This window comes from Callospermophilus lateralis, unplaced genomic scaffold (assembly GCF_048772815.1).
Source record: "Callospermophilus lateralis isolate mCalLat2 unplaced genomic scaffold, mCalLat2.hap1 Scaffold_148, whole genome shotgun sequence".
In the NCBI taxonomy this organism is placed as follows: Eukaryota; Metazoa; Chordata; class Mammalia; order Rodentia; family Sciuridae; genus Callospermophilus; species Callospermophilus lateralis.
In genome coordinates this window covers 2,308,708-2,380,796 of record NW_027512614.1, presented here as the reverse complement: position 1 = coordinate 2,380,796, position 72,089 = coordinate 2,308,708, and the positions used below count along the sequence as shown (strand labels likewise).

At 33.6% G+C, this 72,089-nt stretch overlaps 1 pseudogene; it reads left to right on the top strand.

Moving 5' to 3' along the window:
• Positions 1-36,165: 36,165 nt before the first annotated feature.
• Positions 36,166-37,337, top strand: LOC143640254 (GA-binding protein subunit beta-1 pseudogene; annotated as a pseudogene).
• Positions 37,338-72,089: the final 34,752 nt, after the last annotated feature.

Below are 72,089 nucleotides of genomic sequence, written 5' to 3'. Positions count from 1 at the left end.
GTGCTTCTGAGGAAGCACGGAACTTGTGCCTGGTCATAGGGCAGCAACGACAGACTGTGTCCAAAGTGGCGTGGTGGAAGTGTTACCACAGAACTATAAAAATATCTTCTGCTGAGTCTTAGCAGCAGGCAGGTTTGGAAACTTCTGGACAAGACCACAATGTCTGAGAGTCATGGGGAGACATACTTTGTCCCAGTTGTTTCTTTGTTATATAATAATATTTGCTAGGGGACTATTGAATTCTGAGCAACTAAGCGTCTCCACCTAGATATATGATTGGTATCTTAAACTTTAGAGTTTCAAAATTGAAAATTTGATTATTCATCCTAAATCACCTTTGCTGGTTGTCTTTCTCAATGAATGACAGTTTCAGCATACCATTCTTTGTTTTCTCAAGCTAAAATCTTTAAAGTTCCTCTTAATTTTCTCCCATTTTTATACCACATGTAAAGCCATATCTATTTCAGAGACTAACCTCAAAAGACAATCACTTCATAGTTACTCTGCCTCTGTTCTTCTGGGTTAAAGCACCCTCTCTTGCCAGGGGCACTGTGCTACTGCCTCATTGACCTGCCACTCACCCATCACCAGTGTTTGCCTCCCAGGATCCCATTTGATTATGATGACATCACATCATCAGCTGCTAATGGAATCCCAAACCTTCATGGTGACTTGAGACTCCTGCCTCTCTCCACCATGGCTTCCCCACTAGTTATATTACCTCTGTACATTCTCAATCTCACCAGTTATATTCTTGTCTTAGTGTCTTTGTAATTGTTGTCCTTTGCCCAGAACACTTTTCTCCTGAATATTAGACTGGCTCTTTGTAAGATTTATGTTTTCTATCAAAGTTGACCCTGTAATGCAACACAGGCATGATTACCATAACTTATTTCAGATGTATAATGGATCCATCTGCCTTAGGGAACCAAGTGGTCAGAATGGAGCCATCTTCATTAGGGAATCAAATGACCAGAGTGGCGACATTTTAAATTTCTTAACAAGTATCCAATCACAGCTGTAGCCATTTTCAATGTCCACTTCCTCCAATTGTAAATTAGCTAATGGCCTAGATTGTACCTCTAATTCTTTGTATCAGGATCTAGGGGTGATTGCTTGTTGGACTGTCTTTGGAAGCGCACCCTTCTGCAGAGGTACAATTGTGCCTCACTGACCCACTTTCAAGCACGTGTTTGATTTCTTGTGGCACTTTGTTACTTCTAACACTCATGTCCCCACTTTCTTCAGATCTCAGCTCTGAAATCACCCTATCAAGGAAAACATTACTGAGCAACCTAAATACAGATTTTTCTTTCTTGCCCTCCCACTGGCTTTTGCCTTACCTTACTTCGTTTTTCTTCAAAGCACTTTGGAACTCCACAGTGTGAAGTTGGTTTTTTAACTTATTTTCATTTAGACTTTAGATTCATAAACTGAAGTTTGTAAAAATTAAAATGTTTTCACAAATCATAAGGTATTGTGAAATGAGTTTCACTTCCAAAGCCCTCTGAGCAGTGTTTAGCAGGAAGGCTGATAACATTGGATAAGTGTTTTGTTCACAGTATTAGCAGGGTGTGCTCCTTTCTCTCTGCTCTAACATTTTCCAGCAGCCTGATGTGCACATTCCCTTTTCGTTCCTTCTCACATTCACAGTGCAGAGTGCTTTCTCAGCCCAATTTCCACATCTGAGTCACAATCAGTCCCTTTTAAGTCAACCCATTTGTGCCTCGAACATCAGCTCCTGAGCTACTGCATTTATCCATGACCTAGCAGTTTTTCTCCTTAGATGCTAAATTATTGCTAACCAGAAAGTGACAAATTTCAGTTTGTAACCTTTTTACCACCATAAAACTCACTCAATAAAAACAAAAGGAGCCATAGAGAAGAAGGGCTTGGGAGATCTTAAAAAATATAGATGTTTCAGGCAGTCTGTGTCTATTAAAGTGGTAGCATTAAGTGAGTTAAGGACAAGTAAGTAGACAGCTTCAGTTAATGAGACAGATTACTTAGGGTAACAGAAATGTCACAGTCACTGGCCACATAAAGTAGTGGGTTTGTTACTTTTGAATGCTGACTGTATTCGCAAGAACATTATTTATTAATATTGAGATGTTCTCCAGCACTGCACTTTGGTCAATATAGACCCTTACATTGATCATTTAGTGATCATTAAATGTCACCTTCACAGCTTGGGAACCTTTCCAGCAGCAACCTAGGCACTTCCTCCCTGAGATGATGGGTTTAGAGAACCTAGGTGAGTTCTCTTAACTTAGTCCTGTGACAGCTTGATATTTGCAACTGTCTGGTTTGCTGAAGCACAGAATCTAAAGGAAGAGAAGAAGGAGAAGAAGAAGAAGATTCAGAATCTCAAACCCAGAACAAACTTCCATGTTTTCTTTGAAACGTTTTCAAACTTCTAGTATCCCTCTTTCTTCTTTGTAGCCAAACCTGCTCAGAAGGCCTCCTCACCACCTCACCCCTTCCTTACTGCCTGGCCCACTCTCCTTTGACTCCAATGCTGGCCACCTTTTCCCAGAGATTTCACTAAAGTTAAGAAAGGGCTCCATGTCACTAAACTGAACTAACAGTTTTAGTTTTCTCCTCTCATCCATTATAACTACTTGACACCATTTTTTAAAAATCTATATCCAATTCCCATGACTCACACTATTCTGTTTTCTCCTTCTCTCACTTGCCAAGTTCACTTCTCTCGACCTAGTTATTAAACTCTGGTATCCCTCATGCCTCAGGATGAGCTGCTCTTTTCTCCTACTCTCTATTCTTTTCCATCTCACTTTCACCTACATCTCTGAATGCCACCCCTTTGCAGGTGACTCACACTCAGGCCTGTCTTTCTGACTCAGACCTCTCCTATAACTCCTGGTCTCACTTGATAAGTCACACTTTCTATTTCTCCTAGAAGACAGCCCAAAAGTCTCACAAGTTCTTGAAATGTTCAGTCCAAATACCTGAATGTCTACCCCAAACATGGGCTCCCTCCAAAATCACCATACATTGTTTTCTCTGCAAGCCACAAACTTGAGTGGTATCCTTAAAACAGACCCTTTACACTCCATGCCCCAAAGATCTACACGTATCAGCTATTTTCCTCTTGAATATTGCTCATGTCTATCCAACTCTTTTCATCTCCATCCCCTAATGCAGGGAACTCAATGATTAAATTCTCAATATTTAAAGATTCTCAATCATCCACACTTTTATAGTAAAAGACCAGCCTACTGCAAGAGCTTCTGAATTGGCCTACTCAATGCACATTTGTCCTGCTTTGACGATTCTCCAAATTCATGCTAAACTGTATGCTTTAAAAAACTAAGTATGGTTGTCTTTCTCCTTTTCCTAGATTGATAATTTAAATTTTTGAACTGGGAGTGCCACCTTCATTAGCCAAGTTGTTCCTCTAAGGGCCACCACTCCTCCCACTCTGTCTTTCACTCAGTGTGACCACGTGCACATCTCCTCAGGCCCCTCATGCTCACCATTCCCTTTCAGAAACAGTATCTTCTTTCTGGGCCACTCTTTGCCTCCACCTCAAATGGCTCCTAAGTAGTGCCGACTTGGCCTTTAATTCCAGATCATCTCAGCTCCTTTCCTTACATATACTTATAATAACCTCTCTGACAAGGCTAATCACCTCAAGTAAACTCTAAAAGTGCAAAAAGTTAAATTATAACTCATTAACATTTTTATTAATATATACAGTTTAAAATACATTTTCCAAATCATAATTTCATTAGGGTAGGAAAGTCTTATTATTGTCACAATTGCATACCCAGGAATGACACACATATAATATATATAATAAGTAGATATCACTTAATATAATTTGTAACATCTATGTGACTATTTATGTGTACATATATATGTCTTTTATATATATCTTGACATGGGACAGTTGAGACTCAGCTGCTCAATTTTCTCATCTATTTAATATCAGCAAATCATAATAGCTAAGTTATTTTTCTATGTCTATATGTGATGGGATAAAATATTAAGAAGTTTGACATAAAACTAGCATGATGGGTTGGCAACTTAAAACCATTTTCTGTACTTTTTTGCATTACAATTCTTAATACACATATATACCAAAATTTTTCATATCTCTATTTGTATATAAGGTATGCTGACACTAACTCCAAATCTTCTTACATATATTTTGTATAATGATGAAAAGTACATGTATATTGGCATAATTTGGTGTGAACAAACTTTATATACAGAGTTACGAAAATTTATGCTGTAAATGGGTATTAATGAATGTAATACATTCCATGTCATGTATGTAAAAAATAAATTAAAAAAGAAAAAAGACAAACCCCAATTACATATTAACAGAAATGAAGAAAATATATGATAAATATTATTTTCAAAAGAAAGAAAACATTTTCTGTGCATTCTAGGTCTAGGCAAATAAGCAAAGATAGTGTGGATATTAAGAGCTATGTTTTCCATTGTCAGAGAAGGAAGCTAAAATATGGAGAGCTGAAAGGACTCTATGCCTCTAATATTTGACTGGAATTAGGAGTAAAACTTAAGATTGTCAGGTAGATCAATAGCTATGATGGATATTTCTGGTTCTCATGTATGTTCATATGTATGTGTGTACATAGTTACATTTATTGTATGTATACAGATATATGTGTATAGGTGCATCTATGAATATAGATCTATTGACAAATGCATATAAATATAAATGTAGGAGTGTGAGTGTATAAACCATAACCAGGGTTTCTAACTCTGGCCACTGAGAGAACCTATCAATGAACACATCCAGTAATTAGATTTTGGCTTCTAACCATACTTTTCACTTAAAAGGAATGAAAATATTTTGAAGAAGTGGCAGAATTTGGAGACAGATAAAACAGAAACAGTATATGCCCAAAATATTATTCTGTGCCATAAAGCAAAGAAGTACTCACAGAATGCCAAGACTGCAAGGAACCACTTACTATATCTGGAATCATTTGAGCACATCTAAATAAATAATGATAGTAAACTATTTTAATCCACTTAATAAAATAATAATTCATGAGACCACATGGATATAAATCCTTAAATAAGTATAGAACTCCTTCTTACAGTTAAAATCAAAGTCATAAATGTAGAAGACTAACGGAATTAGAAAATTACCAACTGGCAGTTGACATAATCATTGTTACAGGAAAGAATTGTCAATAGGTGCTGCGATTCATGGGTGAAATATTAGCATGTAGGAGGAGGATAATTGCCTAGTTTCAAAACATCTATTTGCAAGTTACTAATTAAGAAGGAACAAATTATTAAAACCAAGTAATCATGGTTAACATCAGGAATGCAACAAATCTACATCATGTGCCTACGATTGTCATGCACACAATCTAGAGCAGAATAGAACTTAATAGACCTTATGTAGGATTCCAGTCAACAATGATGTCAATCTAGACATTAAAAATATAAGACAGAGCTTTTCTGTGGCTCAGTGGTAGAGACCTTGCCTAGCACAAGTGAGGCCCTGCACCACATAGAATTAACAAATAAAATAAAGGCATGCAGTCCATCTGCAAGGACAAAAAAATTTAAAAAAATATAAGACATCCCCAACTTAGATGGACAGAGCCTGAAAAATACCTAACTTTTGCTCTTCAAAAATGACAAAGTCAGGAAGCAAAAAATTAAAAAGTCTTATAAATTACAGGAAATTAAACATAAATGACAGTTGAGTGCAACAGATCCTTTCCTTTGACATGACTGGAGCATGACATCTGCAACTTATTTTTTTTAATATTTATTTTTTAGTTATAGGTGGACACAATATTTTTATTTTTATGTGGTGCTGAAATTGGAACCCAGTGCCTTACACACACCAAGCAAGTGCTGTACCTCTGAGCCACAACCCCAGCCCCTGCAACTTATTCCTAAGTGTTTAAAAATATGTGTGTGTGTGTGTGTGTGTGTGTGTGTGTGTGTGTATACAGAGATGTATAGATAGACACATAGGATACAGAAAGAAGGTTGGAAGGAGAGAAACAGGAAGTGGGAGTGAGAGAACCCATTAGGCATGTTCATAGGACAGAGAAACTTGTTAATATTTAGGGAATCTGGGTGAGCGCTTGGGAAAATTATTTGTACAAATCATACAGCTTTTTAAAGTCTGAAATTATGACCAAATTTTTTTAGACTAAAGTCTAAAAAAAGTGAAGAGATTTCATGTTTCTATCCATTTGTATTTCTAGTCTTTTATAATCAGTCAAAGCCCAAATGGTAACATGATTTGACTAAGATCAGACAATCTGTCAGAACTGGATGTAGAACTCTATGGTACTCTTCTTACTAAGCAGTAATCCCCAATGCAAGATGTCATCTTTTCTACTCCTGGACTCTTATGTCCAAGGCAGATGTTTGTGATCAATCAACTGAGGCAGGAGAGTCTCAGACCCACCTGCCTACATTGCCCTAAGAAGTGTTGACTCACACTGAATGCTATTACCTACTCTAAATGTCATACATTGCCCTCTCTAATTCACAATGATATGGAGATTCCTTATACTACAATCTGTATAGATGTTAACTGTATATAAGATGATAGAAAAGAAGTGCAAAATAAAATTTTCTACTTGAGAGAAAAATTTGCACTCTGAATTTACTTCAAAACTAAGGACTGGTCTCTTTTTTACAACTAGCATTCTTTTGTCTTGCTACATGCAAACAACTCCTTATCTTGTCCCATTTGAGGCAGGCATGCTGACTTATGCCCTAACTCTCCCCAAGTAGAGACAGGAACATCAAGAAGTCTGCTTCAAATGTGACCTAAATTCTATACATTAGCAATTGGTGATTACATCATCCTCACTACCCTTTCCTCTCCATCACAACCCCACTTTAAGCCTAGATGCTTTTTCTGAATCTCTCTTAATGAATTGCCTCAGACCCTTGCTACCTGAGTTGACACCATAATGAAAATCTTATGTTTTCACAATTATTTCACCTAGGTCACTGAAGGTTACTGTAAAAGATAAATGGATTATGCCAAAAATCTTTCCTAGGATATTATTTTGATTAGTGGTGGGAGTGGGGTCAGTGACAGGAAAGTGTTATAGTGGAAAGAGGAAATAGCTGATGGAAATAGTGGTATAATCTATGGAAGAAACATTACTGGTAATGAAGGAGAACAAATCTGGGAGATGTGCCTCTGAGTCACAAAGACAGCACCAGCTGATTTTATGATATGCCATGCTATCTGTAGGAGAAAGATGCATTTGCATCTTAAGGTTGGGTTCAGAAATAGCCATCCTGGATTAGGGTGCACCTTTGCAGCACATTCTACCTTGGGCAATGGACAGGGACAGATATATTAAAGTAGCTAAACTTTAGAGAGTGAGATAGGTTTCTGTGCTTTACCAAGTGCCATCTTTTGTCCGTCTTGATGGGACAAGACTATGATTTGTTTTCATGAAGCCAGGCCTACCAAATGCTATTTACATGGAAAATTCTGGTCTTTAAATTTATTTATGATTGCACAAGCCTTTTAGAAGAATCAATATGCTTATCATTTACATATTAATCCTTTAAATGGTGGTCTTAGTCTCTAGAAGCTTGGAAAATAGGAATTGGCAGCATTTAGCTACTTCAATCTAATTTCCCAGTCTAATTTCCCAGTCTAATTTCCCAAATTCCCTCCATTGGCAGCTGCAAATGCTCAAGGGTGCATATTTCAGGTAATTGAGCTTTTGAGTTGAAGCTGAGATGGTCAGCTGCTTGAATCTCATTGAAAATTCAGAGAGAACAGAAAGTGAGAGCCCAATTCACACTTTGGGATACTCAGAACTTTCCATAATTACTCTATGGCTTGAGACAGCTGAAAAGAGATAGAAAATAAGTCCAAAGGTAGGAGACCACACCTACAGGGAAGAGAGTAACCCTCTAGGTAGGACCCAGAGAACACATGAATTATCATTAGCAAAGGCTGCCCTATATATACAACAATTTCCTATGCCTTATTCCATTTCTTCATCTTTACCATGAGGCTATAATTGGTTCAGTCTTTGTGTCCATTTTCAGCTTTGGAAAGTCAGAATTAGAGGAATAAGGTGCTTTTTCTATATCATCCCTCTACTAAGTTTGAATTTCAGATTTTTTGACTCTAAAATCAATGAATTATACTATTATACTTCTAATAATTTTATTTTTCCTAAATGCAGGACTAGGGGCAAACTGCCCTCTGCCGGCTTCTTCACACTCACATACACATACACACACCCTCCCTCTCCCTGCACACAGAGATCTGACTGCAGTGTGCACTGGTGGTCTTGCACTAGAGAGTAAGGACAATGAATCCAAACCTGGAAATAAATATCTGATAGAAAATAGACATAAGCACATATTGTCTTTTCTAATCCAAACTTTTTTTTTTGTGTGTGTGTGTGGGGGGTACTGTGGGTTGAAAGCAGGGGTACTTTACCACTGAGCTACATCCTAAGCCCTTTTTATTTCATTTTGAGACAGGGCCTCTCTAAGTTGCTGAGGCTGATGTGATCCTGCCTTAACCTTCCCAATAGCTGAGATTAAAGGCATGTGGATGCCACAGTGGGCTCTGATCAAACCTTAATCAGAGTTAAATTAACTTAGATTCTAGGGCAGGGATGGTCTACTTACAGTTGGTAGTGTGGATCTGGGTCCACAGATTGATCTGTAACTGTGATAAAGACAGAGTTTCCTGGAACACCAAGGGTCCTTATGTTCTGTATTGGCACTTGGCAGCCCAAAATAAACACGGTATGGAAGTAAGTGGAGGTATTGCCAATAAGACATTAAAGCCAAGATTTGCTATTTAAAAACCCAGTATTAACTGAATCCAAACTTCCCTTGCGAACACACACACAAAGATCTGTTCATTCTTATAGGTTAAAAAATGATGGACTTTCAGTTGCATAGGCCTAACACTCTATAATTTAAGTGTGACACCTAACTTGTAAGAGATCCCCCCTTATCTCCCAACTGTCTCCTCACTTTGGCACCAGAGCATAGCCACACAGTCTTTCTTAAAGGATAATAGTCTGATTATAAAACTCTGCAAATTTGATGAGAAAGGACTAACTCTTTGTTACAGCAACTATATATATATATATATATATATATATATATATATATATATATATATATATATATAAAATTTTTTTTTTAATCACAAGGCACTCAGACAACAAAGCCCTGTTGGTGGTGGGGCCACTAGGTCTCAGGGCCATCCTTGATTGTATTTTCTGTGTTCTCTAATTTCACCTGTGTCAAAATTCATTAAGGGAAGATCAGCAGACATTGAAGGCTGAGTTCCAGGGAAGTAATTGTAAGAAAACTTTTTGGGGCTACGCATTAGCCTCACATCAAAGTCCTGTGGGGGAAAATAAGGCTGACAGGTTTATGGAATTTCTCTTAGGAGAGAGACCCACTGGACCACAGGTGGCAATATAATCCACACAATTCTCACACTGTAGGGCCTTGTCTTACCCTAGGGTAATAGGTTTTATAAACTTAATTTCATTATATCTATCAGTGTAATTCACTAGGGCAATTCAATATTCAAGGGAAACCTGCAGTGAATATTCTGAAAATTTAAAGACTCCCTTTTGTTTTCTTTATTTTTTGAACAGCTTTATTAAGGCATAATTCACACATATTACAATTCACTCTTTTAAAGTGAATAACTCAACAGCTTTTAGTATATTCACACAATGGAGCATCCATCACAATTAGATTTTAATTGTGAAGTTAAATGCAGAAAATGCTGCATTCCATGGCCATTGACCAAATCTCTCCATTTCCTCCAGGACTTCCCAGTAATATATTTCTGTGTCTATAGATTTATCTCTTCTAGACATTTCATATAAATGCAATGATAGAATATGTGGCCATTTATGACAATCCTCTTTGACTTAGCATAATGTTTTCCAGGTCTGTCCAAATTGTAGCATGTATCAGCATGTCATAAGGGTTTATTTATTTATTTGCCAAATAATATTCTATTGTATGGATATGCTACATTTTCTTTATCCATTCATACAGATGAATAATGCTATTGTAAACATTCATATACAGGTTTTTGTGTGGATATTAGATTTCCTTTTTCTTGAGTATATAGAATTCTAAACTTTCTTGAGTATATAGAATTCTAAACTTCAAAGATTAACTAAATCCTTATTTCACCATAACAGAGATACTATCAGATGCCAAATGGAAAAAAAAAAGTGATGGGATAGTTAAATATTTGAACTGTATTGAAAAGAATATCAAAAAACCTCAGTTTTAATATTATTTAAATTCTTTTTGAGGTCTGCCAATTTTTATGGATTCATCTCCAACTACTCTGGGTGGTCCAGAAAATCGATAACTTTATTTATTTATTTATTTATTTATTTATTTATTTATTTATTTATTTATTTATTTATTTTTGCTTTTGTTTCCTCTTCCCACAAGAGTATATTGCTTTAACAAGCATAAATCTTTAATGAAGGATATGAACACTCGGAGAAGTCCATGTGGATTATATCATTCTCCTTTATTTTTGTCAGCTATCGTTATCATTTCCTCAGTGCAGTTAATCAGATTTATTCAGCTTCACCTCCACCACAGAAACCCAGTCTGACCTGCAGAATCCTATACCAGTTCAAGGATCTTTCTTTTGGCAAAGAGGATATAGGCATTTGCCTGTGGGGCTAGTTTATTGTAGCAGTGATGTCAAATCTCTTAACAATGGTTTAGCTACAATATAGTTGGAACTTTTGTCAAATATCATAGCTCCAGGCAGGCAATTGTGTTGAGGTTACTAAAATTCTCCCCACAACTGAGTGTATACTTTGATACTGTTTCACAGTCCATTCTTATTTATGATCACTGAACCATTATTTTTCCTTTATACTGATTTGAACTTGTAGGATCTGTTGCATGGATTTATCTTGCTTTTAATTACCATTTGGACATGTTGAGGCAGAGACTGTGTTTACTACTGAACATAAATCTGCATCATACCACAGGGAGAGTATTCTGCATTTTACAAATTAAAGGTGAGGATAAGAAAGAGGGAAAGCAGATAGTTGTATGATGGCTTCCAAAATGGAGCCAGTGGTGAAAGGATTATTGGTTTATCTAGAAATCAGACCCCATATTGGGAAGTAGTCTGGGATCCATCCTATATAGTGGCATGAAAGGTAAAACAGTATTTAGAATTTCAGGTTCTAGAGAAATTCTTAAAGCCAGTATTTCATATTCTAGTGGGATACCCACAAGTTTTTAACTAGTCTAAGTCCCAGTTTCATCAGCTATAAAATTGGAGATAATATATTACTGTCTTGACAAGGGTGCTTTGTGAATAAAATGGCTTTACCTGGTAAAACACTTAACACATTGCACCTACATAAAAACATTGAATTGTTATTTTTTCAACAATCATTTGTGTTAACAAAATTTCCCTCTTAAACATAAAACTAGTGTAGACATAGAATAATTAAACATATAAAATGCAAGTTTACTCACAAAGCTACAAGTCATAAAGCCATCTTTTTAGATTTGATGTTAGATATAAAAACTGTGTTTATTTTAACCTGGGTTTTGTTCACTTGTTCAGGACATTTAAAAAGTATGTGTAGGCTATTTCCCTGCCTGTAGCACAACCCATAACCTATCCCTGCACACACCCTTGCTCTCTAACACACACACACACACACACACACACACACACACACACACACCCGAAAAGAACAAGTAAAACTACTTGCTCTGACTTGTTCTTTTTCCCCCTCTTCCTGTCTGCTCCTCCTACTTCTCCTTTTTTTTTTGGCGGGAGGGGGGTTGGGGGTGGGGGGGTGGGGAGCAAGGGGAAGAAAATGGCAGCAGTTGAACTGTGTTTCTAAAAGGGTCTCAGTGTTTAAGGCCAAAGAACAGAGAAAGAAAGATGATTTAGGCAAACAATAGTAGGCTTGAGGTAGGTCAAAGTTTCAAAAAATGATAATTGGTTTTGGAAGGTAGACATTGAGAAACTTCTAGAGGTAAGGTGCTGGTCTAGAGTCTGAAAAATAAATTTCAATGAGTTGCTATGTCCCTGCACTTTGACAATCTTGAAGTTTTCAAGAGATACCTATAATGAATTTCATTAGAACTAAATCATTTAAATGTGATAACCTTTTCACACTTGACCATGTGGGGCACAGATTAACAAGAATTAGACTCTCTATAACTGAATATTTGAAAGAAATATTTCTTACATAGCTGAAACTTTTGGGATAGGAATTTGTGTCTGTAGGGTTTTCTAGAATAATAGTAAGAAATTATAACATATCCATAAAGAGGGGTCAGGAAATAATTTATAAAGTAGAAGAGATCTTTACATATGGAAAGGGAATTTTATAACTTAGCATGACTATGATAATAATGTATGTATAAAACTCCTTCTCAAAGGTATTCAGCTATTCAGCTTGCTTTGAAAGTTATGTCTAATTAATCACTGCTCCAGGGTAATGCATATTATCTTTTCAAGTTATAGGAATCTACTACAGAGGAGGCGCAGGCTGGATGGACAAAAGCTAGAGATGTATTCTTTTTTTTTTCAATCTATCTACCCATACCCTTTGTTTCTGACCTTTTTTGTGATATGTTTAATCTTTAGTTTGTCATTGACACATTTGTGAAATAGTATGCTTTTGTTCATTTGGTTTCTAGGTTTTGGAATTGGAACAGAAGACTTTGGAATAATTGTAAATGAAGACTGACTACTAGGAGTGTCTATTTTCATAAATTACTCCATTTCATCATTCTTCAGGAAAATTTAAATCATAAAGAAATAGTGATTGTATTTCACAGCAGGATTGGTTGATTCAATCCCCTAATCCCTTCTTAGCACAAAATATACCTTCTTTTATAGTTCTGATTAATAATGGGAGTAAATCACTGAGGCAAATTAAGAAGACAGACATACTTGGAAACAACAGTATATTAAGGAAGTTCTTTGAAGAGATTGAAACAATTTATTTCCCCTTTCTAAATAGTTTTTTTTTGTTGTTGTTGTTGATGTTGTTGTTATCAAGATTATTTGCAATTGAACAGTCTTAATCACCAGTTGTGAAAAGCCTGATATGGGACTTTGCACCTCTGGGTCAACAATTCAAATCCCTGAGGCTAGTGGGACCCAGTCAGTTTGGCTGTGAGCGGGTGGGTGGACCAGCAGCTGTGCCCGCAGTGCGCGGATTGTGGCTGGTGGATCTGGACCTCCGCGCATCTCGTGGCAGGGTTTTGCTTGTCTGGGTCACACTGACCCTTCAAAAAATCCTAGTAGCTCCCGGCCGGTCTCTCTTCAGTGGAATTTTGCTAGGAGATTCTCCGTTGGTAGAATCCAAACGTTATCTATGCATCTTTATGACCCCATCACCGGGGGTGTATTGAAAACGCTGCCTCTCTGCCCGCCTCCATGTTGGATCCCCTGACACTTTTGCCTATTAACTATTTAATGGATTTTGACCTAAGATGCATGACATCGGGGGACAGAGATAATGATACTTTATTACTTACAGTTAGGAAATAGCATGAGCATCAGCATATCTCCCAGGATTCCCTTGTCCCTTCTTCCCCTTCCCACTTTACAAGAACACAAAGTGATACACAGATAGATGCTTGTACATGATGTGGAATGGATAATGTGAAAGGAATGTTGAATGTGGGGAATCCACTGCTTTCATGGCAAATAGCAATTAAGCTTCTTGTTTTGTTTTGGCTGATTGATAGGTATCCCTACGTCAAAATTACCAGCTACAGGTGCAAAAATTAAAGGTGGTGTGTATAGGTCTAGTAATGAGCAAGTGGAGCCTTGTCTTCTTGTCACACCCAATAAAATGTGTAAGAGTACAAGAGGCTTAAGAAGAACTGTATGTGCCAACATATACCATGTTCACAATTGGTATATATCAAAATCAGTAATGCTTTAATGTGTTAACTTTCTCCAGATTAATTTATAATGTCATTGTTCAACAAGTTCATTTGTGGATATGGAAAAATATGTACATGGCTGAAAACATGTATATTTACATAATTATTGAGAGATTCTATTTGATAATATCAAGTAAAACTAATGATAATTACATTTTATTTTTTTCTTTTTATTTATTTATTTTTTATATACATGACAACAGTGGAATGCATTACAATCCTTATTACACAGAAGGTTTTTCAGTAATATATATGCCCTGGTGAAATTCCCATATGAACATGGGCATTCTCTGGATGTGATGCTCCTTGCAATATTAGAGAAAATTTACCAAAAAAATATTTTTATCAATATAAGAATGGAAAAATAAGTTATTAGATAGTAATTAAAATAAATAATTTAGATCTAGTGGCATAACTGGAATAACACTCAATAAAACAATCTATAATAAATCAAGTTATAAAAATACCATTATAGTAATTAAAATGTAGAACAATTATTTTTATTTATGATTACAAAATACTAAAAGTTTGACAACATAAACATGACTAAAGATAAAGCAGAAAAGAGGAATAGAATAAATAGAATGAAATGAAAAGTTTTAACCTTTTCTAAATGTTATATTATTTAAAATAAAGACTTGAAACAACCATATCAAAATGTTGATGTTTGTCAGAACTGGATAGCCAAACATGAATATGTTACAATTTTCTTTCTTTCTGAATGCATAAATTTTTTAATATTACAATTTTAGAATTACAAAATAGAGACATTTTGCCTACTTACCTGAGAGAATAAATGAATCCATTCAAAAACATTACCAATTTTCTTCAGGAGCTATACTTTCTAGATATTAGTGTGATTACTTTTGAGTGTGAGCTCTGTTCTCATGTGCATTTACAAATTTAATTATGATCACTGTTAATGAAAAAATATAAGTAGTTGGAAAATGACATTTTCTAAGAAGCAAAAGAATGAGAAAATCAATAATATGGGTAGACATAAGAACTAATAAAAATATTTTGAATGAAAAAAATGCAACATCTGCTTTGAAAGATATTTGAAATAGGGATTAAGTAATCAGATCCAAAATAATAGCAGCCATTATATTGAAAGCTCTCCATAAAGAAGCAAAATAATTTAGGGATTTTGAGAGCAGAGTGGGTCTAGGTCAACTAGGGGAACATTTTCAGGCATTTTTTTTCTGCCCTCCTAGCCTCTTGGAAAGGATTTTTAATAAGAGTATAAGAAAATAGTCAATAATTTAATTTTAAACATAATTTTTACTAAATGACATTTACTCAAGAAAAGGATGGCGATCCATATATGTTAGGAAAATAAACAATAGGTAAATTAAAAAGAGTCAGTTAATTGGAATATTTCAGTGCTCATTCATTTTGATTAATGATGGTTTTGTTTTTATATACATGAATATGTGTGTTTATGTGTCTACATGTGTTTTTCTAATGTTTTTGACCAAGAATCCTGTTAAAGGTCTATCTCTGAACTGTTAAATACAGTATCCACTAGCCACATATGGTCAATGAACATTTATAATGAGTCTGGTACAAATTAAGATGTGTTGTAATTATTAAATGTATTCCAAATTTAGAAAATTTAGTTATGAAAAATAAGAATGTAACAACTCCCATCCTTATTTTATGTTGATTGGTGTTATGGTTTGGATGTGAGGTATTCCCCAAAAGCTCACTGTGTGAGACAATGCAAAAAGGTTTAGAGAAGAAATGATTGGGATTAATTGAGTGGTGACAAAAGGCAGTTGGGGTGTGGCTGGAGGAGGCAGGGCATTGGGGGCGTGACTATGGGATATATATTAATTTCTGGTGAGTGGAATCTCTCCTTGCTTTCTGATCATTTTGTGAGCCGCTTTCCTCAGCCACACTCTTTTGCCATGATGTTCTTCCTCACCTTGAGCCCCAAGAAATAGAGCCAACCTTCTTTGGACTAAGGCCTCTGAAACCATGAGCCTTCTAATAAAGTGTTCCTCCCCTAAAATTGTTCTGGTCAGATCTTTTAGTTGCAGCAGTGAAAAAGCTAACTAAAACAATTGCAAAATAATATTTTGAATATAATATATTAAATATAGTTTTGAAATTAATTTTAATTTTTCATTCTACCTTTTTAATGTGGATACTAAGAAATTTTAAATTATATGTGTAACCACATTTATGGCTGACATTGTATTTCTTTTTTCTTACTTCTTCTTTTTTTTTCTGGTAACAGATATTGAACCCAGGGGTGCTTAACTGCTGAGCCACATCCATATCCCTTTTTATATTTTATTTTCAGACAGGGCTTGCTAAATTGCTTAGGGCCTCGCTAAGTTGCTGAGGCTGACTTTGAATTTGGGAATCTTCTGCTTTAGCTTACGGAGCTCCTAGGTTATGGATGTGCACTACCATCCTGGAGACATTGCATTTCTTTGGGTGTGGAACATAACGAATAACCATAGTCGATGATAGGTCATGACAATGCTTATCATGAAGATTCTTCTCAAAGCTGCCAGCACAGAGGATTAGGATGAACTTGTACTCTTTGCCTAGTTAGTTTTCCTGAATTTATTAGTTTATTTTTTCTTTGCAGAAGAGAATGAACATACTAGCAGAAAGAGTCTGGAATTTCTGCTGCTTTAATTATTGGTAGGAGTGGACATTGGGAATTGATCTCAGTGCACTTGACCACTGACCACTAGTACACCTAACCTACCAGACCTATTTTATATTTTATGTAGAGATAGGGTCTCACTGAGTTGCTTTGCACCTCACTTTTGCTGAGGCTGGCTTTGACCTCACGATCATACTACCTCAGCCTCCTGAGCTTCTGGGGTTACAGGCATGAGTCACTGTACCTGGCTATGAATTTGTGCTTTATGAGCAGTGTTACCAAGAACAAATTTTGTGAATTGAAGAAGGATTAATATCAGCAAAACTGTTTTCCTTAAAACAAATATGAATATTATATATAACAAATATATACATATATGTATATTATATATTGTAGATTACATATATATTCTACTGATCTTATATTGTTGCTTTTACATGGGTTCTACAAACTTCAAAACTCATTGAGATCAGTAGTTATTTCATTCCCATTTTGAAGATAGAGAATAGTGTTCCTGAGAGTTGCCCAACATTGCCCAGCCAGGAAGGGAAAGAGAAAGATATTTTGACTATGCTCTGCTGCTCTCTCTATTGCATATTTATTGAAATTAAACACAATCTGTCTAAAGTTCTGCAGTTAATCAGGTCCAAGTTTTGAGAATGAAATGTATGAGGATGGTGATTAAGTTCTTAAAATTTGAATGAAGAAAACAGACTTTTCTCATATGGTTCTGAACTATAACTGTATAAAGACGTTCAAAATCTTTTTGAACATTTTTGTGGGATTCATAAAATTACTGCAAAACTCATCAGAACAATTACCTTGAGAAAAGAGTTCATTTTATTATTAAGGTTTAATAACTTCATCTTTCAAAAAAGAAAGAAAAATCTTGCATTTTCTATAGTTAATAGAAATGCTCTTTAGCTTAAGATAGGACTATGCTCTTAGAATTCCATAATAAATTGAAAATACCTTAAGTCAAAAATTCATTTAGTACTCCTAACCTACCAAGAAATACAATTAGTCATACTGTACATCAGTTGCTTTTCCCAGTGATGACTGGGTTCACTAGGAGCTACTTCTCTCTGCATCTACCCATCCTCACCCAGAAAATATCATATTTCATATCACTAACCTGGGAAAAATTAAAACTCAAAATGTAAAGTGTAACTTTTTCTGGAAACTTATTACTCTCCCATCATCATACAGTTAAAAAGTAATCAGTTGAATCACCATGAGCTAGGAACCTTCTCATCTATACCATCATCATTCATTTACATATATTTACTACATACTTATGCACATGGACAATTGTCATGAATGCTATTTTGTACATAATATTGAATATTTATAGGACAAAGTAAAATGACATTACAAAAAAAGAATTTTATGTAAAGACAACAGTACAGAGAAGATGAAGGGAAAGTCTCCCCGTGTTTCTTGCTAGAATTATTTATAGAATATTCTTTGAAAATTACTTTATAGTCATTAAAATGTAATCCAAAATCCCTCTTGTTCCAAAAGTATAACTAAAGAAAATATATTTTGAATACATAACACTGTTTTATGTTAGTTTTGATTGTTTACTGTTTGTGAGACTATTGTGTTTTCTATGTTGCAAAACTATAGTTACAGTAGCATTGCTTCGTTTTATATATTCCTATAAGTTAAAAAAGCATTTTATAATATTTGTGCAGCCTGTTTTGGTACTTACGTTGTAGGTTTTGCTCAATCAAATCTTTTTATCTGTTTCAAGCAATTTTTGCTTGATTAATTACTATGCAACCATTCCTATCAATATCACCATAAAATTAGGCCATACATGAGTAGGATTTCTTTTACGAGTATGAGAGTTTAGTTTTTTAATACCTTTGTTGCACCAGGGAACTTATTTGGCAGTTGTTTCTTCTCATTTCATACCATTATTGATGTATAATTTAATGATGGAAGATTCCTAATGCATTTGTTGATTAATAGGGGACCAGGAGGTTTGCTCTCTATAGGATTAGTGTGTTCTATCTTTTCTTCATTAAGTTGTCAAGGCTGCTATCGTCAATCACAAGTATATCCTGTACATTAATGTACTACAATGATTGGTGATGGAAATGTATACTGGGGAGCTGTTCAATTTTTGAATTTCATGGTTTTATATTTTAATTAATTATTCTATAATTGCTGTGCATGTAGGGATGTAGGGATGTCATTGATCTCCATCTTCCTAATGCTTCACTTACTGTCCAATATGAGACAAGAAATTCAGGTACATTAATTCTTTCAAGAAGCCAACAGAAAAGTTTTCAGTGAATACTGTTGGTGATAAGCTTCAGAGATGGTGCTACAGCCTGTATTCCTGACCAATTATCTTATGGATATGTATCATCAGTCAGAATCTATGATGTCATAGAATCACAGCACAAATTTCAAGTTCTTACTCAAACAGCACCATTTTATAAGGGAATAAATTGTAGTTTGAAGGGATGAAAATTTTTGTGACATCATAAAGTTTAATGACATTTCTAGATAAAGAAGAAATATGACCTGACCCTCAACACAGATCTGGGAATACATATGGTTCTTCCACTTATTGGCAATGTAACAGTAAGTAAGATATGTAATTTATGTAGGTTTTAATTTCATTCTTCCTATATTATAATAACAATTATTTATTGTTTTTATCCAAGAAATTTGCAAAAATACAAGAATTGTTAAATTTTCTTCTTTTATATTCTTCTTTTATATTTCAGTGAAATTCAACTTCATATCTTAAATCATTGTTTCTTTTTTAAAGAATATTTATTTTTTAGTTGTAGTTGGACACAATACCTTTATTGTATTCATTTATTTTTTATGTGATGCTGAGGACAAAACCCAGGGTCTCACATGTGCAAGGAGAGCGCTCTACCGCTGAGCCACAACTCTAGCCGAAAGCATTGTTTCTTGATTATCCCTACAGATAATATTGCCTTTATGACTGTAGATTAGTAAATTTTATTTAAAATAACTGTTTTTAATCAAAGAGTTATCATATTCTAAAATGTTCCATTGTTTTTAGTGGGGAGCAGAGCAAAGAGCCGAAGCCCTCTGAAAAAGTTGAGCTTTACTCTTTCACTGGAACTAGAAAAATCTCAGCAGTAATGTTTTCTTGAAGTGGGGTATTCTTTTTGAGTTTTTATTGTTGTTATTTTTTATTTTTTTATTTTTTTGCTTTCCATTGTACTTTCATGATCAAGAGAGAAAATTAGAGATGATGGTTTGTCACCTAGACAGCTACTTTTGTCTCTTCTGTTTAGTCTAGAAAGGACAGGCTCCTGGGATCCTATTATCTTAGTTATTATTTTTTCTACTAAGAAAAAAAAATGTAGAAATATATGTGATATTTATTAGATATTTTTAAAATGTCAAAATTCACTTAATTTTTTATTTTGAGTTGCTTTTAAATTTCAGGAAATTAAATGTAACTGTTGAAATCACTTATTTGAAAAAGATCTGCAAATCTATGGTTATTTCAGAATAAAAATACATTCTTAAAATTATCTTCATTTCTATTGTCTCATCATACAAGAGGAAATATAAGAAGTGAATTCTAATGTTTTATAAAATTAAACAAAAATGGTTAAGTCTCACTCTAGATATTGTTGAGACAAATATATTTGGTTTGTAGCACAGTCGCATAAAAAGTGTATGATGCCAGCAAAATTCTTCCAAATAAGAAACAGAGGGGGTGATACCACAGTTTTGAAAATAACATCAAAAATTTTTTAATTAGTATTGTCTAAAAGAGTTGTTGTAAGTATTTATAAGAATATATATTTTTTTGTTTTGGAAAACAAGTATTTGTATGAAAATAAGTGAGTCATATGGTAACAATATAGTTCATTTTGAACTTCCTCATAATTTCTTCAGAGGCAAATAGAAAGTCCAAACAAGGGTTAATTTTGATGTGATTCCTATACTTCTAAGGTGACCTCAAGTTCATTCATTTATTTCATCTATTCCAAGCATGAGAGATTATTGCCCTGAATCCTATATAGCTAAAACATCTGCATACTTAAGAATAATTGATTATGGATTTTATAAAGAATAATTGAAATTTTTGTGTTAAATCATGAGCAATTAACAAATGGCTTGCTGTGGGGGTTTTGTGGTTGTTATTGTTTATTTGTTTCTTAGATAATTTCATTATAACCCTATAAAGGAACATTTTAAGATATGGCAAATACCAAATTCTAGAATGTAAAGCTTCTCTAATTTGTGAATGAGAGTTTCATTGTCTTTTTTTGATTAAACAAAAGATTTAGTAGAGATAGCTTATATAAATCTAAAAGCTGTTTGCTGAAAGAATGAAAAACAAGATTCTCTTGGGAAGAGAACAATGGATTTAATGTGAAATTCAACTAAAAGGAAATTTTTTTCTAGGTTTGCATGTTTCTCTTTACTCAAATCTAATCAAAGCAAATTTTGGACTTGAACTAAAATAAAAACCATTTTAAGGACAGGAACTTGAGTGAATTCACAAAATTTGATAATCCCTTCTTGAATGAGTAGGAAAAGTAAAGTTTATATATGAAATAATGAACACAGTACAGGACTTGCAGCTATGTTTTGAAATGAGAAGTAGAATAGCAGAGTTTTATAATCCTACATGGAGAACAATATGCTTCTAGTTCTAAAATATATTCAGAATGCTCTTTTATACCAGAGAAGACAAATTCCACCTACTGCCCCCATGTCTTTAAAAAATATGTTCCAAAATTCCTTTCTTCATTCTTATTTCCTAAATAAATTGTCTGTCAACAGAATAAAACCTACACATCTATTAAGTGTCATCTCAAATGCCACACATGCCATAATTAAAGCATTTTCACCAATTGATTCAAAACAGTTTATTTCTAAGATGCCATTGCTAGTTCTGAATTACACAAAGCTAAATACATTTTATAATTAACTCTAAAATTATACTTTACTGCTTATATATTTGTTGCTTCCTGTATTCTTGAAATTACAGATATTTTCTTGTTAATTTTTAAGTTTCTCACATTATCCAACACAATTCTTTGCAATAATGTATTTCCCCAAAATACATGTTGTTGTTGTTTGGATTCAAACTAAAATTTTTACAGCTATTTAAATGTTTTAATCTGATATTACTATGCTTGGTAAATGATCAGTTTACAAAGAGGTAGCATAAGATCACTTGGGAAATGAGGCAGAAAAATATATAGAAATAGATATCATGAGGAGGGAAAACAATTCCACAATCACTAATTTATAAAAAGATAAATTAACTGGCCTGTTCCTAAACTCATCTCTGTTGCATGTAAGGAAATGGATTATATTGCTTGCTGTAAAATAATTTATGAATTAATGTTTTCTCTAGTCATGAAAATCAGATGAACAATTGAACTGTGATATTCTCATGTCTTGCAGCACTTGAAAACGGCTTCTGCTCTGCAAGATTTTACATCTTTCTTGCACAGAACTTTGGAGCAATTTTTATTTATATAAAAAATCATGTAATTAACTATTTTAATTTATATAACAAAGGCATGTAATAAGATATAGTCCATGCTTGTATGATTATATTCCATGTTTATATGATTATATCAAATATTTTTATCTTATTACATAATTACTCTGAATACATTATATAGTTTCATTAACAATAGTGAAGTATTCTTTATATATATATATATATGATTATACATCAAATATATTCATACAAGTATGGAATATATCTTATTCTAATTATGACCTCAATATATATTATTACACAGACTGCTAAATGACTAAATAAATATATACTAAAATCTCTTTCTCTTTTTAAATCCTATCATCACATTAGGTAACTTTAAATATATTTACCTACTTGTAATTCTATGTGATATTAAATATTAGTTATTCTGTGTATACCATGGACATTTATTTATTTTTTGCTGTGTTGGAGAATATAACTCAGAACCCCATACATGCTACGCAAGTGCTCTACCACTGAGTCATACCCACAGTCTCTTTTTTGAGGGTTTAGTGGAGATAAAATTATGACAGCTTAAAAACAATACTAAGGATATTGGGACATGGTTCTAAATCTATGATTGGGTCAACTGGGGTATTTAGGGAAGGGGACACCAGTGATTGAACCCAAGGGCACTCAACCACTAAGCCACATCCTCAGCTCTATTTTGTATTCATTTAGACACAGGGTCTCACTGAGTTGCTTAGCACCTTGCTGGTGCTGAGGCCAGCTTTGAACTTGTGATCATCCTGCCTCAGCTTCTGAGCTGGTAGATTACAGGTATGTGCCACTATTTGGCTAATAGGAGTATTTTTGATGACTAAATATTTGAATATATCATGAACATATTTTAACCAAATATGAATAAACTCCTTTTTAATGATACCTGTAATATCAATCTCTTAAAATTAATAAAAAAAGAGAAAAGTCATACAGTTTTTGTTAGAATAGCTTGATCTTTTTTACATACTTACTCTGAACACATTAAATAGTTTCACTAACAATAGTGAGGTACTCTTTTTATACTATATTATTAAATATTTTATTACTATATATTTTAATCTCTTCATAACAAAAAAGTCTTTGAATTTGTCTTTTAAATCTTTTGTATATTTTGTTTCCAGTATTAAAACTAAATTGAACCCAGGGGTACTCTCCTCCTTAGTTATACCCCAGCCCTATTTTTTTTTTTTAATTTTGAGACAGAGTCTCATGAAGTTACCCAGGGTGACCATTGAATTTGTAACCCTTTTGCCTTCACTTTCCAAGAAGCAGGAAATACAAGAGTATGCCACCACACCCAGATAATTTTATTAATATTTTAAATTTCTTTTCTTAAGGATTTATTTGTCCTTACTTTTATATATACTTAGAGTTTACTTTTTCTGTACTTGGAGCTTGTTCTTAAAATATCATGACTTTGGGGCTGGGGATGTGGCTCAAGCGGTAGGGCGCTTGCCTGGCATGCATGGAGTGCTGGGTTCAATCCTCAGCACCACATAAAATAAAATAAATATTAAAAAGTTCTCTCTCTCTCTCTCTCTCTCTCTCTTTAAAAAAATCTTAAAAAATATTATGCCTTGTCATATAAGGGAATTATGAACTTTTCTTCTATGATAATGTGTTTTTTTTAACTCTCTTGACTTAATTTTTTCCTTGCTTTTTTGGCTTATGTTAAATAATTATTTCTTCTTTAATAAATCTGTTGACTCACACTTTACAATGCTTTTTTGCTGGTTCTTTTTAATTATACAGGATAGTAGATTCCATTTTGATATAATTATAAGCATGGAATATATCTTATTCTAATTAGGACCCCATTCATATGAATGCACATGATGGTGGGATTCACTGTGATGTATTCATATATATACATAAAAAAGTTATGTCAGGTTCTTTCCACTGTCTTTATTGATTCAAGACACTCTTTCAGTGAAATGGCACTACTAATTGTGTATTTTTTAAGGCTCATAGAAATGCAAATGTAAGTACAAAATCAGAAAATAAAACTAATTTAAAAATGTTTACCTTGTCCTCATTTTCCTATAAGTTCTACAGATAATTAAACATTTCATCTAATGAACCTTTCTCAAGTTGCACTCCACTAATCTGTAAGTTTTTGTGCTGTTCCTATATCTACAATGTATATTTTTTATCTTCTAATTATTTTGTAAGAATCAAAGTAAACTTGCATAAAATTATATAATCCTTGACCAATAGATCCAAGGAAAGGGACCAGGGTGAGAAAGGAGGGGAAGGAAAATGGAAATACTGCGGAATCCTTTTGGCCAATTATATTGTAATATTATGTACATATATACCAACATGTAACAATAAATTTCACCATTATGTACATCTATAATGCACCAATAAAAATACAAAAAAAGTTGTATAAACCTTGAGAATATGGTTATGGTATTGTTTTTAGTATCTTCACTATTTGAAATGTCTCTAATCTTGTGGTTATATAATGTAGCTATTCAACACATTGATTATAGGATCAGATAGTTTATAAATTGTCTCATTAATTTGACTACTGTGAATCATTATTGGAGCATCCTGAGCAAAAATAATTTTCAGTCTCAAAATATCAGTTATTTTGATTCAATCTATATGTCAATAATGTTTAGGAATAATACCAAAGTAATGTGTATTTACTTTTAATTTTCTTAGTTAGCTCTAAGTAGCTGAACAGCAGATTTTGAATCATCTAATAATTAAAACATTAAATGGGCTATCTGCATCCATGCAAAAAGTGGCTTTTCCCTGTGGTTCTCTAATCAAAGCTCCTTTCTGTCTGTTCAAGTAGTCACTCCAGAGGTTGTAATTCACAGGATGAACACAGATTTCCCTGACATTCTGCATCTTCCTCAGTGTCATATTTCTGCTGGAACAAAATAACAAATCACAAAATTTTATTTCAGTAAATATAATTTTAAAATAGCAACTATTCTCAAAGGCTTCACTATGTTTTAGACATTATGTTATTATCACATTTAATCATCCTTTATGGGAGAAGTTTCCTCTCCAGGTAGGTTTTAGGATTCCATTTTAGAGAAGACAAGTTAAAATAACTTGGCTTTAGTAAAAACCCCACTAACAAGTTCTATAATGAAAATAGAAACATAAAATTGTCCTTCTTAAAACACACACTCTTCACTAAACTATTTTGCTTCCACAAATCCTCTTAAACATAAAGCATAATAAAAAGTGTTCTTTAATCTGTGGCATTTTGTCATTACATCTGTTCTATGTGACAGACAATAATGGTCACCTCCATTTTGGATTGTTAATTTTGAAATATAAAGGCAGTTAGCCAAAAGATTCATACGGAATACATTTTTTTTGTGGAATATATTTTGACTTCGATTTCTAGATCAATAGTTGACATCAATTTTAATAATATAGATAGATCTAAACCTTCAGAGATAAGCACAAATTTTCTCTGATCACTTTTAGTTGTTGTTACTGTCATTTTAATTTGTGGGTTATTGATTATAGTCTGACACTTTGATTATGTCATTAAAAAGCTGTAAAACATATCATATTCAGTCACAGAGAACATAGACAAATTGAGCAATTGTCTGGCCATCAAATTTTATTAATGCTGATTACCAACTTAAAACTTCATTTGAAATAATCTTCCCTTAACTCAATAGATACCCTTGCTGTTTTTTCACCAGGTGCCTTGGGCACCATCTAAATACTTTTCCTTCATTCACTCCTTTATTCATTCACTCATTTATTCATTAGTTGATTCTGTTGTTTATAAGACACTGGTTCTCAAACTGTTGATTGCATAACTCATCTGGAGAGTTTACCAGCCCCATCTCAGAGCTTCTTAATCAGTACTTTAAAAAATCTGGTAATTCTGAAGCAGATTACCAGAAGGCCTACACTATGGGAATGTAGATAATTTACACCAGTAACTTACGATTAATATTTATTTTGTGGGTAACACTTTATTGGTTTTAAGAGCATATATAATTCTGCCTTTGGGTATCTTTCAAATCTAATTAGAGAGATAGAATGTACACATATATGCTAGGATATTTATGAACCAATCATGAATTAATAAGCATTCAATAGTTTCTAACAAACATTTCAAATGCTTACATTCTTTTTTTATTTTTCTTTCAACATTTTTTTTTAACCATGCTCAGGGGATAAATACAGAATGTTAAGTAATTTTATAGCTTTCCTTATCAATTGCATAAAATATTGTCAAGTAATTGAAAAGTAGTTATTATATTAATTCAAATAAATATTATTAGACTTTATAAAATATCTTGTAACCTAATTTTATTTGTAGGTTTGGGAGGGTTTTCTTTTTGGGGGCTTCCAAAATGGCTCAACCTATTGTTGTACTGTTATTATAAATTTAAGAAAATATGTGATTTACTCATTTTCAGTTTATTGCTTTTTCTAATTCTGAAAGTCATCAAAATAGAAAAAATAAATTTGATAATAAAATCATATGCACTTAGTTCTGATAAATTCACACCATCTGGATTTATTTGATGGGCAATACAAAAGATTAAGTGCTCTTTATCCGCCTAAAAGGCACTGAAGTATTTTTGAAGGTTGGTATGTGTCTTTTATCACTAAGAAAATGAATGCTGATATCAAGGAAAATGTCTAAAGAACTCACTATGGGAAAGATAAACATATGAATAGTTAATCATGGGAGAATCAAGTAGTATTAAAGCTACATATGCAGATGATCTTATTGTATTAATTTTAGCCAACTTTAAATGTGTCTCATTGAAGTTCAGTCACAACTTGTATTCAGAGAAGTTAAATAGACTCTGCACTGAGCATTGTCATAATGTTTAAAAGCTGGACGATGGGCTTAAATCAGAGTGATGATAAACAGTGCCATGTTTCGAGTCCATAGCAATGAATGTCAGCCCAATCTTATTTGAAAACTCATTAATGATATGAGACATGGAGTAAATACTGTACTAATGAATTTCTGACATTAGCTCAGATTGGCAGGTAGTGAGAATTCCACTAAAAGAGGTCACTTCTTGAGACTACCTTAAATGGGTAGAATCTTGGCACAAAGCTAAAACAGTTGGTTACTAACATGGGATATAACCAAAGAAATTAAAGAAAACTACTTGCATGAGCTCAATCTTTAAAAAGCAGTTTGGAAATAGCTACGAGTAAATATTAAGCAGGAATAGTCTATACTCATTTTGTAGCAAAATATTTCCAGAGATATCTCAGCATTACATTCAAAGGTGGAAAAATTTATTAGTTCAAATATATATGTATATATTTGAATATATTACATATTTATTTGAATCTCCACATGCACGTTTTATATTTAACACTCTAGATATATATAGATTACAGTCCTTCAGAGAATGTAAATTTTTTTTATTAATTTTGTCTAACTTGTTCCAAGAAACTTGTAGATGAAGCAGCAGAAGAGAAAGAAAATGAGCTATAAAAAGCAATTATGAAGTGAAACAGGAATAAGAAATGGAAAAGAATAGCACTGGTAGACACCTTTGGGAAAATATAAAAAAAAAGTTTTACTGGAATCTTGTGCATGAAGAGAAAGAAGAGAAAATAAATAATAAAACATAAAGTTTAGAGTAAATATCATGAAAATTGTGATCAAATAATAGAAATAGTAATATTTACAAATGAAACTTGTTTGAAAAGAACTTTAACTACAAGATTATTTTAGCAGAAAATGCACATTTAGTCTCCATGTTATAAATTCAGTTGCCCCATTTATTATAGTCCTAGAAGAATCCCTTTTGTTCTTCTGAGTTAAACATTTCTGTGACATAAATCTGGAATAAATTCCAAACTTTACACTTTCCTTCACTGAAGCATGGTTTATTGAGAACTTATCAGTTTGTGAGTTCCTGCATACTTTTTGCATTAAGTAATTTTGAAATTTTATTTGGTGTCTAGAGTTTGGTTCAGCTTTATAAGAAGGATGTTTATCAAAAGTGCATTTGTTTAAGGCATGGAAAAGAACTCTATTTGGGGTATTATAGTACAAGTATTTGAAAGAAATGCATGTCTGTGGATTCAGATACCTTTAGTTTAGTCACTAACCAGTGTGACTCTGAGAAAATTCTTTAAACATGTAGTATTCATTTTAAAATTGGAGTGGAGGAATTAGATTATACCAGAACTCTGGAATTCTGTGGGTTAGAGAAAAGTGCTTTGTTCTTTTCAAGTAAGAGCTGGTAAATATGGAAAATGATGTACTAGAATACTAAAAATAAAGGTGCAATATAACTAACTAAAATACATTTTATTGTACAATTTTAATAGATATGACATATTTACTTTTCAGACATCTAAGTATTATATGAGGGCAATATTTAAAACTATCTAAAATTCTGAGAACTAATGGAGCTTAATTATGAGTTTTATATGAAGAGTAGAATATAAGTTAACAGAAGGAAAGAATGAGAGTTTTCATTTAGAGTTTAGCATCATTACTTAAATTTGGACCTTTTATTTAAATATTTTATATGAAATTTTGACAAGTGCCACTTGGTGGCACTCTTATACTATTCTACTGAACAATTTACAGTATCAAGATGTCACAAAATAAAACTTACAGTTTTTATTTCCCTTTTTGAATTCTAGTAATCACTTGTGGATGGGTAATTAACACTGGTGGGATATTTGAACTTTGACATTATTGAAATTATCACCCTATAATTTTTGCTGCTGTAAATAATCCCCTGTTCATTTAATAAGAGATTTCCTTTATGCTTGTTATGGAAAGAAAGCAGAGTTTTAAGACAGGATAACACTAAAAATTTAGCCCAATGATTAATTTTGGTTTACAAGCAAATGCATATTTTTCAAATGAGGATTTTTTATAATTTTATGAAAAGTTAGTTATTTAAATTTGCTATTATTCAAAGCAGAAAACTCAATGATAAGTTCTAGACACTCTTGATGAGACCCACTCTCACCAACTAATTTTAGCATTTCAAGGAGAATATAATGAATTAACAGGTACATACTAAAATACCAGAGATATAAAAAATTGTTCTCTATATGTGTAATAAGAATTTTAATGCATCCTGCATTAAAATTTATTTATATAAATAAGTATTTATATAAATTTAAAAAGTTTAAAAAACTCACAGAATACAATTACATATATAATGGAACAAATTAAAATTAATTTGTACAGGAAAGCTAAAATTTCCACATCTAGTAAGAGATTTTTAAATGAATGAAGTCATATTATTTAAGATGTGTTTATTTTATAGTTCTGGCTTATTTTTTAATATTTCAAAAAATCTTAATATACACATATGTTTCACTGTTAGTTCATACTTTTCCTTGTTTCAAATACATTTGAAAAATTTTGAAGTTTACATGAATAAGTAGCTATATTTTACCTCATTCCACTTAATCTGAAACTATATTCTATAGAAGCAACAAACCTAGGAACCTGATATTTCAACAGTATATATTCAATGTATTTTATATTGTAGACATATTTATATTTTTAATATACATATATATTCCTTTTATTGGTTAATACATTATAGATTATAATCTTCTGATGAGAAAAGGACAAGGTGTTTTGTTTAAATTTGTATAGAAATTATAGTTCTATGTAGTTGCCCAAAATATACTTTTTCAGTAAGTCAAAGCTGGGATTGTGGCTCAGTGGCAGAGGGCTCACCCAGCATAGGGGAGGCCCTGGGTTTGATCCTCAGCACCACATATAAATAAAAAAACAAAAGTATTTTTAAAATGTACTTTTTCAGTAAGTTAATGCAAAATTATGTTTGGAGATGAGAAATTTGATATGAGGACATATTTTCATAACTGAGCATTTTAATTTGGCATTTTGTATGTCTTGAAATTTCCAGTTCAAGAAAATATATGCATTCTTTCAACAGTGATTAAAAAATCTTTAAATCTATTTTTACTGTATTACTGAGCAAAAACTTTTGCTAAACCTGTGATGTGCTTGCTTTTCTGATTCCATAAGTCTTAGTATGGATTCATTGGAATTTAATTAGTTTGATTTCATGTCTAAATCTTGAATTCTTTGACAAGATCCCTTCCCAATAAGTATCTAGCTTATGCTCATATAAAGGTGGGAATCATTGACTAATGGGTAGTTTATTTTTTACACTGAAAAAATACTCAAAAAAAGTTATTCTCAATGAAAAGAGAAAAAAAAGAAAGTGTATAGAAATAAATATAGAGTATTAACTTGTATTTGAGCCCTAGTTAGTTAACATTTCTTGACTCCCTCAATCTAAAACTCAATTTGTTTCCTTATGTGGACAATTGTAAAATCAATAAATTGAGTAGGTTCAATTTATTGCCAAAGGATCACTGTTTACATCTGAGTTAGTGTCTCTTGCTGTCGATTCATAACTCCTTTCTGGTGTGGTAGAAGAAATTTTTGCTATTATTGGTACTATGTTGTTAAGGTCTGTAAACAAGTCAGGATGGCACCTGGTATTTTGCCAGAGAAATGTTAGAGTCTGTAAACAAGTCTGCATGGTGCCTGGCAAAATGCCAGAGGGAGTGGTTTGTGAAGTAACAAAAGTGAGCCATTAAGTGTGGAGATTCCTTATTGGTTGACTGCTGTATCTATTTTATGCTAATTAGATAAGCTGTGTAAAATATATAAATACCACTCCTGTCCTGCAATAAATGGCTTCCACTCCTGCTGTATCAATGTACACAAGTCATTTGTCACCCCCCGGTTATTTTGCTGCAGCCGGACTGCAGCACTATGTAACAGGTATCTTTCCAGGCATCCATGATAGCTGAGATGGTAACACTTGTCAAAATTTCTATCTGCACTTTCACCTGCACCCTCTTATTTATTGGTACCTGGTGATGAGTTCTCCTGTGATGACTGTAGGCAGAATTGATATATGTCACTCCCAGCCAAAGCAGGAAAGGCCAGATCACAACTCTCAAGCTTTCTTTTCCTCTGAGGCATCAGCAGACAAACCTTCATTCTGAGATGGTAGAGTTCTTAAAAGCAAAGCAATCTGGATTACTATGGATCTACTTTTTCCAACATTTGCCCAAAGCTATAACAAATGATATGCAAGGGAGAAATAAACCTTTGTTTTGTTAAATCATGGAAATTCGGGGGCTGTTTGCTACTGTAGCATAACCCACTCTGTACTGATTCTGTATTGATTAATTAAAGTATCAGCACAATAAAATATTTACTATTCCATTTGACCCATAGTGTGTCCATGTAGCCATCCAAAAGACATATCAAAGTACAACTGGGAGACTAAAGTCATGCACAAAATCAGGAAGACATATTTGTGATTAACTTACTGCAAAAAGACGAGGACTCTTGCTCTTCAATACACTATCATTAAGCCATATATCAAAAGAAGTTAACAATGGTATAAGCAGAAAATCTCTGAAGTAGTGTGGTGTTTTGAATTTAGCAGATCTGCTAGTGAACTGGCCACATGAGCAGCATTGCAGAAATCCAAACATACCCATTGGTCTTACTTCTCTCCAATTTATGGAAAAGAGAACTACAAACTTGCTGGCAACTTTCTAATTAGCCCATTGAGTAGGGTTGACTGCTTAAGAGCTTGTAATTATTTTATTTTTAGCAAAATTTTGTCATAAGGTAACATTGTGGAAGCAGTAGTCATAGAAGGTTTACTCTTAAAGATTTTCTTTCTCTAAAAGTCTTTGAAAGGAGCCATGTTGAAATGAAATGGATAAATTGCAAGAGCTTTCAATTTTTTTCTGAGAAGATAAATGGATCTGTAACTGCATTTCAAATTTGGAAGTTCTTTCTAGAATTATTTGAATGAAGGGTTTTGGCTGCTGATGGGAGGGGTGTATGACTAATAGAAATGATGCTGTAAGTATGCTGTTTGCACACCATTAAACCTAATGAACTATGAATATGTGTCTTGCGATCGTCATCTCTCCAGTCACTGCAATGGGGAAAGTTCTGATACTGAGGGGGTATATTTTACCTTGAAACATTTGGAACACTAAAATCTAAGAGTTTGATTGTTCCAGTATTTCTATGATTTGTTTAAAGTAGTTGGAGACTAATTTCAAGACAGAACTGTATTATATTTTTATTATCATTGGCTAAAAATCAAAATCAGTGAGAAAGCTTTATTTTCATACAGTTATCTAAGACCTTAATTCATTATTTTCTCTAGTATAAAGACTCTTTTACAGATAGTTTCTCTTGCTCCTGGGTCGCTAAATGGATTTATGGTTGTGGATTACATCTTAACTGGTGCCTGATGTTAATTTCACCAGGCAACTGGTAGAACTTAAAACACTTTCTTGTTAAAATGATTCAGCAGAGGTCTTGCACTGTTCCATCAATCAAAAATCCATCTGTTCTAACAAGAAAATTTTATAGTTTACAAGTTGTTTTCTGAAAGTTTAGTGAGACTTACAGCTTTTACAACTCACCATTCATATAATATTGGAATAGATCATTGTATTAATCCATGGTGTTTATAGTGAGGTATAATAAATTGTACCTCTTTACATCTTAAAAATATATACATATATATACATATATACACACTTTGTGTGTGTGTGTGTGTGTGTGTGTGTGTGTGTATACATATATGGTGAGAGAGAGAATTCTAGATTCTCTAAAAGGGCATTGAAATGATTTCAACAGTATTCATTGGCTAACATTTTAAAATAACTCCACAGCCGCCAAAGTTCAATGAGAATACAATTTCAAATTAATACCTAAAATGTCCACATCCTTTCAGAATGTGCCCTTTAGCAGCCACACCAATGAGTATCTTGGAGAAAGTTTGATCTCTCTCAGGCAGGGACTCAACATTTCCTCTCAAATTATCAAGATATTAGACCAAAATTGAAAAAAGATACCAAATGCACATGGTTCTTCAGTACAGGCTGTGTCATTTAAAACTTTTTCAGCAGCAAGTATTATCAGATTCAACTAAAAATTGCTGAAAGAATAAGGAACTATGACCTCGTATAAATAGATGGTCAGGTAGAAGTTTCCAGACCTCATTACATCAGTGGCCTAGAGAATCTCAAATACTTAATTGTTTTAATCCTTTGATGTACCAGTGCTCATTGTTAGTCAGCCAGTATCCATAGATGTGACCCTGTTTGGGGTCAACGTTACAGAATAACTCTCAGCATTGTTCCTTCACCAAACATCTAAAACTCAAAAGGAAAACAAGGTGAGTATTCCACTAAGATGGATGAAACCACTTCCAGAAGCCTATGGATGACATTCTCAAAACAGAACTTGTATGCATTTGCACACACAAAAAATCTTTCCTAGAGCAATCAATGTGGAAAAAAGTAAATATATCATGATATCCAGAAATGAAGACTTACCATTTAGGTAACTATATGGTGGACACCTGATGTCTGAGTAAATCTGTCCTTACATTAATTACGAAAAATTGGGAAAGGATGTCTAGGTAGGCAACCAGTAGTGCTTACCGGAGCATTATTATAAAGGGACCATGAGAAAATATCAAGAGGAATTTAAAAAGAGGAAAAATGGGATGAGAAAAGAGGGTTTGTTCTGAAGACCTGAGGGAGAATTTTGCTACTATCTCTCATTTGCAAAAATTCATCACTTTTCTTGTTTCTTATTTATTCCAATGATCAGCATTGTTGCAAAATTCAGAGAAAATTCTTAATAAGATGAGAATTTAAACATAAAATTCATTTTTATTATGAAAGATTGCCACAGTCTGGCTGGGCACAAATCATGAGCCACTTGAAGATTCAAACAGGAACAAACTTTATTTCTAGAACTCACGCCTCAGGCCACCCACCCAAACTCTCCAGGAATTCCCCAGAGCTCCACTGGAACTTCGGAGCACTCAACTGGAACTCAACCCAGGAACTCCACCCGGGAACTCTCTAGGAACTCTGCAAGAGCCCAACTGGAACTCAACCAACCCATGGGAACTCTCTAGGAACTCCATGAGAGCTCAAAAACAGCGGGCACCGGAGGCAGCAGGAACCGCTCCTTCTGGCAAAATGCCAGGCACCATCTTGACCTGGCCGTGGCTCTTAACAAAAGATGGCAACATAATCCTTTTTAGCCTTTTTCAACAAATAACAACTATACTGAAAGTATCCTTATATCAGATAAGAAGAGAATGAATTGTTTAAAATATTGGGATTATAAAGAATTTCTGTTACATTGTAAATGAAACTTCTAGTTCAGGTCACAAAAAATGCTAGTCTTAAAATCCTATCAATGTGTGTTCCATTTTTCCATTAAAAATTAGCAGTATCACCTAGAAGTTCAAAACTAGCAAACTATGGCTTGGTTGTTGTTAAGAATCTTATCTGCTTTAATTTGAAGGAGAAGTCTTAGGTCAGCATGTTTTAGCCCACAGCATCACGAACAACTTTAAAAGCAAGAGTAATACCATAGTTAATAGTCTTTACCTAGTAATTACAACAAAGATACTTCACAATTTAAAAATGAGCTGGGGATTCAGTAACAGGAAAATGTTCTCTCCACAAAGTTCATTAGATACTGACACATCCAATATGAATGTGGCAGAAGTTCAGCTTGATTCATGCCGCAGCCTGGCTGGCTGGGCAAAATAACCGGGGGGTGACGAACAACTTGTGTACGTTGATACAGAAGGAGTGGAGCCCTTTATTGTAGGACAGGAGTGGTATTTATACATTTTACACAGCTTATCTAATTAGCATAAAATAGATACAGCAGTCAACCAATAAGGAATCTCCACACTTAATGGCTTGCTTTTGTTACTTGACAAACCACTCCCTCCGGCATTTTGCCAGGTACCATGCAGACTTGTTTACAGACTTTAACATTTCTCTGGCAAAATACCAGATGCCATCCTGACTTGTTTACAGACCTTAACAGATTCACAAACAGACCTGCCTCATTTTTACCTCTGAAATCACCCAGAAGTCATTTGTTATGGTTTGGATATGAGATGTCCCCCAAAAGCTCACATGTGAGACAATGCAAGAATGTTCAGGGGAGAAATGATTGGGCTGTGAAAGTCTGAACCTAATCAGTGAATTAATCTCCGTTGGAGGCAGGTGGGGTGTGGCTGGAGGAAGTGGTTAATTGGGGGCATGGCTATGGGGTATATATTTTGTATCTGGAGCTGGAGTCTCTCTTTCTGTTTCTTGAGCACCATGTTCTGCCTTGCCTGGCGCCTTGAGGAATGAAGCCAGCCTTCTCTGCACTGATTTCTCTGAAACCATAAGCCCTAAAATAAACTTTTCCTCCTCTACAGTTGTTTTGGTCAGATCCTTTAGTCAAACAGCTAAAAAACTGACTAAAACAGCATCCTTACAGCCAGCAGATATAGCCAAAATGACATGATCATGGCGCCTGTTAAAAACGGATCCCTCAAGTTGACTCCATTTGGAAAACTCTTGCTTCCCTCAATTGTACTAAGTTTTCCATTGCCTTTTATTTTGTACCTCTTTAGTATAAATGCCTTTGTATTTAATACCAGAAGATGCAAGTGAAGATTTTCAATCTCTTCTAATTTTGTTGCCCACTTTGTTCATTTGGCCTGGGTGAGTCATTGACTAGGTGCTTATTGTTACAGGACAGATAACGTGAAAGTAGTAATGAAGTTGTCTTAACATCTTGAGAAATCTTTTTTTTTTTTTTAATCCTCTAGAGTACTACATATATTTTCTCCTTGGTTCCTAAATAGGTCTTGCAATTTCACCTCTTTATACAACATTTACTAATAGAAAAGAAATTAAAAAACACAACTATGCTCTTACTTAAACACTAAACCTTAATTGACTGCTGTTGGTCTCTGTTCCAAAAATTTAAGTAGAATTTGTTTTGTTTTTGACTCACTCGCACACCATGTGTCCCTCCGCGCGCAGCACGGGGGACTTTTCGGTGGGGATTTTGGGCGCCAACCAGACGCGGCATTTTCAGAAAATAGCGCCCTGTGCAGCTGAAGTGCTTAGTGTGTAGCGGGGGTGCGTCAGCCCGGCCAGGTACGAGGCGCCTCGGGTCCCCGCACCACCTCCTGCTGCTCCCCTGTCGCAGCTCCGGAAGCTTTTCCAGATGTCCCTGGTAGATTTGGGAAAGAAGCTTTTAGAAGCAGCACGAGCAGGTCAAGATGATGAAGTTCATATTTTGATGGCAAATGGAGCTCCTTTTACTACAGACTGGCTGGGAACATCTCCACTTCCATCTTGCAGCACAATATGGGCATTATTCCACTACAGAGGTACTACTGTGAGCTGGTGTAAGTAGGGATGCCAGAACCAAAGTGGACCGAACACCATTACACATGGCAGCTTCTGAGGGCCATGCCAGCATAGTAGAGGTTTTACTTAAGCATGGTGCTGACGTTAATGCAAAGGACATGTTAAAAATGACAGCTCTGCATTGGGTCACAGAACACAGTCATCAAGAGGTGGTGGAACTTTTAATCAAATATGGTGCTGATGTACACACGCAAAATAAATTTTGTAAAACTGCATTTGATATTTCAATAGACAATGGAAATGAAGATTTATCAGAAATATTACAGATTGCTATGCAGAACCAAATCAACACAAACCCAGAGAGTGCTGACACTGTGACGATACATGCTGCAACACCACAGTTTATCATTGAACCTGGAGGGGTGGTGAACCTAACAGATGAAACGGGTGTGTCTGCTATTCAGTTTGGAAACTCCTCTACATCAGTATTAGCTACGTTAGCTGCCTTAGCTGAAGCCTCTGCTTCGTTGTCCAATTCGTCAGAAACTCCAGTTGTGGCCACAGAAGAAGTGGTTACTGCAGAATCTGTGGATGGTGCAATTCAGCAAGTAGTTAGTTCAGGGGGTCAACAAGCCATCACAATAGTCACAGATGGAATTCAGTTTGGAAATTTGCACTCCATTCCAACCAGTGTAATAGGTCAGCCCATCATTGTGACCATGCCAGATGGATAGCAAGTGTTAACAGTACCAGCAACAGACATTGCTGAAGAAACTGTTATAAGTGAAGAACCACCAGCTAAGAGACAATGTATCGAAATAATTGAAAACCGGGTGGAATCTGCAGAAATAGAAGTAAGGAGTCTTTTACCCGGAGAGAGAAGCTCTTCAGAAACAGCTGGATGAAGCAAATCGAGAAGCACAAAAATATCGACAGCAGCTTCTTAAGAAAGAACAGGAAGCCGAGGCTTACAGACAGAAATTAGAAGCTATGACTCGTCTTCAGACTAATAAAGAAGCTGTTTAGTTAAAATGAACATGTAGTTTAATTTTGCTTTTGGTCAAGAAAGAATGAAATCTTGAACAGTATACAAAAAGAGTACAGTCGTGGGAATACAGGAAATAGAAGAGACTGCAGATCAATAATTGGACTTAAGCCATTAGCTCTGAATTCTTGTATCATAAACTTTACTTTAGAAGTTGTGAAATGTATTTAAAACTGAACTGTGTAAATAGTTTTTTTTTTTACAGTTCCATGAGTTGATAAAAGATTGTTGAAGAGATCCAAAAACACAATAAGCCACTGTTATTGAGCTTCTTTTTGATTTTTAGTATGAACCTAAATTTCTCAGAGACAGAACAGTTTAAGGGTGATCATTGTTGATTAGACCAAATGTTGTGTAATAATTATGGTGGACTAATGCTGGAATTACTCCTGTAGGTATAAACTTCTATGTGAAGAAAAGATTTCTCCCAGGAAATCTTTGTACAGCTTTAAGTTGTCTCAGATTCTCTGAAAACATTTTTTAGAAAGCAAATTTTTATGTTTGTTCAATTTCAGCTATACCCAAGTAGATTTACATGTATATGAAGCAAATATTTTTTAAACTTTCTGTTTGTACATATTCTGCATGTTTTATAATTTCAAAATGCATCACTTGCATAGATATTTTTCCCACAAAGATGATGAAAGCTACCAGAAAAAAACAAACAACAACACACAAACCTTTTATTCTGTAGGTAATTGAAACCAAGTAAACTAGCAGTTGGTTTTATTGGAATGACAATGTTCTTAAAAGGAGCAGCTTACAAGATAACTTGAATAATTTGCAAACTCTGGAAAATCTATGCTTTTTTGAAAATTTTATTGTGGGGACGTGAAACTGTATTTGTGCCTTCCATCATGATTTCCACATGAAAGCACTTTAAGGCACTGGATTTTAAGATAATGTTTTTTTGAAAACTCAAATGTGTATGGGTTTCTGAAGTATTTCATGGACTTATTTTCCCCCAGGAAATTATTCTTATGGAAAAAAATTGCTTATGTATGTAGAACAAGAACTTTTTGTACTACAGTGATGCTATAGATATGTCTGATGTAACTAACACTTTTCCCTGTGAAAGCTCCATGTCTATGTTGTAACCTGCTCTCATCACAATATTCTTGAATTCTACAGTGTATGGTCCTTAAACTCTGAAGACTGTTCATTCTTTTTTGTAAAACATAACTTTAAGCCCTTTTTTCTTTATTTATTTTTTAATGTTTTATTGCTTTATGAAAATGTTTAACCCTAATAACCCTCTAGATTACCTATACTGTATAAAGAAGCAATTGCCCTTAAAACTGTACTCTGGCCTACTTTTGTATTTTACAATTAAATATCTTTTCCACATAAAAAATTGTTTTGTTTTGTTTATATGGTTCTATTATACTTACTTTTTATCCTGGATTTCACATTTTATGGAATTATGGTTAAAATGATTTTATATTTCATTTATTTTGATAGTTCAGATATCAAATCTTTGCTTCCATTGGCCCCATAAATATGCACTTTGTGATCAGACCACACTTATCAAAGCATGTCTCAAATAATAAAATATATCCTTAGTACTCATGAATGGACTCATCTTGCACAAAGAAAATTGGGTTAAAATTTTATTCCCCTAGGTCCATATGTAAACTTAGTGGGGCTTTTAGTATTGTGTAATCATTAATATCTGGTTGGATAAAAGAAACAGAAATGTGTAGGAAGGTTATTTTTCCAGCAAATATCAATGCAGAAGTATAGTAATCTACGTTCTAATACTGACAAAATACCTGAAATTAATAACTTAAGAAGAGTAAAGTTTTATTTTGGTTCATGGTTTCAGTCCACAGTTGGTTGGTTACTCACAGTTGGTTACTGTCCCTCTAGCATGGGACAGCACATGGCAAGAGCACATAATGAAGCAACTTGCTCAACTTGAGGAAACTGGGAAGTGAGAGAGAGAGAGAGAGAGAGAGAGAGAGAGAGAGAGAGAGAGAGAGGGAGGAATTAGAAAATATGGGAGTCTTGAATCTGCAATAACCTCATCTTCCACCTCTTAAAAGTTCTATTTAGTTCTGATAGCACCAAGCTGAAAACAAAGCCCTAACACATAGGCCTTTGTGGAACATTCCAGATTCAAATTATAGCATAAATGAATTAGGAAAAATATAAAGAATGTGTATCTTGCTTGCCTAGGAAACACTGTGGGGATTTAGGCATATCGGGCAGGATATTTGAAAAGACTCAACCCATGGAAAAGAATGCTATTGTAGACAAAATTTTCTAGAGAATGTCTTGAAAAAGTCATGTAATGGGCCAACCTGACAGTAATGCAGCATGGGCCAGCAGGCTCAAGACAAGGAGAACTTACAGTTCAGGGCCAATCCAATATCAATCTTCTGAAGATTTTTTTTCTTGTTTAGGATGATTGGTCTTTTTGTTCTATGTAGGCCTTCAACTGATTCAGTGAAGCTCATTTACATTGTAGAGGACAGTCTGCTTTCCACAAAGTTCACCAATTTAAATATTAATCCCATCCAAAAATATCCTTCAAGTTGTCCCCATAAACTAGTCTCCAAGTATACTATTACACCTGGCAAACACTGTTGAGAAGTGACTGAGTGATTTTGATATTCTATGGGGAGCCTAGAAACTAGTGATAATTAAGGAGAGAACTATTTATGTTATCAAACTGCAAGAAAAGTAATGGAGTTATGACAGTAGAATCAGAATCATTATTGTTCTTTAATTTCATACCATCATGTAATGCAAACTATTAAGACGAACCAAAAAAAATCTAGTTACCTATTGTCCTCTTTGTTTGTGTGGTAAGCATCATAAATTATAAACTGTTAAAATTTTAGGCAGCATCTGATGTACAATGTCTGTTGAACTGTCATGTTTAAATGATATTTTACTATTATTACTTTGCAGGGTGTAACCTTATGTTATAGCATTTAAGAGTGAGATGGAATTAGTCCACTTGGACATAAAACCAACTGCTAATTATGTGACTTTATATAAATTACTTTTTTTTCGCTATACTAGTGATTGCAACCAGAACCTTTCACATGATAGGCAAACACTCTAACACTAATATGTATTCTTTTACCCTATTAGTTCATTTTTCTGTGTTGCTATTTTTCTCTGTAAATGGAAATACTTAACATAAACTTCTTCCCATGATTGTTGATTAAATAAATGAAACAATTAATACTGAGCATTTGGCACATATTTTAGTACATAGCCAATAAACATTAATTTTGTTTTTGTTATTGTAAATTTAACTATATGACCAATTATCCAAGTGTTCAATTAATTGTGATTCATCCCTGTGTATGCATACATCACATGGTTGAAGACTGACCACAGGTTAATGTTTTAACATGAGTGAAAGGATGACTTAACATTAGCATAAATATGGGAAAATGAGAAGTGAAAGAAATAGTTAATAATACCTATGCTTTGCACTTAATTGGTGTATCATAAAGACAAATTAAGTTTCTGCAATAATGTTTCATATTCTGTATGCTATGAATAATATTCAGTAAATACCAGCATGCAAGGCTTGTTCTTTGTATGTGAATGCATTTTTTTCCCAAATCATTTATTTATCCATTTATTTATTCACCAGAAACCCTGTTTTCAAGTGACTCATACACCCAAGACACTTTTCTAGACATTGACCTTTTAAAATGAAAAATAGGAGCACAACAGGAGCTCCATTATTATAAGGGATACAGAGTAGCATATCAATAATTAAAATCACACACGTATACATTACTGTAAGGTGAATGATTATTCTTATGTATTAGTAATATACATTAAAATTCACATATATATTACAATCTGATGTTATATTACCAACTGAGTACAAGAGGACTTACTATGAATAATTATCTCAAAGATTATAATAAATATTGTATCCTTAAAAAAGTGTTCATTTATTTACAATACTTACTAGACTATACTGTTTGGAATTCACTGAGTCAGGCACTGGGTTGGGTGAGGAATGTAGAAAAGTGGAAAGAAATTAAATAAAATACTGATTTCAGAAAACTTAGGAATGGGGCAAGGACAACCATATGAAATGATCATGGTTCAAGAATGACCAAGGTCTGTCAGTGAAAGTATATCAGAAGAACAAAGGGAGTCCTCAAAGGGAGAAATGGAAGATCAAAAATAATGATGAATGAAGTCATAGGTGTCTATGTCGGAATAAAGGTATATGCTAATCATCATCATAGTTTTCAATTATATTGTTGCAGTAATATGTCCTCACTTTTATTTATGAATATCTTCAATGAATTGGCATTAATTTTATGAAAATACAAACTTTGATCATTTTTAATATTCTGTATGAGGAATGGAAAGTATGTGTAAAGTACATCTCTAAATTCAACTAGTATGACTGCCTCAAGGAAAACCCCTGTGTGATTAGGTTATGAGTTGACCTAACAGCATTTTTCATAGAACACAGTTTTTACTTGAAAGAATAACAAACTAAGGAACTATTGATATTTTGACTTGAATATTTGTCAGATAAAAATTAAGCAACTGATGCAATATGATTATTATAGCATAAAATTTTAGCTTTCAAGGGAAAGCTAAAATTTTGGAAAATTTTATCTGCAACTATAAGAGTGTCAATTCACAATATTTAGAGATTTTGGATGAGATTTTCAGTGCTATAAATAAATCAGATCATTTTGTATTTTATAATGAAATGTGTCAAACTTTATGATAGCTGCATAAAACAATGAACTGATATTTTCCAAATGATCAGTACAACATTATAAAATCATGAATGTGTAAAATACCCATTTAGGATGCATGAGTAATCAACAAATTTTAGTGCAATAGAGTATAAGAAGTGTGTTGTTAAAGGTTTTAGATTTCACAATGCCACAAATCTTTCAGAGATGACCACTTGTCAAGTTTTGGTGTTATATAAAAGAAGAATATTCATAGTCTTATGCAAAGGCTATTAAAATATCCCTCCATTTTCCAACTACATATCTTTGAGTGTGAATTTGATTTGTTTTTCAACATACTGCAAGCAAAACAACATATTGCAACAGATTGAATGAAGAAACAGATAATCTGAGAATCCAACTTTCTTCTCTTAAATCTCACATCAAAGAAATAGGCAAAATATAAAATAATACCAGTCTTCTATTTTCAAAAATAGTTATTGTTCATAAAGTTATGAATACATGCTAACATACAATAAATTTATTATTGCCAATCTAAATAAGTTAGTAAATTAGTATATAAATCTCTGAAGTTTTATAACAGATTTAATACACATAAATAAAAACTCCTTTGAAACCATCTGCCAGTAATCAATTCATTGATTTTTCAGCATTAAATTGAGTCTATTTCCCTGCTCTGTGATAATTTAACTGTGCCCTGTTAATGTTTCCCTTTTGTCATTCTGGAACAAACTATGTTTGTCTGTAAGGACAGTGTAGTGATGAAGGGAATTTTTCTACCTGCCTCTTGTGTGGCTTCATTGTTGGCTCCTGGAGAATGTGGCTTCTGTAGGTCTGAACTCAGATGATTGTAGCTGGATCCCTGACACTGCAGCACGTATATGCTGGGTAAAGTCACTGCTCCCAACATTTTCTCTTCAGATTTATGTACTTGTGCATATATTACAGGCCACACTGAGCTGCCATCAAGTGAGCAGAGCGCCCACAATTGTCCAAAGTCCAGCATGTTGTACTAATTTCCTACAGAGATGTTCCTCTTCTCTCAGTGGTATCTACAGTGGTGCTCTGCCTCTCCCCAGAGCCTGGCCACTTGCTCCAACTCACGTGCAGTCCGGAGTTTCTTTCTACTCCCTGTGGACCAGCTTTGTCTCAGGTAACTCAGTAGAGGTCTTTACCACCCAGTAAGCAGCTACCAGAACTTTTTCAAAAATTGTAAGCCCCAAACTTGGAACAGTTCTCCACCCAAATTTGTCAAAAAGCCTTTGTATTGAATATCTCCTATTTATATTATTGTGTGGTTTCTGACATCTGATTGGAGCCAGACTTCTTAATAATTTCTAAGTAAAAAAAGTAAAAATTAAAAATTTCTAGTAAAAATGGTCCTGAGACCAAAAAGTTGGAGAATAATTACTATATGTTGTAGTGAGAAAAAATGGAGGGGATGACTGCTACATAGAGCACGTAGGGAAGAACATCATTTGAAGTTCTTGTCCCACTAGTTATAAATAAAACCCACTCCAATAATAATAGTGGCCTGAAGACTAAAATGTCTTCTAAAATGGAAGGAGAAGTCCTCTTGTGGTTGTAAATTTTAGAGTACTCTCTTTTATACACGTATGCTTTTAATTAACAAAACTAGCACAGATTCTGGAAGATTTCAAAACTAGGTACTGATCTTTTCCCCAAACCCATCTCTTTTTTCTATATTTTGCTTTTGGAATAATTCCCCAGGATTTGATCACTTCTCTCCAACATTATCACTATCACTCCTGGACCAAATTATCACCATTTCTTGCTTGTATAGTGAAAATTATGTGTAAGCTGAGCCCACACTTCTGCCCGGCTAGGCTAATATATACATAGAAGGCTAATATTTTTATAACACTGATACTTATAAAATTTAAGGAAATAATACCTCTCTCCCTAAACAAATCTTCCAGGGTTCCCTCATATGACTCAGATTAAAATTCAGAAGCTTTACAATGGCTTATGATTTTCCACACCAACTTACCTTCATTGCCTCTACTCTTACTTCATTTGCTACTTTCACTGTCACTTCCATTCCAGCCATATTGTCCTTCTTGGAACCACAGGTGAATTATGTATCATTATCTTAACACATACAAATTACTTGATGGAATAAAAAAACTTCTAAATATTTAAACATATAGATTTACCTCTGTATTTATATAGTTCAGCACTATGAAAAAATACCACAAACAGTTGCTTAATAAATCTTTTTTTTAATAAAAGAATAAACCACAGTCTGAGATGAAATGGCTAGAGAAACTAGACTGAATTTAAAACTATGCTTTTTCTGAAGTAAATACCAATTTTAAATCCACCTCTATTTGTGAATATTTTCTTACTTTATACATCCATGGGGAAATATTGTAGTTTCCTTCCATTTTAAAATTATATTCATATGATTATGTCAGAATTGAACTATTAGTTTGTTCACCAAGGCATTGAATTAAATCATTCACTGAACATTAATTAAGCTCCTTTTTACATTTAAGATACTTTTTAATTAAAGTGTAAGCCAAGAAAATGAAAATGTGATCCTTGCCAGTAATGTGGTAAACAAAATAAGTTATATAGCAGATAATTTCACCATCAAAATGGCCAGATTGAGCACACATTAAAATCATTGTGTGCACACAAAACCCAGGGAAATACAACAAAATAAATATTAAAACCGATCAATAAACATATAGCTAGGGCCAAAAAAGAAAGGAATACCAAAAGTGCCTAATCTTTGTACTATGTTTGAAAAATGAGCATTCGGTTGAAATTTATCACAAGAGTAGTACACTAAGGACCCAAATGCAATGTCATGGCCCACAAGGGAGATTAGCACAGCCTATACTGCAAATGGGAGAACTATGTGTCAAATGCACTGATAGGCAAACAGTGCCTAAGGAAATTTGCTAACTCAGAAGCAGATTTTAAGTAGCACAAAACAAACAATGTGGACCTCATTTTCATTTATCTAGCAGGACATAAAAAGAAAAATCACACATGACCCAGAAAACCTACAAAATAAAAAAAAAAAAGAAAGAGAACAGTGAGATTATGAATCAGCACAGTCTTTGGGGAAAGTTAGAATTTTAAGTATTTTTATGGCAAAAGTAGAATTTGGACTGATGGAGGAGACAGAAATATTTCACCCTACCAGGAATGAAGAAGAAATAAAGATGTAGCCGTTATAAAGGATATGGGGAAGACAGCTTCTGGAACAAAGGATTGATACTGGAAGAAAAAGTTAAGCTGCTTCTCAGCAAAAGAAATAATCAGTGAGGTGAATAGAGAGCCTAAATGTTGAGAGCAAATTTTACCACTCGCACATCAGATAGAGCACTAATCTCTAGGGTATATAAAGAACTCAAAAAGCTAAACACCAAAAAATATAACCCAGTCAATAAATGGGCCAAGGAACTGAACAGACACTTCTCAGAAAATGAAATACAATCATCTCTAGCAATTAGAGAAATGTAAATCAAAACTAAGATTTCATCTCACTTCAGTCAGAATGGCAGCTATAAAGAATACAAACAACAATAAATGTTGGCAAGGATATGGGGGAAAAGGCACACTCATACATTGTTGGTGGAACTGCAAATTGGTGCAGCCAATTCGGAAAGCAGTATTCAGAATCCTTGGAAAACTGGGAATGGAACCAACATTTGACCCAGCTATTCCACTCCTTGGTCTGTTGGAGCCACCCTCCGACAGAGATTAGGGAGAGCACTAGACCAGCTAGTGTCTCCAGGGCTGAATGAGATGATGAGTGTCATGACCCGGCCCCTGGCACCTCACCTGGCCAAAAATCACACCAAGTCGGGATTTGAGTCAACCTTGATGGCGTAGCAACTCAAATTTATTACGTGGGGAGTGACTTTTATAGCTGAGGAAAGCAGGAAGTAGAGGAGAGATGAGGCGGGACCCAATAAGAAATATGCATGTCCCTGTTGCTAGGAATTTATTCTAATATCCTGCTACGTTTGCGGAAGCCGATTCTCATAACTGTACAGGAATGTACACAGAAATATCACAAGACCAGAGTCATAAGACTGTTTCCTCACATATCTACAACTCTGTGGCAAGTATATGCCCCAACATTGGTCTATACCCAAAGGACTTAAAAATAGCATACTACAAGGACACAGCCACATCAATGTTTATAGCAGCACAATTCACAACAGCTAAAATGTGGAACCAATCTAGATGCCCTACAGTAGATGAATGGATGAAGAAAATGTGGTATATATACACAATGAAATATTACTCAGCAATAAAAGAGAATAAAATCATGTCATTTTCAGGTAAATGGATGGAGTTTGAGAATATAATGGTAAGTAAAGTTAGCCAATCCTAAAAAAATGACAAATATTTTCTATATTTTCTCTGATATAAGGAGGCTGATTCGTAGTGGTATTGGGAGGGAGAACATGAAAGGATTAGATGAACTCTAGATAGGGTAAAGAGGTGGGAGGGTGAGGGAGAGGGCATCAGGATAGAAAAGTTTGTGGAATGAGATGGATATCAATATGCTAAATACATGTATGAAGACATTAATTGTGTGAATACACTTTGTATACAGCCAGAGACATGAAAAATTGTGCTCTATATGTGTAATATGAATTGTAATGCATTCTGCTATCATATATAACAAATTAGTATTAAAAAATAAATTTAAAAAATAGAAAAAGAAAAAAGAATTAAAATCTAAGGAAGACAAAAGTAAAAAAGGTTTGAGAAATTTGGATTTGAGCTAATAGTTCTTAGGAAATGCTTGTGGATTGATTAGCAGATAAGGACTAATCTTTAGTGAAATACATCCAAATTTAAAGACAATTGGAAGAGCATCAGTAAGTAATAGAGGGAGAAATTTTGTATGTAAAGATGATTAGTGAATACTTTCACAGATCTAAAGAGTTTTGGGGGGTGAGAGGAAGGGTTTCATAATTTATTTAACATCCTTCAAGGTATGAGTATTTAGTTTTTTTTCCATTATTTTACAATTATAAATAGTGCTGCAATATTTTATATATATATATATATATATATATATATATATATATATATATATATATATATATATAGTAGTTTTGTATTGTTAAAAGTGTATCTTTAGTAAATTCCTAAAAATAAGATTTCTGGATCAAAAGGTGTTATGGTTTGTATTTGAGGTGTCTTCCAAAGAGCTCATATATTAGGCAATTCTGGAATGTTGAGAGGTGCAATGATTATGAGTCCATTTGATTAATGGATAATTTGATTGGATTACAGAGTGGTAACAATAGGCAGGTATGGCATGGCTGGAGGAAGTAGGTCACTGAGGTCATGGCCTTGAATTTGTCCCTGGCTCCTCCCTCCCTCCCTTTCTCCTTTCCCAGCTTCCATGAGCTGAGAACAGCTTTCCTTCAATATGCCCTTCCACCATGTTTCTGCCTTGGAGCCAGCTGACCATGGACTGAACCTATGAAACTGTGGATCCAAAAAATGAACTTTTCCTCTCCTAAGTTGTTCTTGTGATGTATTTTGGTTTCCATGTTTTGTTTTGTTTTGTTTTCTCTAAAAATATCACAAGATTGCTCACTGTCAAATAGTAGGATATTATGGTATATTTCAGCTTATATAAACAAACACTCCTAGGGTTAATTTACATTATTTTATGGTATGCATGCAAATAGTCTTTACTAATATTAAATTATTCTTTTTTTGATGCTACAAACAATTTTTGCATGGCCTAATATGCAGGAAATGACAGAGACCAAAGGCTGAAACTTGAACTTGTGCAGAACTCTTGAAGGTCAATTGGTGAGGCGCATGTAAATACAAGTAAAATTTAACAGGATGGGAGGGTGGGTGGAAGCAAAATTCACACAAAATCTTAAAGTCCATAAGAAGGCAGTACTAAGTCATAAAATATGCTCTATTAGAGTGAAATAGGTCTCAGATTTGTGACTTCACCTTGTGACCTAGAACAAACCCTTGACTGTTTCAAAGTTTGGTGGCTTCCTCTTACACAAAATAAGGCTGTTCTGGGATTAACTGAAAGAATGGAAGTTGGCAAGAGTTTGGTACACAAAAACATGTGGTAGATATATTATCAGTTTTCTGAGACATCATCTTTACATGTTCAGCTGATCTGCGAAATATTACTTTGTGGTAGTAAAGATGTAGACAAAGCAAATAATTTATTTTCTAAAAGCCAAGTTATTCCAGTACAATTCAAAATGAATCTATATGAATACTTTCAGATAACTCTTAGACTTGCAAATTTTGAACTATCTGTTCTGGAAATCCGGATTCTTGGCACATTGTACATTTATTTATCTTTCTTTTCCAACACATGCAGAGATAGATAAATGGTTCCTTTTAAATTAATACAGTTCTAAAGATTTTTGAAAAAGAAAATCCCCAGGTTGTTAGAATCTTAATTTTATATATTTTCTTTAGTTAAACATTTTAAAACTGGTTACCAAGTAATGAATATCATCTATGGAAGTTTTAGTTAATGGCTCAGATTTGTTTTTACTTTTCCTCTTGAGTTATAAGGTCTAAGTACTCTCTCCCTTGAAACAGGATTGATTCAGGAAACTTTTTTAGGTAAATCTGTTACAGTCTTATTCTATCAAAAGATCTGCTCTGGGAGTTCCCAAACAAATGCACTGGGAACGAGCTGTTGTCTTTTAAAAACAGCAAGCCTTGTGAACTAGAACAAGCCCTTAACTGTCTGAACCTGAGATATAAATGCATGCACAATGGTCTCAGTTATGTTAGGTATGTGCTCAGTTTGAGATAGTTCTTATGCAGCAAGAATAATAGGAAGAGAATTTTGTATGTTTAGATGAAATGAAGTCATTAAAAAGAAATTAAATTGGGACAAAAAAATCAAAAATCAAAACTATGAGGCAAAAATCTAAAGCAAGTCATTAGGTTTGCAACTGGATCTTAGTTGGATGCTCAAATGGGACTTGAGGAGACTTTGGGGAGTGCTTACAGGAAAGTTGGGAAGCTCTTATTTGCAGGAGGAAAAAAACTAGCTTTCTTGTTAAGTAGTGTAGAAAGTGAAACACAATTGGCACCTGAAGTAACAAGGAAAACAATGTACCTAATGAATCCACAGATCTGGTTTAAGAAATTTCCAGGCAACAGTTTGAAGTGTCAGTTGTTTTCTTGTACCTGTGCATCATCAGTATAGAGAAAAAGCATTCAAAGAAGGGCTTACTTAATTTTCAGGCAGAATTTAGAAATAATATTTAAAAGTCAGGGCTTGCTGTTTTTAAAAGACAACAACTCATTTCCAGTGTATTTGTTGGGCACTACCAGAGCAGATCTCTAGAAAGAATAAGACTGTAGCAGATTTACCTGGAAAACTTCTGAGTTAAAAAAGGATGCAGCCTTAGAACAAGAGAAGATCTAGAAGACCTTGATGCAGACATAATACCTGTGGAGAACAGAGGGAAGGAAGGAGGGTTGGATAAGCAGTGATGAAATGACAGCACAGTGTTGAGTCATCTTTTTTTTTCAGATTAAAATTGTTCTATGAAAATCAATTCTGCGGTAAAAGGTGGTTGTTAGCAGCTGGGATCATTGGTCAATTATACTCCCTGCAACAGAAAATCTGGGTCATGTGCCGCAGTCTCGCTGGGCACAAATCACGAGCCACTCATAGCTTTGTAGATTTAAACAGCAATTCTTTATTCCCAATCTCACACCGGCCTTCTACAAACATGCTCTGGGGAAATCCATGTTCTCTGCCCAAATCCACACTCCGCCCAAATATACTACTCCTGGGCTTCTGTCTCCAAAATATACTGTCTGACCCTAAGAACTCAAGAGGAACTCAGCAGCAGGATACGCCCTATTCTAAAGGGAGAACACCCTAATCACCTATTATGCTAAACCGCCCTATTCTAAAGGGGGAACACCCTAATCTCCTATTATGCTAAACCGGAGACACCCTAAACAGGGATCTGCCCTGGTCCTTGAACAAGGTTACCTTTCAAGAGTCCTTCCACTAGACAGCATGGGAGTAGTTGGCAAGGAAATTGTCATACCTACTTGGCTGATGGCTCCCAACAGTCATGCATTTTCTTATTCACTGGAATCCACAATTTACACTGCACAGATTTACTTAACCCACATGTTCAGAGAGCAGCTCCTCCTTTCTTAGTAGGGGTCAATTGAGAAAGAGGGTCTAGTGGAGTCAACTATAATCCCCATCACTGTTTCTTATTGTAGAGCTGCAAGTAGTAGTCCTCCTTTCCCTCCTCCATATCCATTCCATCTTTCACTCTTAACTTTTCCTTGCTAGTCTTGGTGCCTGATTAGTGCCCAAACCTTCATTCCTGAGGGGATGAATCCTTGGCATTTATGCCCTTTTCTGATCTGAGTTTTTGACAATGCTCATTAACAGTTAAAATGTAACAAGAGAATTCCAGGAGGCAAAAACAGCCAGGGATACAAAATTATGTGACCAGTTGATAATAGCCAGTTTTTCCCACAATATGGGCTCATGGATGGAGTGATCATGGAGGTAGAGATGGAAGATATATATGTATGTATATAAGCTCAAAAGCACAAGCTGAATAATAAGCAAAGTTAGCTATTGTTGCTTTTGAATGTCCAACTTATCAGTAATAGAGATGAACTCTATTTTCCAATATGGCACTATTCCTAAAGGTGATGGCCCAGGCTTTATTGTAATTGCCTGAGTTTATAACCTGGATTCCATACATACTACAAGTTTCCACTGCTTGTCCTTCTTCTTGTTCTACAGATTGAACACAGAGCACTCCACCACTGAACTATATCTCCTGCCCTTTTTATTTTAATTTTAAAATTTGAGATAGGGTCTCCTCTCTAAGCAGCCCAAGATGGCCTTAAACTTGCAATACTCATGCCTCAGCCTCCTGAGCAACTGGGATTGGGAGTGTGTGCCACCAGGCCTGGCTTCTATGTTCTTCTTCTAATCTGGTTCAATAATCCTTAGAAATTTGGTAACCCACATTTTAACTGCTGGTCTCTTTACACAAGAAGGCTTAAGTTCTCCCAGTGTTCTTTGATGCAAACCTGCCATACTTTCACAGTATTTTGTCTGAAGCAGCTTTTCAGTTATGCTTTTAGGTTGTTTCTTAAAAAAAAAGAAAGAAAGAAAAGAAAAGAAAAGAAATAAAGAAAAGAACTGTACATCTGCTTCTGGAGAGTGTAGCCTATGATAAAACCAATAGATCCAATAGTAATAGGTCCCCTCTAACCCCACCAGTGCTGTAAATGCCCAAGCCAGATGTTATCTTGTATGACATTCTTTCTTTAATCATTCCATAAGCATTTGAAAAATGGTATTGGCTGAGCATTTTGTGGAAGGAAGGGCTACCCATATTCATAGTGGGTTTACATATTTTTTTGAAAGAGTGAGAGAGAATGAGAGAGAAAGAGAATTTTTTAATATTTATTTCTTTTTAGTTCTCGGCAGACACAACATCTTTGTTTGTATGTGGTGCTGAGGATCAAACCCGGGGCTGCATGCATGCTACCTCTTGAGCCACATCCCCAGCCCGTAGGTTTTCATATTAAAGTAGGTGAAACATTGGCCTTTTCAGCATGGGAAAAGTCCAATGCAGCTGACTTGTCCCAAGAAGAAGTGAACACTGACCACTACCCAAGGATCTGTATATATTCTTTCCCCAGATCACCATTTTATGCTCAAAACTAGATTACTAAGTATCACTCAGATTTCTTCCCATCATGATTTTCTCTCTCCACTGTCTTTCATAGATACCTAGGGATGCCACTGTAATATAGTTACTTTTAATCTTTGGTTGGCTTCCATCTACCAAGCTAACCTATCTATAAATCAAGCTGGGAGTTTTCCTTTTCTGGTCTTACAAAGTTCCTCATATGGCCATATGGCAAACTGGAGCAGGGGTGTAATTGCACATCAGGTGGACGACATAAGGTTGTGGGCTTTCTCCTCTATGTTCTTTTAACCATTCAGAACCTTCTATATTATTCCAATTCTAGACTGGAGAAGTCTTTGTAAGTGTGAAATATGTGGTGGCAGATACAGAATGCAGCAATGTATTCTGTCTTCGGAATTTGAAATATATATCTAAAATAATTCTACTAAGCAGTTTATAGTTATAATATAATATATTTTGAAATGTAAAATACTATTTGGCACTTACTGTTGAGTTATTATTAAATAACCACCTAGAAATATTTGATTCTTAGGAAAAGGTGTAAAAGAATCATTATGCTGCTATAATTCATTTAGAAATATAAGTATCCACTGAACATTTTTAATGTTTAATAATTAATTCAAAAGGGGAAGTTCTGTATAGGGAATACTGTCACCCACTCATGGAGAAAAAGATTTGTATGTGTGAGAAAGTAACAAGCGGAAAGATGAGCTAAGGGAGAGGGAGAGGATCAGGAGAAGGAGAAAGGAGATGAGAAAGGAAGCACATGATGTGTGAAAACACTGAGAATACATGTTTTCATGGACCATATTTTCCTAAAATTATAGAATATGTAGCTACAGAGCCACGTGATTTCTCATTCATCAATTAAAATTTAGTCAATTTCACTTGGCTATATATTTTTTTCTTTTGAGCAGCAATATTTCCAGAGTGTAATGCTGTTTAGGTTCTCAGAAGGGCCTTTGAACAGCCTGTGGTGATTGAACAGACCTTAATTCAGTGAAATCTTGTTGACAGCTGAGAGCAGAACAGTGCATTTTGTACTCTTAAGATAATATAATTGCTGTGATGCAACTGCTCTTTCGTCTTATGGTGGTAATCAATCAGTGATTGACAGGTCTAATTAGAAGCCTTTGTATGTGCAATGTGATAGCACTTTCTAACTGCACGGTAGCCAAAAATATCATTTTAGTAATACTATAAGAAAAACATAACATTTTTATAGATAATTCAATTTACATTGCTGTCATGACTGTTTGCATATATGAAAAATGTTTTATTGGGGATACAAGAATACCACCTTTGGAAGTATAAATATACTGCTCTAATGGTTTTATGGTATCTCCCAAGGCTTCAGTATTTCTGCTCTAAAGGTTTGATGATTTTTCAAATTGGCAAAGATAGATTATTGTATGTGTATAATTTTTATTGTGTTCAGAACACAGTGTATTTCAAGTGCATAGATATATGTTTTTATGAAAAGATTTTTCCCCTTCTTTCCAAAAGTGGTAATTCATAATAAGATACAGTAATCAGAAGAGAAATGGCATCTGTTGAAAAAATATGGTGCTTGGTTACAAAGTCAATATAAAATACCATATTTGGTTAGACACTGAAAATATCTAGAAAAATCAGTGCTCATTTCTTTCCATAATATGACATGTGTTAAGTCTCAGAACAGATTTTTTCACATAGAAATATCTTCAAAAATGTTAAACTTCAAACTGGATAATTACACTCTATATTTGTCTTTTAGCATTTAAATTAGGATCTGTTAATCTTGAACTTGTGCAACTTACTTTGTATGCAGAAGGAGAAAGTGGAATTACAGGAAGTATTAAACCATTCTTTTTGTTCTTGATAAAATGATGAAATAATGTACAAAGTGCTTTCCTTCACTTTTCTGATATTTTTTTTTTAGAAAATGAGGCTTTCCATCATATAGAAAGTGATCAATTACCATGAGGGCATACTCTCCTTTCTTGAAGAATGTGAATTGTATCAGAGACATGGGTTTTCCTGAGATGTCAAAGCAAAAGACGATATAGAAAATACAATTATATTTTCACTCTGAATATCCCAGTGCAGTACTTGGAATTAAATGCCTCCTTAGACATTCTGTAAATTAGTCGACACATGCTTTCAAAACTAAATTTAAAACTGAAATATCAGCACAATATCTCGAAAAGCACTGAAAAGCAGTCTTTAGAATACTTGGAAGAGAAGGTGACTGGAGGATTCATTTGAAGCATCAGTTTAAAATGCAGATGTAAAGCGCAACACAGCAGACACAACTCAGCAATTGTTTCTTTAAAGATAATTTATAGGGTTGGGGAGGTACCTCAGTGGTAGAGCACTTGCCTAGCATGTCCAGCCCTGAGTTCCATCCGCAGTAACACACACACACACACACACACACACACACACAGTATTTCTGAGCCTTATATTATTATTTTATATTATTGTTATATTATTTTATAATATATTATTATTATTATTATTATTATTATTATTATTATTATTATTATTATTTGTATTTTGTAATGCTATATGTCACTCTTTTGGATATTGCAACTCCACATATCATTATAGCACATCCATAAGAATCAAACAAAAGCTGGGCGTGGTGGCACATGCCTGTAATCCAAGCTGTTCTGGAAGCTGAGGCAGGAGGATTGCAAATTCAAAGCCAGATTCAGCAAAAGTGAGGCACTAGGCAACTCAGTGAGACCTGGTCTCTAAATAAAATAAAAAATAGGACTGAGATGTGGCTCAGTGGTCAGATGCCTCTGAATTCAATCCTCGGTACCAGGAAAGAAAATTACTACTTCTGATGGTAATGTTTTGTTACCACTTCTCCCAGATCAAACACATGGGAATTTCTAGAATCAAATTGTATATACCACCTTCACATGATAGCTGGTCATGTGCTGGGAGCCATTAGCCAAGTAGGTATGACAATTTCCTTGCCAGCTACTCTCATGCTGTCTAGTGGAAGGACTCCTGAAAGGTGACCTTGCTCAAGGACCAGGGCGGATCCCTGTTTAGGGTGTTCCGGTTTAGCATAATAGGAGATTAGGGTGTTCCCCATTTAGAATAGGGCGTATCCTGCTGCCTGAGTTCCTCTTGAGTTCTTAGGGTCAGACAGTATTTTTGGGAGACAGAAGCCCAGTGGAGTGGTGGATTTGGGGAGAGAACGTGGATTTCCCCAGAACATGTTTGTAGAAGGCCAGTGTGTGATCAGGAATAAAGAATTGCTGTTTGAATCTACAAGTTGTGAGTGGCTCGTGATTTGTGCTCAGCCAGAGACTGTGGCAGTCTTGTAAACCAAGAAGTGTGCCTAAAGAAAGCAAGAGGAAGATATCTATTTTACTTAAGAGAATATTTAGAGTACATACTTGAAAATTGCTCTCTGTAAGTCAATCACAATTAAGGGGTATTAACTTATAAAATAATATATACATATTTCTTGAGAAAAACGTCTGGAATTTGGATTTCCTTGATTTCTTCTATCATTTTGCCCTGTGGCATGTGTCCTTTACTCTTTTCAGCACCCTTTGGCTTTTACATATATGTCAAAATCCTACTTCCGAATGTGCTCGTTTCTTCTATGCAATCTCTTCCTTTTAAAACTATTTCAGTGTCCAGAGATCTTATGCATCTTATATATAAGGTAGGCTTCAAATCACTATTCAATTTACAGCCGTCTTCAAATATGCTAGAAATAAGAAAACCACTGGGGGTGGGGCAGAAAAACACAAACAAAACAAAGCAAAAAACCACCACCCTGCAGATTGCTTAGTTTGCATCCTGGATGCTGCAGTCTAAAGTAGTAGCTAGTGGGAGATAGCTATGGGAATGACTTGTGAGTAATTGAGGACAAGGTTGCAGACAGCATACATTTTAAAAGGTATTTGTCTGCCTGCTGAAGAGTGAAGTTAATAACATGCCTCCCCTTGGAGCAATAGACAACATCTACAGACAAGGAAATTTGTCCAGCAGGCTCATATTTGAAAAGATCAATCAATTGCATCTCTTGGATTCCTTATTTTAAAAGGATTAGTACAGCAACAATTAAGAACAGAAAAAGTAATTAATAGCAGAAATATGTGTCAATTTATCCTCTGATGATTCAGAAAGTCTTTATATTTAAAAGATTGACATTTGATTAGTTGCAGTCAGAAACTGAAAGTATTCGTGGAGTAGCAACTGATGTCAGACAGTAATCATAAGTATCATAAGTGATAGAATCATGTTTGGGTTTTGGGATAGGAAGGACAGAAGCATAAGAAATACTTCAGGCTGTGACAAACATAGTCACTTCTTGCTTTAGAAATATTTTAATTTTTTTTTTTTTCGGTGCTGGGAATTGAACGAAGGGCCTTGTGCATGTGAGACACAAACTCTACCAACTGAGCTATATCCCCAACCCCCTAGAAATATTTTTAAAACACAAGGAATCAATTTGTAATCCATAGTATAAACACAGAGAGATGTTGGTTGGGATTTGCCACTCAATGTACACAATGTATGTTTTTTCATAAGCTGTTTATTTGCTAAGATGACTTTAATATCTTTCATGAATACATTTTCTGGTTTTATATGGTTTTGAGTTTAAAGGAAAAATAAAACTTAAGGAATTTTAGAAAGTGCTTATAAAACTGAAAGGAGCTTCTCAATATTTCTGGTCACATTGTCCCTATCATCCTATTAGGTATTCCAGTACTTACAGGAGCCTCATCCATGTCCTGTATCATGGTCCTATACACCATCATCTGCATTTTGTAATTGGTCCTCACTACTAATCTCCAAGAAAATTAGGCATAAGAGAGATCTATTTCAAGTATCATTTTGCTTTTTTTAATCGAATGAGAAGACATTTATTTACTGGGGGCATTCTTTTATTTTTCTGTTTTAGTAGTGAGGGTTTAACCCATGGGGGCTTTACCACTGACCTACATCCCCAAACCTTTTATTTTTATTATCAGACAGGGCCGTCTTAAGTTGCTTAGGGCCTCACTAATTTGCTAAGGTTGGCTTTCAACTTGTGAAATTCTTGTCTCAGCCTCCTGAGTAGCTGGCATTAAAGGTATGTGACATTTTAAATATACTATTTGTTTATGGTGTCTCAACTACTTTATTTTTTTCTCCTCTTTTCAATAACTCAACTATTCAAATTCCATCTGAATTTTTAAATTATATATGTTTCTTTTTAAAAAATATTTTGGCATCTAATATCTCAAAAAAATGCCTCATAAAAACCTGAAGCACTGATTTTTTATACCCATTTTACTATAAAGGAAATGGTATGTCTTAGTTCATCTAGTTGGTTATATCAGAGGCAGACTGGAGGCAGTTTCTGGATTTTAGGCTTTTCACTACTCTAGAGTGCAATGTAAATTCTTGAGTTTAATTCCTACACCTTAGAACTGTTTATTTACCTTAGTAGTTATACAACAACAAAAAAAATTATGAAAAATAGGAAAGTGTCCAGCTGCTATTAAATTTAGTGGCATTTTCTGACTTATATTGGCTCTCACTATTTTATAATTTTAGTTCTAATTTCTAAAACCTAATTGCTATGAATTCTGTGTTTAAGTCCAAAGTAGACTAAAAAGAAACTAAGTGAAATAATAATATTGGAGTATGGGCTTATTGCCTCAAATACTTTTTTAAAATGTAAAAAAAATACAAGAATATAACACCAAATTTATTTATGTCAGCACATACATAGTGAAGGCATATTTAATCAAATAAAGGGTATCATATTAAAGTAATCCTATGGGGTTTTCAACACATGATTAGGGTTATTCTAGTAGAAAAATCTCTCATTATTTTAAGAGAATAGAAATGAGATTTCGAGAAGAGTTTTTCTACCTGTACATGTAATATAAGGTACTCTTATTAGTTTGACATCCTTTTAAATTAACTGACATGCTAATGTTTGTAAACAGTGAAATTTCATAACTTTGAGAAAAACTTCAAAGATTTCCCAAACCATGAATGCATACTCTGAAACAAACTGGAATGGGAGATATCAAATATTCATTCTCATTACTGGAGTAAAGAGTGAAACTCTCCTGTATCTAAGTGCCACTTTTAAGCACTTTGATACCTAATGCAGAGATTCTTAATTGTGAGTCTATTTAACAGAATTCTCTTCCCAAATAGATACATGGAAAATAACAGAGAACATCCACTATACTAAAACCATTGACAAAAATGTTCCAAAGAACATCTTTGTAAAATGGTAACTCTGCTAAATTTAATTTAAAAACTCTTAGAACATTGAAAAATTTTAGGTGTTTTAAGGGGAAACTGAGATGAATTGCCATTGATTCTTCTATTAAACTGTCCAAAATTAAGTGAATGACTGATTTTTCTTTTAAACTGCATTTATTTATAGCATCCACATAGCACAGGCAATCTCTTTACACTCAGATCATACTGGAAAAAAATGAGATACAGTCTGAATATGAGCCATTGCCTTAGACTTTGTAGACACAAGTTGAAACTTTTGATTTTTAGGCAAATATGCTGAAACATAAAATTTAAACATTTTGGGGCAAAGTATCAAAAACTTATAAGATCAAGATTAAAGATAATTAAAAATCAGGACTCCATGTGATCCATTTCAACTGATTTAATTTTAAATGGGACAAACTGTTATTAAATACATAAGTTTTAATTAAATAATATTGGAAACAAAAATTAATAATATATATATATGATATAATAATATATAATCTCTGATGCAGTAAAATGTTGAAATCACACATGATGAGAGAAATTTGGAAAAAAAAAAAACCCAACAACAACAGTATAATAATAAAGGTAAATGCTGTTTTCTGAGTACTCAAAGATGTATAAATGATAGCCATCTACTGAAGCTCTGAAAGCTTTCATGAAGGAAGTGATATTTACAATGGTCATGTAGAATGGGAAATGTTTTCAGTAGGAAAGAAAAGAGGAGAAAATTTGTTCCAAGAGAATTAATTCCACTGGTAAGTGACCAATGTAGGGAGTTAACTTATGGACCCATGAATGACATCTGAAGGAGACTGGTGAAATATTGAATGGTATTGATGCAACTAAGACTTTAAAATATTATTTGTTCATTTATTCATTAGGCAATGGGAGCCTTTGAAGAGAAATAATATTTGAGCTATATTTTAAGAAAATTAATCTTTGGTCAAATACAAAGAGCTTGCACATGTCAATGGAAATGGCATATATACATACTGGATCTCCAATTCAGAGACTACTAAAGCATTATAAGCAGAACATGTGGTATTGGTATTATGGTGACAACATTAGGGGTAGAAAGCAAGAAACATTACAATAGATAAAGAAAAATAGAAAATAGGTCTTCAGTTGATGGAATAAGCAAGACAGAAGACAAAAAAATAAAATAAAAATTGCATTAAGGAGGTAACCTAATTGAGATGATGGCATAGTGACATTCTAAGAAATAAGCCAATAGATTTGGGAAGCAGGCTCATTTTGGAGGGTATTATGAACAATACATCTCTTTAATACAAGTGCAGTGAAGCACCTAGTAGGAGTCTCAAAGGGTGACTGAACTATGAGGGTGGAAAGATAAGTCAATTTTCATTGTTACACCAGTCACCACAAATATAATTTTATCTTGGAAAATTAAACTTCTCATTGCAAATGAGTACACGGGTACTTTGGTATACTGGAGATATTTTTATGTATTTAATTAGTTTACATTTTTATGCCAGACAGAGTTTCATCTGATCATTTTCACAGTGAGCTAATACCCTGAGCTCTTCAACTTGTGAATATGAGGAAACCTTGAATAGCAAGGAGGGATGTAAAAGTTGTATTCACATCTCATTAGCCACCTTTCCTGCATTTCAAATCCTATATAAGTTTTTGTTTTGTTCAAGAAATGTTTGAGTAAAATTTATCTATTTTAAGATGGCTAAGTATTTTTATGAAATAAGGATAAAGGAAGAACTATAAATCTATACACTTCCATGCTCTAATCTGTGCAAAGGATATTAATTGTAGGACCTACCTTTCTGTGTAGTTATGAATAGGAAATGAGATAATACATGTAAACACAGAGAACAATGTCAAGTTTCTCAAAATTAGCACAATTAGTGTTTTCTGTGATGATTGGTATAAAGGTGAAAGGGCAATTGCATTAACTGTAGAAGACCAAAGGAAAGATTTCATTTTCAAAAAGGCTGTGCTCCACAGATATAAAATAAAAAATAAACTCATAGATGAGCAAGTCAATATTTTCTCTTACTTGTTCTAAAAAATGATTTATCCTACAATATTTTATTTCACATCCTGTTAAATATTCCTTAAATTTTGCATACGTGCTTGTTTCCCACAAAATATTAATATCCATTAGAATGTGAAAGAATTCACACTCAAAAAATAACAAACTATAGTCAAAATAAAAATTAAATAACATAAGTAGAAACAAATGTAGTAAGCCTTGGTTGTGATATTCACATTTAATATAATAAAAAACAAAGAAAATTTCTACTGGCCACAGTTATACTTTTAGAAAACATTTTTTATTATTTTGGCTAAATATAAATGTAAAGTATTTTATACTAAGTTTTATCATAGCTTAAAATAATCTAAAAATACTCTGCCAAGCTTTAAAAAGAAAAGATAGCAATTCGTGAGTGAAGTGGTTTGTTTTGACTCTTATTCTAAATAGACTGCTCAATAACTTGGCCATAAAAAGTCAGTTCTAAGTTGGGTCTAAGTACCAACTTTTCCAATTTTATGATTTTCTATAAACCTGGATTTAGTATGAAACTTTTTTCCCCAAAGCTATAATTTTTGGACTTACTGTAATTAAGTTAAAGTTCTTATCTACTAGAAAGAATGGTAAAATATTTCTCAAATACAGGTAGGGTCAGGTGGTGAGAAGGTTGTGGGCAACGTTAGTGAGGAAATCTGTGATAAGAGGTCACACTTTAGTTCATCTCAGGATAAATGCTTTTATTACAGCTGTTAACATTTATCTCACTGAAAGGAAACATCAGTGTTGATGTGTTCAAGTAGCCAGCAAAACCCAAATGTATTTCAAATTAAATTGGTGGGTGTTTGTGGCACACTGACATTTGGGTACTTGACTGTGAAATTCTTGAGGTTTAATTTTCCTATGTTTTCAACTTATTGTGAAATGTCATTAATTAGCAGATAATTAATAAGTGCTAATTGAATTGAATAGGTGAAAGGTATAAGGGAAATAGAACCAAAGTATAAAGTATAGAATTTGGAAGTAGGTAGATAATTACAGATAATTTATATTTTTTGAATTCTGAGATGAAAGAAACCTCTAGACTTCAAACAATAATAGATTAGCATCTTCTAGATTTTAGTGAGTGATGTGAGGAGAAAAAAAATGTACAGCAAACTAATTTAAAAGGAAGCTGAAAGCAAACACATGTTCAAAAGGATACAATAGAAATGATAAAATGATGTGTTGAAAGCAAAATGCAGTCGAGGAATAAATCTGTGAGTCCCTGCCAACATAAATTTGCATCAAAAGATAGGTATATATTCAAATAGATGTGAGAGCTTGAGATTTTTCTATTAAAGACTATAGAAGTGAGGAGTGATGCATTCTTTGTGGCTGACACTTGACTGAAGTGCTCCGAATATCATGGGTCCCTATCACTGTGAAGAGAGAATGTTGTTTGGAGAGAAGGAAAATAGGATTAAGAATCTCAAAAGTGTTCCCCAGTCCATAAAAGAAAGCTTGATAGGAACTGATGTAATGAACATAGTTGACCATGAAGAACAAGAAGAACAATAATTATATTCATTTCATTTATTCATTCCTATATGTCTCATTTTCAATGTTAATTTCCTTTGTATAAATTTTGAAAATATGATCCTTGTTCTGTATTCCTCAATCACCCTTAATGAATTATATTCAAACTCAGTAAGAATTCAAAGAACTTGAAACCACCATGGGCAGGTTGAGATGTGTGTCAAATGCAAATTCTCATAATCTGGTACTAGAGGGAAAAAATGGTGTAACCAGGCATCACATGGTCAAGATGACATCATAAGTTCACAGGTCAGGGGTTCAAAGACACACAGGCTTAAGTTACAGAGATCTTCTTTTTGAAGCCTATGTGTCAGCGTTCCTTTGTTATCTTTTCTCTTTTTGGAACTGAATATTTCTAGATTTGATCTTTTGCTTATGTGACTTAAAAAATTACCTGTTTAATCAAAGACATCTATTTCAGTTTATAGAGCAACAAGAGTGAAATCTTCTCTTATGCAGTTTTAAGATCCCTGGGGTCAAAGACCATCCTCTCCTCAACTATCTAGCATAGTAACAATACATTTTAAGTAGCAAGGGTATATTTTTTTCTACTGTGTTGAAAACAGAAGAGGTTGCAGATGAATAATTTCTCCTAATTGCAACTTAAATATTAAGACTCAGAAATTCAATGGAATAATAATAGGTATGTGTATAACATGTAATAATCAACTAATCACACTTTATTTTTTAATTTGGAGTAACAATTTGAAAAATATATGTACATTTTCAGTTGGAAGTCTGTTTATAACTGAAAAGGTAAAAAGTTTAAGGTTAGATATGCTCTAAAAATACCTCATTTAGAACTGGATTTAACTCCACTTGTTTTTAAATTCCACTATATGGACTTCATTAAAGAAGAAGATGATAAAAAAATGCCTTGGGAAAAGTGTGTGCTAGTTATAGTTTCAAGATCACATAAGGAAATGGAAGTGCATATCCTTATTAAAATTTTATGAATTAATTAAGATATTTACTTTTATTTTTTTCATCTTTGGATTCAGTTTGCCACTATGTATTTGCAAGGGATAGGAAGGAAGAAGGAAAGAAAAGGAGGAAGGGAGAAACTAAGGCTGTTTCAAATGTATTAAGATTATAGCTAGAAAATTTGATACTCTAAAATATTGTAGAATGGTCAAATTTTGGAGTGGGACCTAGTCATCAAAATTTTATTTTGTTTAAGATTTTCCAATGAGGGTAATGCACATTAGAATTTGAGAATCACTGATAAAATTATTTGGCTAAAGTTTTACTCTATTAAAACCTGGCAAGAATACAGCTTAACTTATACCCAGGATAATAATTAATGCTGGTCAGCATCCCAGAATTGGCTATATTGTTTGCAGATTACATTATGATGGATTTGATAGACGCAATTTATTGGGTATTCAAGAGTGAAAAATTAATGGCAAATAGATGTTCTGATATGAATACACCATCTGGTTTTTGTATTGGCACTGAGCTTGCCAGTGACTTCTGCTGGACCCATGTAATCCTGGAAATAGCTTCTTGGGGTTGGTAATATCAGACAAAATAATGAAATAGTAGCTGTGTCAGGAAGCAACCTCACCTGACTTCTCTATTAGTTGTGAGAGAATATTAAGTGACCTGCCCTCGCTAACATGACCTTAGACCAATTATTATAGTGCATCTCTCTCAAAAGGCCAAGATATCTTAAACCAATGCCCATTGATAAAAGCTTTTCCCATAAACTCACCCTATTAATTAAATCAAATGTAGCTTTTAAATTGATGAAGCTGTAAAGATGAGTTGTTCCTTAAGCTTAGTATATTTATCAAAAAATAATGTAAAACAAAACAATGAGTAAGAGTAGCAAAGCCATTAAGAATCATACTATCCACCTTCAGTTGTCACTGTGTAGTCCTTTAAGTAAAAGAACAGAGTTATCAAAAAAATTAAGCAAAATCTCATAATGGCTAATATCAAAAGCATAAAGTGAGGCTGCAGGCTATGTGGGCAGACTGAGATAATGGGAACTGAAGGGCCAGTAAACTAACATCAAAGGTGCTAGATAAAAATACATAATATTGTTTTAGAAAAAATATTTACATATTGATATATTTAAAGGATGTAGTTTATTTTTAGCTTCAACTTAGATACAGAGGAAGTAGTGAAACTCATTGACAAGTGAAAACATACATTTCTGTTGCTTCAGAAAGCAAATGTATATAAACTTTTAGATGCTAGCTTTAAAAGTATTAGTGCCAAAATAAATAACTTATTTTACTTGTAAGAAGTCCTTTAATCTAATGTGCATTTAGGATTTAATGTCTGATATTTATCTATAATAATCCTTAGGATTCCTTTCGAAATTTTTGATATCTACCAAAAAATTAAATAATATTCCTAATGCTTTAGGTCATTCATATATTGTGTTCAATTTCCAGAAGGACATAATATAAATGGTGTTAATTTCATGAAGCCCTTGAGTAGAGTATTTCATTAGTAATGAATTTATGACACATAGTTCTACTTATCTTGAAAACTAATAGAAAGTGACTCTGAATTTAATACAGGCAAATAAGTATTCCCATCTTCCAAGAATATTTTATATTAATTGCATAAAAGTAAGAGGTTAGGCAAAACTGAAGCTTACATCAAGGTAAAACTCTAGTTGGAGGTTTCAGATTTCAAATGTATTTTGAAATCTACAATATTAGTATTTCTGGAACATATTATAGTCCTTAGGAAATATTAACATTTCATACGAAATTGATGTTACTTTTCAAAACCAAAGAACTTAGTGAATAAAATTTGACTACCAGCCTTATCAACCAATCACATTCTTTTTCCTGCCCACCATTAAAAGCACTAGAATCTTAGTAAATGCTGGATTCAGATACTGACATATATCTAGAAAGACAAAGTAGGCTCTGAATTAGATGGAATTATGTTTTGCCTCCACTTCTCACAAGATGAGCAATAGTGAGCAAGTTCATAATAAATGTTAGTCACATTTTTGAGATAGAAAAGGATAGGGGACAGTAAATGTTGACAAGAGGGCAAGCATGAGGATAGCAATTTAATATGCCCCAACATGTTATAAAACAATTCCTGTTTCTCAGAAAGATCATAAATTTCCATCACGATGAAAGCGATGGCAGAATCCCACATATGCCCACGACTGCGACAATTGAAATACCAAGAACCAATCGACAAAGCACACATGCCTAATAACATTGAAGAACCTCTCAGGAGGCACTTAACAACATCTGCTACTGTACCCTTACTAAAAGGAAAGCTGGGAGACTCAAGGGGCACTTTTGCCCCTTCCTGAAACACTGCACAGGGAATTCTGAGTCTTTTCCTTTCACTTTCTTTTGAATAAAATATCGTTGGTAACATTTTCATTAACTCAAAAATATTTTATTCATCAAAGTCTGCAAGCATCTTTTGCTTTAAAATATCTAATTGTTAATCCAACTGTGAATAGAACATAGTCTCCACCCTCATAGATTTATAATCTATGAGTTTTATAATCTAGTGAATAATTCTTTGAAAATGTTTTGTTACTAATCATTAATGCAAATAAATTGTATAAATTAGTGGATTTCACTGTGACTTCCATTCACGGTTGTGTTGTGCTTTGATCATGTCCATCCTTCCTTGCTCTCTCCTGCCTCTGCTTGGTCTAGTCCTCCTTTCCTTTTCCCTTCTGTAGATCTATAATAGTCCCTCTTTCTCTGCTACTTTCCGGTCATTTTTTTTCAGTATTCACATAAACAAAACATGAAATACTTATTTTTTTATTGTCTAACTTATTTTGTTTAACATAATAACTCCCTGCTACATTAATTTTTCTTTAAATGACAGTATTTCATTCTCCTTATGCCTGAATAATAGTCTATGGCATATATATATATATATATATATATATATATATATATGAACACTTTATTTTAGTGAATATTTTTTATAACTTTGTCTCCTATATTTAATGATGTAAATGTCCTGAATTTTTTTTTAGCTTCTAGATCCATACAATTATTCAAATTAAATATCATTGGGAGTTGTTAGCCTTCACAAATTATGCGCAGATTAAGGGCAGAGACCAGTCTGGTTTACAGAATTTTAGGGGACTATTTTTTTTTCTATTTGTGCTTTTTTGAGGTCTCATAGGAATAGGTAAGGCAATGCCTTCAGAGTACTCCAAAAGACTGATGGAAAGACCATTTCTTATTTTTTATTCTTAAATATTTTCATCTGGTTTCCAAGTTCCTCAATAAAAAGTTTAAAATAAAAATATTTAGAACATTACATAGAGCTAAAATAAGCTTTCTATTATAAGCTCTTTCAGCTGTCATATTTTTGAGTCACATACTCAAATTAGCAAGATAATATTTTATTTTATTGTTGTCATTATCAATAAAATGGTAAGTTAACAGTATAATATAAGTTGTTGAGTGTTTCTTATGTGCCAGACACTGTGTAAAGGAGTAATATGTATGCTCTCACCTAGTTTTGACAACCCCCAGGTATCTGAAGCATTTTACAGGTGAAACAAATGAAGCTAAGTAAGGCTAAGAAAGTTATTTAAAGTCCCCAGTGAGTCACAGAAGATTGAACTTGGGTATCTGACTCTGTAATTTTTGCCTTTTATTACTCTCCATTCTTGCTTCCTGAATGTTCTCTTCAGTTCTTGATTCTTTGTTTTCCATTGTTTCTACTCTATCACTGAGGGTAGCCATCTTTTAAAATTTTATTCATTTTTAAAAATCAGTAACTTCTCCTTTATTGTCACAATCATCATGTTTATCTAAGTTTCTAGTACACCTCTTACTTTATTTAACTATCTATGAATGTCTGTCTATGGTATCTATCATTCAAGTTGCCATGACAGTAATCATCCTAAAACCCCTAAAATTTGAATTGATCCCTTCTACCTGCTTTGACAGATTCTGAACTCTGTATCTGGTTTCAGTCACCCTCCTGCTTTTAACCCTTCCTATATTTTGAGCTTATTTCCACAATGGGAATGCTTTACTCTACCAGATTTTTTTGGTCATTGTTATCTGGAACATAATTATTCTAGATTTTCTTACATATTTTTCTTTTTAGAGAAAAGCCTTGTCCTATCATGTTTTTTCATCCAAGCTAAGAAATTTTCCAAATTCCAGATCATGAATGATTTTTAACATTTTTCCTTTTTAAAAAAAGTCTGAGTTAATCATCACAGTATTCTCAAAATTTATGTCATACTAACCATGCTTTTGGCATTTCATATGTACATGCTACTATACAATTAGCATCTTTATTTCTTATTCATTTTACTGAGAAATACTTATTAACACTAACATCAACACACCCTGCATTCAATATGTTAGGATGTTTAAAGATGATTTGGATGATCCTCAGATAAGTTTTTTTTCTTGTCCAATAGTGAAGTGTAAGTTGAATTATAGTTACTAGTAAAAAAAAAATTAGAAAAATACCATATTTCTCAAAAGACAAAAAACTAAATGCTATAAGACACATAATAGATTTTTATTATATTTTTGGTAGTTGCAACTAATAAACTTATTGTCACATGGTTTGAAGTTTCCTTATTTCAATGGAATGAAATGCTTAAGCACAGACATTCTGGAGTTAAACCTTTTGGTTTTAAGTATTGAATGTTCCACAGCACATCTTAGGAGTAGTATGTTGGGAAAGACATTTAATTTTTCTATATTTTACTTTCTCCATATGCAAAATGTGTGTAATAGTTGAACTGACCACATAAGATTTTGGGGAAGATGCAAAACATTATTACACATTTATCATTTATAAGGTATCTACCACATAGCAAGGCATATATATTAGCTATTATCATTATTTTAATTATCATCAATCTTAAATCAAAAAAATGTGAAAATAAAAAATAATCTTACAATTGATATCACTTAATTAAGAAAAATCTCATGGGGCAAAATGTAGTGCAAGTCTCTACATCTACAGGTGAATCAATGCAGTTAGAAATAGTGGTGGTTGGAAACAGTCTTTCATGGCTCAATAGACCATTAACTTACAGTGTGCTGAGAAGTCCAGACAGCATGTTATAGGAAGAAGCAATCTGACATTCATTTTTCCCCCTCTGGGGAGTGTGTAATATTTTTTAGTGCAAAGTTCTGTATTTAGAGATTTATTTTCACATCTATGTATCTATTAAAAATATGAAGCCCATAGTAGGTCTTCAATAAAGTTTTAATAAAACAAAGTAGATATCATGGTTAAAATTACTGTAAATGTGCACAATAGTAATTGCCTCTGTACAAATCATCAGAAATTTATCTGCAAGGCAATTAACATTGCTAATAATGATTTGTGCACTGTGCCAATTACATAAAATGGAAAAATATTTGCAAATCTATGCAAGTAGAGGACATTCCTCTCTCAAAACAGTAGACTTTTAACATGGGAATCTAAATAAACTAAATAATTAATGGTGAAATTTCAGGCCCAAGGGCAAGGACATTTTATTTACAAAATTATATTACAGAAGAGGTTGAATTAGAAATTCCATTGTCCTTTCACTAGTGGTATTTCAAACACAATTTACCAGAAATAGGAGCAATGAAAGCAAAAGTGGCTATCCATACACTGTTCTGTAGAATATTTTAACTTTATTTCCCACTTTCTATTCATTAAAACAACCCATAATTATTAAAGATGAATGAATCACTTAAATTAATCAGAACCATAACCTCTGCTAAAATTTTGACCTAGCATTTTTTTTTCCTAGAGAGCTAAAACTCAAATTAAATATAGGCATCTATTTCTTTTATTTGGGTTTCCTAATACTAGCTGTAGGAAACTACAAAAGTGTTAAGTAGAAATGCTTTCTGTTTTCGTAGATCTTTTCAGCAAATGTCTCTAAGTGTTTGATCAAAGTATTTCCTGTACATTAGAGAAGTGAAATTGTTCTCTTACTGTCAATGTCCTTATAAAAATCACTTTAGATACTACCTAACCATTGAATATCTTAGCTATACTAAGTTCTCAGAAAAATTCAACCTCAGTTAAAATGAAATTAACTCACTTCCTATGATTATCATTAGTGGTAAAGTGAAGTAAAAGAGAGCTGAGTGCTTTTTGTTACATATTGATGCCAATCAAACAATTCTTAGAAGACAGAATTATCTTCACAAGATTATAGTAATAAAAATTATTTTGTAGGCAACTAAAAAGCCTTTATTTTAAATGTTGTTGATGATTTATTTTAACTTAAGTTACTTTATGTCTTTTCTCCCTGATTTGGAAAAATATTAGAGAAGCAAAATCTTTTATTCTCCTCTCTCTATAATATGTGGTATGCAGGGCATTTCCTATGATGCAATACTAGAATTTCATAATGCAATCTAATAGAATGTTTTCATGAAGAACACCATTTGGCTCTGTTTAGTCAATATATGCAGTTAGATTTTCATAATGATAATTTGTGTTAATGGTTTAGCTGTGAAAACTAAATGCATGATATAAATTTTTTTAAAAGTACAAAAAAAACCTAAGACAATTCTTATTCTTCATGGATGAAGAAAGAAGACTGAATACTATTTGTTTTTGAAGAGATGGAGTTTAAAGGAGATATCCAGAAGTTCCTTAAACTAGCTGTCTGGGGTTGCTCTGTTAGATATACACTCTGCTGCTTTTGTCAATGGATCTTGATCCTTAAGTCATAAACCAAGCCTAAGTACCCTTTGGATACTTCAAATCTATCCTTGCCATCTTCACATGGCTTCTCAAATACTGTTGTACATAAAAAAAAAATTTATCTCAATTAGACAAATCTATATATTTATTTTCAGCAATCATATTCAGAATTGCAATGCATATTCTGGTACATTTAAATTTAAACAATTTTCTTTTCCTGCAATAAATTTTAATCAGATACTTTTTACCAAGTTATACTCTTGTCTAACATGATCCAAAGTGCTGTTGTTGCCAAGGAAACCTCCTTGTTATCTGTGCATTCAGTGCTGACTCACTGTCTGGCTCATTTTTCTCCTTCTCTCTTTACTCTTTCCATGACTCAACTGCAAGCTTTTGTGTCATTGCTTTAGTTAAAACAAAACTCATCTTTCTTTCTCAGAATAAAACGCTCATTTTAAAATGTAGATCCCAGGTTTCAACAATGGCTTCCAAGCCATATTATATTTTTATTGTATGAAAAAAAGAGGAAAATAATCCAAATAAGAGAAACATGAATTTTATCTCATGCTTTTCTTCACACTGGGTGAGCTGCACTGTTTATGAAGTATTTCCTTTGATCTAGATCTGTATGAGTTCTGTGAAAGTCTGAGACATGTACTCTTTTGAGTACTTATGCTCAGCCTCTTTGCATATATAGCAGGGTAAAAATGTGGGAAAGGAGTCACAAATATAAAATGAAAAATATTTAAAGTGGTAAGCTGGATTACTGTTAAGCATTTTCTAAACACCTGTCACCTATTTACCCTCTCAGTCTCTTTTCCACTAAAAGTCTTCTATTGGCACAATACCTAAATTTCAGCCCTTTAGCAAAATGGATATCTTTAATGCATTTTACATTAAATGTATCTGTCTTAATTAAGAAAAAATCCTCAGCAATCTTTTGATGACATGATTGACTTTTTCTTTTCTGACAAGCTACACGTTGAACACAAAAAAATAAACAGAATTCTGCAGCCATGAATTAACTTCTCAGAATGTGAAAACTGCTTATGGAAGATAATGACAAAATCAGCATTTGGTTACTGATAAAAATTCAGAAAATTATGGTAGGCACAGACTCCTGATATGTATGTGTGTGTGTACACACACACACACACACACACACACACACACACACACACACACATATATATATATATATATATATATATATATATATATATATATGTAACTAGATAAATATGGTGCTTTATATGTCATATTTATCTAGTTACCTTATAAACATTGTACAAGCACACAGGATTGTTATAAGTAATAAATTAGATATTTCTTATGAAACATGCGGTGTAATTACTAAGTTCACACAATTAGAATTTTTTCTTCAAATGCATACCCAAATACAAAGAGGTAAAAACTCAGTTATCTGAACACTGTAGTATAATTGATTTTGAATAGCCAAATTTATCAGATTGCTAATTATTGCTTTACTAATTATTTATTTTAACCAAATTTATTTTTTATTGATAATAAAAAGTAAATTTTTTTTACATACTATTGGGGTACCATGGGATATTTTGATACATTATACATTTGCTAATGTTCAAATCACATTAATCACATCTCTCTTCTCAAATATTTATACTATTTCATAGTGAAAACTCAAAACCTTTCTAGATTTTAAAATATATACTATATAACTGTTATCTATATGTGTCCTGCTATGCATTGGCATCCCATCTTCTTCCCACCATTGAGCTGTAACTAAGCACCAATTCTTCTTCTTCCCCCATTTCTCTCTTCCCACTTGCTAACCACCAGTCTATATTGAATTTCTATGAGGTCAGCTTTTTTCATTCCACATATGAATTAGATCATAAGGCACTTGTCTTTTTTTGATCTGGTTCATTTCACTTGAAATATTGATCTCCAGTTTTCTTCCTGTTTTTGCAAAAGACAAGATTTCATTCTTCTAATAACTGAATAGTATTCCACCCTGTACCACATTTTCTTTTTCCATTCATCAATTAATGGACACTTAAATCATTTCTGTCTATTTGCTACTGTGAATAACAATAAATGTGGGAATGCAGATGTTTCATCAACATACTGACTTAATTTGCTTTAAATAAATAACCAGGAATGGATTCATAGATCATATGAAAGTTCTATTTTTAATTTTTGAGGATTCTTCATTCTGTTTCATAACTGTATCAGTTTACATTCCCACCACAGTGGGCAAGAGTTCTTATTATTACATCCTCATCAACCCTTGTCATCTTTGGTCTTTTTGACAATAGCCATTCTTGCTTAAATGAGATTATATTATGATATTGACTTGCATTTTCCTGATGATTGGTGACATACTGAGAATTTTTTTTTTCATAAACTTTTTGGCCATTAGTATGTCTTCTTTTAAAAAATGTACTTTTAGGTATGATGCTTATATTTTAGATTATTTAGTTAATTGCTCTTGAGTTTTGGTTTTATTTGTGTATACTGGATATTAAGCCCTTGTGAGATGCATACTATTATGATTTGGATCTGGAATGTCCCCCAAAAAGCTCATGTGTAAGGCAATATAGCGAGGAAGAAGTGAAAAGAATACATTATAAGAACTGTAACTCATCAGTGGATTAATCCATTTGATGGATTCATAACTTGAATGAAATACTAGGTGGTAACTATAGGCAAGTAGGTTGTGGCTGAAAGAATAGGTCATTGTTTATGGTTTGTTCTTCTTTTTTCATTTCGAGTTTCTTGAAATGCAGCAAAATGTTTTTTTATTTGAGATATTTCTGCTTTTTTAATGTGGGCATTCATTACTCAGTTTGTACTATTTTTTTT